Source organism: Lygodium microphyllum, chromosome 12 (genome assembly GCF_053477565.2).
Source record: "Lygodium microphyllum isolate KBCC chromosome 12, Lygodium_microphyllum_v1.1.10, whole genome shotgun sequence".
NCBI lineage: Eukaryota > Viridiplantae > Streptophyta > Polypodiopsida > Schizaeales > Lygodiaceae > Lygodium > Lygodium microphyllum.
The window spans coordinates 83073164-83145252 of NC_141146.1; the positions used below are offsets into that span (position 1 = coordinate 83073164).

General features: G+C 40.4%; 1 protein-coding gene across 1 annotated transcript; it reads right to left on the reverse strand.

Annotated features, from left to right (window-relative positions):
* Window positions 1-34708: 34708 nt before the first annotated feature.
* LOC148027988 (uncharacterized) lies at window positions 34709-35771 on the reverse strand. The gene is made up of 2 exons (XM_087688979.1): window positions 35414-35771; window positions 34709-35229 (listed from the first exon to the last, which is right to left on the reverse strand). Exons 1-2 carry the CDS (start codon window positions 35751-35753, stop codon window positions 35114-35116), a joined length of 456 nt encoding a protein of 151 aa, XP_087545105.1. The 5' UTR covers window positions 35754-35771; the 3' UTR covers window positions 34709-35113.
* Between the last annotated feature and the right edge of the window lie 36318 nt (window positions 35772-72089).

The following is a 72089-nucleotide window of genomic DNA, read 5'->3' on the forward strand; positions in this document are numbered from 1 at the left end:
AGCGACGCGACCTTACCTACTCCCTCGTCTAGTAACTCCTCTCTTCATCGAGTCTCCAGGGTCACTTCTGAATTTTGACCGCACGACGCGTCTCCTTTCAAACTCCGGTCTGCGCATCTACACACACACATTGAGCTTTAAGTTTTATCATTTATGTCCCTGTCTCTTTCAAATTGTGCAACCAAAAATATCGTGAGGGTCATGCCACACGCGGATCGTGACTACACTTTTGTAAAGTCGAATAAGGCCCACATGGCACATGTGTACAGTTCACGTTGATTTCTACGCATCCAAAACTAGAGCAAGCAGTGCGTGCCTTCGCCCTTAAGCCTTACCCTGATTTGTATTAGAGCCCCGCTATCACGCGCAGGTCAATTGACTTGCATGTTGGTAGGTAGGATCTCATAGTTTCCATAATTGTTGGCATGAGTCGGTAAGAAGTGCATTTCTCTCGATTGACTTTAAAGTATTTAGCATGATGAATTGTTTACATAATATATTATTTGTTTCTTAGGTTCTCTATATTTTTTCGTCTTTCGTACTGGATTGAACTCAAGAGCAATCACCTGTTGGGACCGATGCACATATTCAAAAATGTTGTATCTATATTATCGGATCACTTTAAATAGACACACATTTAGACGCATACGTAAACACTGATATAGACGCACATTTAGGTTTTATCATAATTTTTTGTCTTTAAGCTAAGTTTTGATAGTAAGTTCTTATCATAAGTTTTTATGTATTTATGATAAGTTTTGTGTATTTGAAATTGAGATCTTAGAATAATTAATACGCCAGCTTGAAGTTTTTATGTAAACATATGAATGACAAATATTTTTATATTGCCATGAATTAGGTTTAATCATGTCGTCCTCATCACCTAGTGTGGTGCATACTGATGAGCCAACGAGCACATCCTCAAGTGAGGATGACACATTATGTCTTCATGATCGAGATGCATGGCTACTACGAAAAATTAAATGCATGTGTGATCGTTGTCGAGAGTGTATTTTTCGAGCACATCGAGTTGCGATGTCACACCTCAACATGTATGAAGAATGGGAACGAGAAAAATCACCGGTATTCATTGTTTTTTTTAACACTAAGATTGCTAGTCTATGTTCCTTAATATATATCAACATACATGAAACTTCCTTTTGTGGTTGAGCTCATGTCATGGCATGCTAGTCATCGTTCAAGGGATGGAAAATGGAGGATCCCTGAAGACACACCGGCATGGAAACATATAGATAGTTTGTGGCCCGTTTGCAAAGAACAGCCAAGAAATTTGAGATTTGGTTTAGGTATGGATGGAATCAATCCATTTGGCATCAAAAGCACATCATACAGTGTATGGCCAATGGTATTGGTGAACTATAATATTCCTCCATCCATGGCAATTAAAAAGAGACATGTAATGTTGTCCCTTCTGATTCCTGGAAAGCACAAGGTAAAAAACATGGACATTTACTTAGAGCCTTTGATTGAATAGTTAGAAATGTTATGGGAAGGTATTGAGGTGTAAGATACAAGTGCATATGCATTCTCTAGACATTTCACATTGAAGGCCATGTTGTTGTGGACCATGCATGACTTTTCAAGATATGGAGAGTGTTCAGGTACATGTATATAACTCTATATTTGAAATTCAAGACTTGAATCAATTGCATTTTATTAATTCACTTGTTTTTTCAGGTTTAACCACGTCATGATATCATGCATGTCCTATTTGCGGTCGCTTTCTAGTTTCCTCTAGGCCGGCATGTTTAAAGAAGGTTATGTACAACAAAATTTCACCAAAACAAGAATGACACATTAGTACTACCTCAACAATGTGAGTAGGTATACATGTAAAGAATAATTTTTTAATATGTATACATGTGATACATATACACAATATAATAAGTATTTAAGTTTCTTGCTTTTGTTTTTCAAATACAGGTTGTGTATCATCCAATGGAAAACAAGAACCAATGGTGGTATGTCATCCCTATATCTAATCCTTCAAAACCAATATATGGTAATATTACCAACATGGAGATAGCAGATGACAATCCAACAATTAATGATGATGTGCATGATGACACCATAATGGATGATATGCATGATATAGTACAAGATGAACCTCGCGAGGATGTTCAAGGAAACACAGAAGAAGACAATAATGTGATTGTCGATGATATTGATGAAGTTATTGAGCAATATAGCAACACATCTAATAGTGGGATAGACTTATTTGTTTCGTTACCTCTTGGTAACATAGACCTAGAAGTAGATAGTTTAGCAAGGACTGATCTCATTGAAGAAAAGATGGATCTTCACTGTAACATACTTAATTTGCTTAATGATTCAATGTGTATTTCTAATTCTATGATTTTTATCATGCGCACACGTGCATACTCAAGAATCAATAGTCAAGTTTAAAGCTAAATTGAATTTTCCATAATAAAAAGGAAGTATTTTTTATCATCTTCATGTAGAGAAATTACGAGATACATATTGCAATGCTTGCTACTAATTGTAAGGTTTCTGTTGCTTGCTGCTAATTACTTATATCAGGCTTGTTAACTGGAGGAACTCCCATTCATTAGAGAGCAATGAAAAAGTAATTATTAACTCTATTTTTTTAATTCAATGATTCAATGTGTATTCTTAATTCTATAGTTTTTATCATGCGCACACGTGCATGCTCAAGAATCAATTTCAGGTGGTTAAATAATTATTAACTTTGGTTTTTAATTATGTGAATTGCAATTTTAGGTGGTTAAATAATTGTGCGTCTACTGGTGTGTCTATATTGGCATCTAGTTGCGCGGATATATAGACACAAAATTTGCATCTATTTACACGCACTTTTACATGCACATATAGACGCAATGATAGATGCGCTCGACTTTGCATGTCTAACATGCATATTTATGCCTCGTTTCTGTTGTAGTGGATGCTCGAGTATTATCTGTTGAGGTGGTTTGTTTGGTGGATGAAATTTTTCCTCGATCCTTTTTGACTACTCAATTACATTTACTCGTACACTTGATTGATGAGATCACACTTTGTGGGGCAGTCCATGCAAGGTGGATGTTTTTTCTTGAGCACTTCATGAAAACCTTGAAATATTTTGTGAGGCAAAAAGCACTGCCTGAGGGAAGCATGGCTGAGGGTTGGTTAGTGCAATCATCCCTTGTTTATATCTCTGAATATCTTGCTGAAGTGGACCCCTCTCAACCACGACTATGGAAAGATGATGAAGACTTAAGGATGACCTCTATAATACCTCAAGGAAAAGGAATGAGGAAAGTGCTAACAAAAGAAGAACTTCGTAAGTGATCAATAGTGATGTAATGAGCAAATGGGTGACACTATATAATGAAGGAAGGGCAAGAAGAAAAAGCAAAAGACAAGCATTTCGCACCAGATATGGACGTAATGTCTCATTTCTAGATCATCTAAATGTGCTCCCATGTCATATTGATATAGATTGGTTACATGAGGAAATGGAGAGAATGGAAAAAGAGGAGGAAATTAATATATCTCAAGAAGAGTGGGAATACGCACGAGGTTGCTTATCAAAGGTGAGACATACTATCAATTAATTTGTTTCTATAAGTTATATTTTATATAAATAATTGACATGTTTGATCTTAATCTTTTACTACTAGTGCACATTATTCAATGTTATTTGGTGTGAGGGTAAACATCTTCGAACTCAGCGTATAGATGAAAAGAGAAATACCCAAGATTGTGGTGTCCTTGCTCAATTTGAGGATGCCAATGTGTAACGTTTTAAATTTTCTCGCGTGAACTACCTCTTATTAGGAAATAAGGATAATGATATAGCAAATTTTTTACTAAGGATAATGGGAAATTTTTTTTCCTTATCCCCCCAGTAGCCGACGGTCGTGCTGGAGGGGGAGAGGGGAATAGAAGGTCCAGCAAGCTCCTTGCTGGAGCTTGCTCATCCTTAATGCCATGCCAATTGACACGAAGGAGAGGGAAGATCCCCCTCCCCTCCCTATTTAAACCCTGGGTTGTTGCCATGATGGAGAAAAGGAGGTAGAGAGAGTGGGCTGCCGTGACGACTGATGGAGGTGCAGAAATCGTGAAGGAGGATTCTACGGCCTATCACAAAGGAGGAGGGGTTGCCATTATCGACGTTGCCACTGTTGCTACAGAGAGGGCAGGAGGTCAACCTGGTAGCCACCAGTCACCATTTGAGCCACGTGGGAAGCTTTAGAAGCTTCCTAGGGGGAAGCTTCTAAAGGCTAGATAAGCCCCCCCTCTCCCCCTTTGTGTTTTATCCCTTAAGCCTTTTGAAACCCCCCCCTCACCCCCCGTGTTTTATCCCTTAAGCCTATCCCTTAGGCTTTAAAACCCTTCCCTCCCCCCCCCCCCCCCGGTTTTAACCCCTTACAAGCCCTCAAGCCTGTCCCTTAAGCTTTAAAACCCTTCCCCCCCCCCCCCCTCCCCGTGTTTTATCCCTTAAGCCTGTCCCTTAGGCTTTAAAACCCTTTCCCCCCCCCCCCCCCCCCGCCCCGGGTTTAAACCCCCTATAAGACCTTTTCCTTGGACTTCAAAACCACTCACCCCCCCCCCCCCCCCCCCGTGTTTAAACTCATAAGCCCTTTTTTTTGTTCCCCTTAGGGCCTTTCCTGTGGCCTCTTGAAACCCTTCCCTCCAAACTTGCCTAAGGGTCCTTAGACCCTTACTTATAACCTTTAAGGTTACTTTTTTCCTTGGAGTTTCCCCCTTAGGGTTTTTCCCCATAAAAGGTTACTCCAAGTAACCTTTCCTTTTCCCCCATGTTTTGTTAAAAATCCCCCTTAGGCCATGTGAAAATACCCCTTGGAACTCTCCCGCACCTTGTTTCTTTCCCCACACGTAAAATAAAGAGGAATGTTGAGGGTCGTTGACACCTTCCTTTTCCACTCAAAAGCCTCGTAAGGGATTCCAGACCTTGTTATTCCCCGTTCGTGCGAGTCCTTACAAAGGCCATTAAGACTTCTGATGCCAGGAGGCATATTCCACGGTGGATTCCGTGAGGTTTTACGGTGGATTCCGTAAACTTAGATGACCGGGGCTCATACGCAAAGAGGATTCTTTGTGCGAGAAGTTGATGGGGACGCCTGTCCTTTTCGGGCGTTTCATTAATTTAGTGTGTACATGGGTGATTCCATAGCGGGTGATTCCGCAAAATGCATATTAAATTAATAAACGTTTAAGAGTTTAGAGTGCACACTCGTAATAAATTAAGGTTAGGATTTATTTCTAACCAGTTGATTTATTTATGTAGCTGAAGACTGCTAGGTATTCACTTTTGTCGGTTTAATTGTGTTATTTTACTAACGATTGTGAATGCTTCAGTTGATGTGTAGAGATAGCAGCAGTGGCGGAGGAAAGCATTGGAGTCTAGCGGGTTTTCGACCTTTGGACTATATTTTGATAGGCGCCACGCCTATATTTTGTTATGTCTATAGAGACATCGATTATTTATTATTATTTTGTATGCGCTTATGCGCCTGGATATGTTATTTTTATTTGGACATTGAGATTGGGCGTGCCAGACTCTTTGGGCACCGTCCATTAGCTTTATTTTCCTATTTTTGGTAGAAAGCAAACTCAAAAGCTAAAAGCTTGTCATATTTTTGTAATTGGGCTATTTTTGAGCAAAAAGATTGGAAATATACATTAAATACATGCTTTGTGAAGCGCTCACACAAGGTATGGGGGAGATTCAACCCAATTTGTCTCTTGTCTCATGTCGTGCTTGCTTTTACATTGGTTTTTGTGCTAAAAAGTAGAGTACTTTATTCTTGGGGACCTTTGGGAATTCACTATGTGAGCTACCTGCATCCGTTCTGCGCACCAGTGGTATCAGAGCGGAGCAGAGATCAAGGGCTTCCAATCGCTACCAATCTCGGGCGAAGGCGGAGCTCCAGGAACAAACGGCCTCTACAGTCAATCTCGTCGCGAACCGTCGATACAGGCAGACTTCTGGCGATCAAGAACCCCTATTTCCACTGTCAGATCGCGAAGGACCAATCTCTGTCGGCGGAGGACCACGCATTCATCTCCTTCTTCAAGTCGTCAAAAACCAGAGCTAAGTTTCATCACTACAAGCCTAAAAGCTTAAAAATCAAAAGTTATAAAGCTTAGTTAAGCTTTAATAAAGCTTAGCTTCACAAATTCCATCTCGGGCGGCGTCAGTATGTTCTCGCCGAGTTCAAACGCGACGTCAACATGCCGCGATACCTCAAATTCACATTGGGCTTAGTAAGCCATAAGTTCCATAATCAAACTAAGTCACAAGCTACACAGGTCACACACATTTAGTCAGATTTGGCAAGTTTATCAAGTTGAAGTACTGCAAGTTCCATAAGTTGGCCTAAGTCCTGCAAGTTCTGCAAATCGGCTAAGTTTAGCAAGTCAACAACCCTGCAAGTCTGTTAAGTCTGCAACTCTGCAAGTCAGACTAAATCAGAACTGACTAACGCTCGAAACTCCTAGAAGATTTGTTCGTTTGCAAAAACTCAGAACTGGAAAGTTGTTCGCAGCAAGCTGTTTTACCTATCTGCAAGTTCGTTGAAGTACTTTCAGCAAACGGAGACAGAAATATTTCAGAATTTCTGAAAATTGAAGAAGAAAATACCCAAAAATACATAGCCTTGTAACCCCAAATTTGAGCTACGCTCATCCCGCTAACTGATTTTGAGTGAGAAAGGTTTGTTGAGTTTTACAGGATGACTACCCCACATATGGATGATCCTATGGCTGAAGACGACCTACCCGAGCCTACCATGGAACAAAAGCTGGATCTTATCATGTTACAATTGGACGAAGAGCGAAGAGCTAGGCAAGCCTTGCAAGCGCAATTGACAAAGCTACAAGGAGCGTCCACTGATAAAGAAGAACCCCAAGCTGAAGATCTGATTCGCCGTACCATCGACGCCACTCTTGAAGCACAAACCATTCGCAAGGAATCCAAGATAAGTAAACGAAGTTTCAAGTTTCGCACTTTCAATGGCATAAGAGAAGGAAAGACTGTTTTATCATTCATTAGCTAGTTTGATGACTATTTCCATGAGGAAACTTATCCTGAGAAAGATAAAATCAAGTGTGTTACTAATCCTCTGATAGATAGAGCATCACTTTGGTGGACTGTCGTCCGCAAGAGCATAGAATGTCCTGCTACATGGGAAGATTTCAAGAAGAAGTTCATGCAAAATTTTCTACCACCGCAATTTCATGAGAAGGCTATCAAGCAATGGGATTTACTCCAACAACGTGACCGTGAGCCTATTCCACAGTATACAGAGCGTTTTTGGAATGCACTTTTACAGCTACGCATGCTTGAAGACGTACCAGAGACGACACATAAGCGGAAGTACATGTCTGGACTTCTTGGACATTACTACGCTGAGGTGAATATGTTCAAGCCTGCTACCCTTGAAGATGCCATCTCCTTAGCTCACGACACTGAAGATAAGTTACGTGGAAGAGATCGACGACCACAGTCATTCCAAGCAAACGGTAATTATGGATCTAAACAATTCAATTCAAATTTCAGAAGGTTTAATCCAGGTTGTTTTTCATCACCATCTTTCCGCAAGAATTGGCCTAAACCATCCGCATTACCATCCACTGTCAATCCAAATCCTAAGCCTATCCAACAAGCAAATCCAAATATACCCAGACTCCCAGCCATTGCAAATAATGTGACCAAAGCCAAGCCCATCGTATGCTACAAGTGTCACCAGCCAGGCCATCTCGCAGCAAATTGTCATTCAAAGAAGCCGTCAGCACATATCAACTACCTTGGAGCTATGGACGAGGACGAGCATGAGGATATGCCGGACTTCACTGAAGAAGAAGATGATCCTACTACTACTTCCGACACTTTACCAGGTATGCCTACTTTACATTCATTGTTGACTATGAAATGTATGGTGCATGGAAAAGAAAGAACTATCTTGCATGATGACGGTAGTACGCATGATTTTATTTCAGCAAAATTGGTAAAGGAATTGAAATTGCATACTGTACCTACGCACTATCGCATAAAAGCTGCATTTTTAGGCACTAGGTACAATGGCACACAAGAAGTTCAAGATTTAGAAATTCAAATTGGTACATATATTGAAAGAAGAAATTTCTTAGTTGTCCCATTACAGTCTAGCGACATTATTCTAGGAATGCCATGGAGACACCAACATAATCCCAATATAGATTATTCCACACACACAATGAATATTAATTTTCAAGGAAAATCTATTACATTATTTGGTATGCATGCATCTCATATTTTTCCACTGCTTTCGCATACTCAAGCAAAACGTGCACTACGCAAGAATACTAAATCATATCTCATTTGGGTGAATGAATTGCACGCAAAAGAAACTCATATGCACCCTAGGCATAAGGAATTTCTTGCATATTTTAAGGACTGTTTTGCAGAAGACCTACCACCAGGTTTACCTCCATCACGTCCAGAAGACCATAAGATTGACCTAATACCTGGCACACAAACACCTTGCAAAGCCCCATATAGGCACAATCAAATAGAGCAAAAAGAAATCCAGAGTCAAGTAGAAGAATTACTAAATAGAGGTTTAATTCGACCTAGCAGTTCCCCATTCGGTGCACCTGTGCTCTTAGTCAAGAAAAAGAATAATACTTATCGGATGTGTATTGACTACCGAGCATTAAACAAGATCACTGTAAAGAATAGGTATCCTATACCTAGAGTTGACGACCTTATGGACAAACTGCAAGGATCTTCTATATTTAGTAAAATTGACCTTAAATCTGGATATCATCAGGTGAGGTTAGATAGATCCGACATATTTAAGACTGCATTCAGGACACAGTTTGGCCATTACGAATTCTTAGTTATGCCATTCGGATTAACTAATGCACCTGCCACTTTCAGTAGAATGATGAACCGTATTTTTCTAAAATATCAGTATTGTGTGATTGTTTTCTTTGATGATATTTTAGTGTTCAGTCAAAGTGAAAAAGAGCATTATGACCATTTATCATTAGTTTTTCAATTACTGAAAGAAAATCAATTGTTTGCAAATCCTGACAAGAGTGAATTCTTTAAGACAGAAATAGAATATCTAGGTCATATTGTATCAGAAGAAGGAATAAAAGTTGATCCTAAGAAAATTGACGCAATATTGTATTGGCCTATTCCTAAAAATGTACATGAATTACGCTCATTCCTTGGTCTTGCTAGTTTCTATAGGAAGTTTGTACGTAATTTCTCATTACTTGCTTTACCACTGACCAAACTTCTTAAGAAAGGTATTGTTTATCAATGGACTGAAAATCAGCAGAAATCCTTTGATTTACTTAAACGTGCATTGACCAATGCCCCTGTCCTACAATTGCCTGACTTTAATAGACCATTCTTTTTAGTTGTGACCGATGCTAGCGGATCAGGAATAGGAGCCGTGCTAATGCAAGATAACCATCCAATAGCATATTCTAGTTCTAAGTTGAAACCCTCTGAGCTTAAATATTCCACTTATGACAAAGAACTCTTAGCAGTTGTACAAGCATTGAAACAATGGAAGCATTATTTAATGGGTTCAGAATTCATGATTAAGACTGACCAGCAAAGCATTAGACATCTACTTAGCCAACCCCAAATTTCTGACCGCCATATCAAATGGGCTTCATTCATTCAAAGTTTCCATCCTATCATTCAATACCAACCTGGAAAAGAAAATGTAGTTGCTGATGCATTGAGTAGAAGACCTGCAATTCATAACATTTCTATCATATATTTTGATTCTTTGATTGCTATGAAAGACACATATCACCAGGATATTACTTTTCATTCTGATTGGCAAAAATTAGTTCAAAATAATTTCATTCCTGTTGATTCATTGACATATAATGATGGATTCATGTTCTTTGAAAAGAGACTGTGTGTTACTATTCCATTCCGATCTTTTGTTTTGAATGAAATTCATTGTCCCCCATATCAAGGTCATAGAGGTATCATTTCTACATTACGCATGTTAACTGAAGATTTTTATTGGCCGCATATGGATGCAGATGTGTCTAATTTTGTTTCTGAATGTCTGATTTGTCAAAGAATAAAGAGACATCATGGTAAACAGTATGGATTATTAATGCCTTTATCTATTCCATCTAAACCTTGGGAACATATATGTATGGATTTCATTACTGGCTTACCAAATACTAAATCTAACCATGACATGATTTGGAAAATTGTAGATAGATTTAGTAAGCAAGCATATTTCATTGCATGTAAGAAAACTTTAACAGCATCACAAGCAGCACAGTTATTTTTGAAAACTATTTTTACTAACCATGGATTGCCGAAAGTGATTATTTCAGATAGAGATTCTAGATTTTGTAATAATTTCTGGATTACACTGTTTGCAAATCTAGGCACAAAGATTGATTTTTCATCTGCATTTCATCCAGAAACAAATGGACAAACAGAAGCCACAAATAGCACTATTTTAGATCTTTTACGTGCATACACTATCTCTAAACCTCAGACATGGGATACTCATTTACATTTATTACAGTTTGCATATAACAATACACTGCACACATCTACAAAGAAAGCACCTTTTGAAGTTATTTATGGATATAGATTATCTACACCTGTTGCATCTTTGTCTAATAGAATACAAAGTGCTGATGATATTGCTGTTATGCATAACACTATTTTTGATGAGGTCAAGGATATGATTGCTAAAGCCTAACAATCATATACCAAACAAGCCAACAAGAAAAGACAAGCCATGAATTTCAAAGTTGATGATTATGTTTGGCTTAGAATAGAAAAGCGTAGACTGCAAAGTGTAGACGGGGGTATGATGCCAGGAGGCATATTCCACGGTGGATTCCGTGAGGTTTTACGGTGGATTCCGTAAACTTAGATGACCGGGGCTCATACGCAAAGAGGATTCTTTGTGCGAGAAGTTGATGGGGACGCCTGTCCTTTTCGGGCGTTTCATTAATTTAGTGTGTACATGGGTGATTCCATAGCGGGTGATTCCGCAAAATGCATATTAAATTAATAAACGTTTATGAGTTTAGAGTGCGCACTCGTAATAAATTAAGGTTAGGATTTATTTCTAACCAGTTGATTTATTTATGTAGCTGAAGACTGCTAGGTATTCACTTTTGTCGGTTTAATTGTGTTATTTTACTAACGATTGTGAATGCTTCAGTTGATGTGTAGAGATAGCAGCAGTGGCGGAGGAAAGCATTGGAGTCTAGCGGGTTTTCGACCTTTGGACTATATTTTGATAGGCGCCACGCCTATATTTTGTTATGTCTATAGAGACATTGATTATTTATTATTATTTTGTATGCGCTTATGCGCCTGGATATGTTATTTTTATTTGGACATTGAGATTGGGCGTGCCAGACTCTTTGGGCACCGTCCATTAGCTTTATTTTCCTATTTTTGGTAGAAAGCAAACTCAAAAGCTAAAAGCTTGTCATATTTTTGTAATTGGGCTATTTTTGAGCAAAAAGATTGGAAATATACATTAAATACATGCTTTGTGAAGCGCTCACACAAGGTATGGGGGAGATTCAACCCAATTTGTCTCTTGTCTCATGTCGTGCTTGCTTTTACATTGGTTTTTGTGCTAAAAAGTAGAGTACTTTGTTCTTGGGGACCTTTGGGAATTCACTACGTGAGCTACCTGCATCCGATCTGCGCACCAACTTCCCCATGGTTTAATGGGTCTTAGTCGTGAAAGATTCTGAAACACCCCTTTTGAGTTCCCAACTCCAAGGAGGAAGCCTTCAAAAACTGCTTTCGACGGACAGTGCAAGTTATTGTGAAAGAGAGCCACGTTGGAATACCAAAAAGGAGTTGTTAAGCTGCTTCCACAGCGGAAATGCCTCCTAAGAAAGTACAAGGCGCAGCTGCGGGAGGGTAGTCTCCTTGCATCCACGTGGATATCTCACCCCAAGCCCAGGTTTTCCTTCCTAATTTTTATTTAATATTGTTGTAATTCAATCATGCAAGGTTAATTGTTAGAAATAGGATATATTTTTGTCCTAGATGCTCACGACGAAAGAACTTAGTTATCAATACTTTAAAACGAAACATGCAAATTAAAGAAAGCATAAATACACTTCTAGCAAATAGCTTTATGCATTGAAATGAATTATAAACTAGATTATTGTCCATTAAAATAGTATACTTCGTTTAAGCCTAGATGTATAAATTGCATATCGCACTCTTAACCCAAATCCTCTTCACAATGAATCATCATGTAAGTGCAAAGCATGAAAAGATTCTTACAATGTATAAATCTAGGAAATTATCGTTTGTAAACTGCATAAATTATCAAGTAAAAGGTTGCTTGTTTAGCGTGAAATTTGTTCGCAAAGTAAAAGAAGATTAGTTGGAATTAACCTAACCTATGCGTGACCTCAAATCAATAAGCTAGGGTTGAAAAAATCAATTTACGCATAGACAACGAGTCATGTGGAAATGATCTCGAATTTATCTTCTAGAGTTAAACAAATTGACATAAATCTAAAACACCTAAACCGCGGAGTACTTGTTTAGAACAAAACAAATTCCAAGAAATTTACTAGGAAATTAATATGTGACCTAATCGTACGTATTGCTAAAACTGAAACTCCTATACCTAAATACTTGCCCACATTCACTAAATGTAGGGGATAGTGAAATGAAATTGGAAAGTGAGCTAGGGTTTGTCCCTAAGAATCTTATAAGATGAAACTTGGAAACCCTAGGTCTAACAACGTCAGCCTAGTAACCTGAAACAGATTGTTTCGTGACTCCATTGTCTCAATAGTTCGATGCGATACTTGTGCAACAAGTGCGGAGTCATATGATCTTGTGATTGGATCACAAGGGAATGGCCAAGTTCTCGCAATGAAGTTGGCATGTCCTTACGCAAGTTATCTTGCAGGAGGATGAATAATCATCCTAATTTAGTATCTTTCTTGGGTAAAGAAGATTGATTGGAAACTAAAGACCAGCCGATAAACTGAAATAACTGATGAACTTAATGTTTGACCAAGTCCAGTTAATAGGGTACGCCCTAACCCAGGATATAGGGACCTTGCCAAGTTGCGAGTCATCCCGGATGGAGTGCTGAACGCATTCGAAAGGAAGGATTCATTCCTTAGCAGTTTGCCAATAAAAACGATCAATGCAAATGTTTGTGTTTGCCATATATTTTAGAGCACTATTTGGATTTGTTTGATCAATGAATTAAAAGATAAATGGATATCTATATTTCAGGTTGAAGGCCTGAAGGGAGAGGCAGCTTCAGTTACACTCGACTGCTTGCCTAACCCTAACCAAAGGGGTTGTTGACAGCGTCAAGAAAGTGGACCGAACCCACTGTGAGAGGTCTCTCTGTTGAGCGGTACTTGGAGCAAGAGGATGCTTGGGTGCTTGGGGGGCTCTAGCCGTATATCCCTCACCTTCCGGGCCCTGCACAAGAGGCTAACGTGACTCGGGATTGGATCTCGAGGACGGTATACTAGTCTAAAGGCGGAAACTTGGATTGGTAATCCCTATGGATTGTTGGATAGCCTGCAGGCGAATTGTGGATAGGCCTACGGGCTGGACTCTTTGTATTTCAAAGATAAATATGATAACCTGTTAATAAGGAACTTGTTTGATATTATTTTTCTATGTCAAGTGATAAGATTATGTGAAAAAACTAGTGCCTAACGGGTTAATTAAAGAAGCTAGTTGTTACATGTCCAACTAATGTGTTAGGTAATTAAATAACTAAAACAACCCAAGAAAAGTGTTGAGGATGGGCCATAGGTCCGTCCTACAGATGGATGGTCCCGGTTGGCAGGGAACTTTTCTCAAATCACAATGGACAACAGGAAGATCGTCAAAGAACACGAACAACCAAAGCGTTGACCTAGAGTAATGATTGAACCCTCTTTACACTGTTTCAGGGGAACGGAATGGGACTATGCCTTATGGTGGCAAAGAGGTTGAGCTTTGCATCCCTCTCATTTCCCATTCTCCTTGAACCAAGTGCAACGTGAATCGGCTTCGGACCTGGCGTTTCTGCATTAAGTAGTTCGCTTGGGTCCGACGCTAGTTGCTATTAGGAAATGACCAATAAGGAAAACCCTAATTCAGGTCGATCCTAAGTGGGAATGGCCGGAATACTTCCTCTATGTGGCAGACGCGGAAAGCCCTAGAGTGCAAATCCCATAACACTCCATGGGAGTTCCGGGTGGAGCTTTCTAGACATCCTTTTTGATGGACTGCTAAGACGTGTCTTGAAAATACAAGTGGAAATGTTACAATTGGTATCAGAGCCAACCAACAACGGAATTGTTTTATGAAATCTTAATAAGAAGAAATAAAGAAAATGTTGATGTTTCAAACATTTCCTTACCTTCAATGCTGTTTTGCAGAATTATGAAGCATGGAACAAGTTCTTAGTATTTCGAATCATGTTTATGACTGCAATGCATTCTCCGCATTATCGACAAAGGTTTGAGATGATGAACATCCTAGAATAGATCTATAATCCATCACCTTTGTACAGTGAAGGAAGATGGATGGGTGCCTCAGGAATCTACTATATAGCCGCCCACCGGTTTGCTTACCTACAAACCAACCTAAAAAGGATCAAGTGGTTGGAAGATCTGAAAGTCGTGAAGCTGTTCATTTTTGTGGAGGCTCATGTAAACTCAACTTAACATATCCGAGGTCGGAGGGTGGAGATGAACTCATATGCATATGAGGAAGTAATCCGTGTAATCTCCGTTGACAAGATTAAAGTGTTAGGGCGCCATGAAAAGAATGGATTCCAAAGGAAAGGATATCCTAAACTTCCAATGACTTACCATTTCCTGAAGATCCATGACCCGAAACCGTACTATTATATAGTTCCTGTAGATAAATGCAATACAATATTGTTCTCCCCAAACTAAATGTAATAGTTGGCTTATCATCACAAGAAATGTTGTATTCCGAAAGGGTTATGCCCATATAAATACGAATAAGATTTCCTTTTATCAATGTCTGATTGTGCATGAGAATTGATAAAAAGTTAAGTAGCTACATTGCTTACGTAATAGCAAAATTGAAGTTGTAATATAAATCAATAATGATTATCATATAATAATATTAAGAAACCTTTATCCAGGCACAACCCCAGGTACAGGTTCCTAGTTTCCCTCCTACATCAAGTACTACTGTAATCTAGGAGAAGAAGTTTCTTCTCAAGCAGATCAAGCCACCCGAGTTTGACCGGAGAGGCAGGTCCATCCAAGCTGATGCTGAAATTCGGATTGAATCCATGGAGGATTACTTCAAAGCAGTCGGTACTGCACCCGGCAATCAGGCTATGCTCGCCAAGCTAAAGCTCACCGGCGAAGCTAGGCTTTGGTGGAACCAATGGTGCAAGGATCAAGGGATCACAGAGGGATCCATTACCTGGGAGAAGCTGAAGAAAGCTGTGCAGGGAAGATACTTGCCACCTGCATATTGCATGTAGAAAATGAATGAGTTTTACGAGCTAAAACAGTTGGGACTCACTCTTGATGCATACTATTCAAAATTTATCTCACTTCTTAAGTATGCGCCGCAGATGGACATGACACAGCACGTGTCCAAATTTTGTGCGGGTTTAAATCCACCAATAAATACATGTCTCGAATCTATGTGTCCATCAGATCTTCAGGACGCATTCATTCGAGCGGCGCCTATCATTCAGGAGGTGCAGTCTAGACCAAGGGGTAACAAAGCTTGGTCTTATAATGACCCAAACAGAGGAGCATTCAAACCTCAGATAAAGAGAGTTCAATGTCATAATCAGGGACAAAGAAAGAAAGCAAGGGCTAATAACGTCAACAACTTTGTTCCTACTCAAAGTAATGGCTGAAATCTCCGTTGTTTCCACTGCAACGAGCCCGGTCATTTCAAGAGGCAATGTCCCAAACTTGGTGGAGGACATCACCAAGCACCTTTCCAAGGAATGGGCCGTGGTCAAGGAGCTGCTACCCAAGCCAGAGGAAAAACCGCCTGCATTGCCAATAGGCAAATGTGCGAAGAAGAAGAAGAAGAAGATCTGACTATGGAAGCAGAGTTTGAAAGGGCGACAGTCCATGCCGCTCTACACAAGAAAGGGCCAAATCGCCAATTCTCGATGATTCAGACACTGTCGGACTATGAAGGTAAAAGTTTCAAGACCTTGATTGATTGTGGGAGTACACATTCTTTTATCTCACCAACTTGTGCAAAAAGATTAGGAATAGCCATAGTAGAAGCACCTACCTTGCTTGTGGAACTGGCAAATGGTCGTGAGGTTACTTGTACCAGGCAAAGTGCTAAAGTGGAATTCTTTCTGGGAGAAAAGAAGACTTCGGTCAAATTCAGAGTCACGAATTTAGGTATCCACGAGTGTCTACTCGGAATGGATTGGCTTTAGCCTAATGACATCCACATTCATTGTGGAAAGGGTCAAGTTTCCTTTCGAAACTCTGAAAGGGAATTAGTCACAACTCAAGGTGAGGCTGGAGTGCCAAGAATTCAATTGGCCAAAGTATCTTGGATCATAAAAGGAGTCACAAAAGGATTACATGTCTACTTAATTAAGCTCAACAAGTTAGATCAGAAGCAAGAGTCTAGTGAAGGACCTTCTTGGCTAAAGGAATACGCAGACGTATTCCCTGAAGAGTTGACAGAGCTCCCGCCTCAAAGAGAAGTGGATCATGAGATTTAGTACCAGGAGCTGCGCCAATTGCAAAGAGACCTTATAGAATGTCCATACCAGAAGCAATTGAGCTGAAAGAACAACTCAAGCAACTGCTAGATCATGGCTACATCCATCCTAGCAGTTCACCGTGGGGAGCTCCAGTATTGTTCTAGAAAAAGAAAGATGGGACACTTCGACTATGTATTGATTACCAAGGATTGAATCAATCAACGATCAAGAACAAGAATCCTATCCCTAGAATAGATGAGCTTCTTGATCGTCTTCAGGGTGCAAAGATACTCTTCAAAATTGATCTCAGGTCAGGTTACTATCAAATAAGGATCAGCAAGAAGATATCCCCAAGACGGCCTTCAATACAAGATATGGGCACTTTGAGTTCCTAGTTATGTCATTCGGGCTTATGAATACACCTGCCACCTTCAACAGGTTAATGCAGGATATTTTTAGGCCATATCTTGATGACTTCATGCTCATCTTCTTTGACGAAACTTTAGTCTATTCCAAACTGGAAGAAGATCATGAACCCCAACTCCGGATTGTCCTTGAGACAATGAGGGCACATAAGCTGTATGCTAAAATGAAGAAGTGTGCATTCTTCAAGCTTCAGATTGAATATTTGGGATTCATAGTATCAGCGGAAGGAATCTCAGTAGACCTAGCCAAGGTCAAAGATGTGCTAGAATGGCCAATACAAACATCTGTCAAAGAGATACATAGCTTTCTTGGATTGATAGGGTGGTATAGGGTCTTCATCAAAAACTATGCTTTGATTGCAGCACCTTTGAAGAACTTACTAAAGAACCAAACAACCATTGCATGGTCAAATCCCGAACAAAATAGCTTCGACAGATTGAAGCAAAGTTTGGTATCAGCACCTATTCTAAAACTTTCAGACCTGAATAAAGAGTTTGAGGTAGTAACTGATGGTAGCATACTTGCCTTGGGGTGTGTACTCATGCAGGAAGGTCATCCTGCAGCATACTCTTCAAGGAAATTAAAAAGTCATGAGAAAAATTATGCTACGCATGATTTGGAATTACTAGCTATCATTCATGCTCTAAAGCTTTGGAGACACTACCTATTGGGTAACAAGTTTTCTCTAGTAACTTATCATAATAGTGTCAAATGAATCTTTACCCAAAATGAGCTCAACATGAGGCAGCGTCGATGGATAGAAGTACTGGAGGAGTATGACTTTGAAATCAAGTACCGACCAGGAAAAGAGAATGTAGTTGCCGATGCACTTAGTTGCAAGGCATTTCTTAATTCTGTAATCTTGCAGAATCCATGAACAGCCAGATCTCTAGCTACAAAAGTATCTATGCCAAACAACCCAATACTTGAATTAGCTAGAAAGGATGCATGCCATGATCCGGCCTACCAAAGAATGCTAAGGGAGATCTCTATCAAAGGTCAGAACCAAAAGCTGCAGGCTAAGTATCATGAATTCTCTATTAATAGTGGACTTGTCTACTATAGAACAAGGCTGTGTATACCAGCAAGTTAGTCACTTAAACAAAAGATTTTGTGGGAAGCTCATGATTCCCCTTTCTCAGGACATCATGGCTATGCCAAGACTCCCAATGGAGTTAGGAAGAGCTACCATTGGGAGAGGCTTAAAGGCGACGTTCTCAAATATGTCACCGAGTGTTTGTCTTGTCAACGTATCAAAGCTGAACATGTCAAGATGCGAGGGAAACTGCAACTGCTTGACATTCCCCAAATGAAATGGGAATTCATCAGTATGGATTTTGTTGTAGGCCTACCCCAAGTCCAGGGAGGATACAACTCCATCATGGTTGTGGTTGACTTGCTTACTAAGGTTACACATCTTATTCCAGTAACGACAAACTACAAAGCCTCAGACATTGCAAGATTTTTTATCAAGGAGATATTCAAGCTACATGGTTTACCCAGTAGAATCTTTAGTGATTGTGATTCTCTCTTCACATCACACTTCTGGAGAGCTATCTTTGAAGCCATTGGGACTCAACTCTGCTTTAGCACTGCTTACCATCCCCAAATGGATGGACAAACTGAATGAGTAAATCAAGTCATGGAGGACATGCTTAGGGCATATTGCTATCGTCAAGCAAAGAGGTGGATTCAATACTTGCCTTTAGTTGAATTTGCCTACAATGCTTCTTACCAACAAAGCATTCAGATGACCCCTTTCGAGGCATTTTATGGTCATGACTGTCGAAGTCCCCTAAACTTTTCAGATCCAACCTTAAGGGTTGAAGCTTCAAGGCAGATGTTGGAAGAGATGGATGACCAAATAAAGTCAATAAGACAGGACATCCAAGCTGCCAAGGATAGACAGAAGGCATACGCGAATTTGAAACATCAAGATAGAGTTTTCCAAGAAGGGGACATGGTCTTCATTCGCATTCGCCCTAAAAAGAGTCCCCTATCTTTAGGAGATTGCAATAAGCTAAGTCCAAGGTATTGTGGACCGTACAAGATCCTCAAGTGCCTAGGACCTAATGCTTATAAAGTGCAACTTCGTGAGAACCTAAAGGTTCATAATGTATTCCATATCAGCCTATTGAAAAAGTATGTAGCTAATCCTAACCATGTACTTGATGACCAACAAGTCGTAATGCCTAGTCAAGGAGTCCTTGAACTAAGGCCTGACAGGATCTTAGATGTTAGGGACTGACAATTGAGATTCAGAACCTTGAGAGATTACCTCATCCAGTGGAAAGATTATCCCGAAGAGGATGCCACTTGGGTAAATGAAGGCACTCTCAACCATCAATATCCCCAGTTTATCTCGAGATGAGGACATCTCGATTTCTCTAAGGGGGAGAGAATGTAACGTTCTAAATTTTCTTGTGTGAACTACCTCTTATAGGAAATAAGGATAATAATGTAGTAATTTTTTTACTAAGGATAATGGAAATTATTTTTTCCTTATCCCCCCCAGCGGATGGTTGCGCTGAAGGGGGAGAGGGGAATAGAAGGTCGAGCAAGTTCCTTGCTGGAGCTTGCTCAGCCTTAATGCCATGCCGATTGACACGAAGGAGAGGGAGGATCCCCCTCCCCTCCCCTATTTAAACCCTGGGCCGCTGCCGTGATGGAGAAAAGGAGGTAGAGAGAGTGGCTGCCATGACGACTGACAGAGGTGCAGAAATCGTGAAGAAGGGTGCTGCCGCCTATCACAAAGGAGGAGGGGCTGCCATTATCGGTGTCGCCGCTACTGCTACAGAGAGAGAGGGAGGTCAAGCTAGTTGCCGCCAGTCGTCGTTTGAGCCATGTGGGAAGCTTTAGAAGCTTCCTCGGGGGAAGCTTCTAAAGGTTAGATAAGCCCTCTTTCACCCCCCCATGTCATAAAACCTCCCAAGGCCCCCTTTTTGTGCCTTCCCCCCTCCCCCCCCCCCCCCCCCCCAATTTTAACCCCCTATAAGCCCTTTTCCTTGGACTTCAAAACCACTCACTCTCCCCCAACCCCCCCCGTGTTTAAACTCATAAGCCCTTTTTTTTCCTTCCCTTTAGGGCCTTTCTCCTTGCCTCTTGAAACCATTTCCTCCAAACTTGCGTAAGGGTCCTTAGACCCTTACTTATAACCTTTAAGGTTACTTTTTTCCTTGGAGTTTCCCCCTTAGGGTTTTCCCCCATAAAAGGTTACTCCAAGTAACCTTTCCTTGTCCCCCATGTTTTGTTAAAAATCCCCCTTAGGCCATGCAAAAATACCCCTTGGAACTCTCCTGCACCTTGTTTCTTTCCCCACACGTAAAAGAAAGAGGAATGTTGAGGGTCATTGACACCTTCCTTTTCCACTCAAAAGCCTCGTAAGGGATTCCAAACCTTGTTATTCCCCGTTCATGCGAGTCCTTACAAAGGCCATTAAGCCTTCCCCATGGCTTAATGGGTCTTAGTCGTGAAAGATTTTGAAACACCCCTTTTGAATTCCCGACTCAAAGGAGGAAGCCTTCAAAAACTGCTTTCAACGGACGGTGAAAGTTATTGCGAAAGAGAGCCACAATGGAATACAAAAAAGGAGTTGTTAGGCTACTTCCACAGCGGAAATGCCTCCTAAGAAAGTCCAAGGCACAGCCGTGCGAGGGTCGTCTCCTGACATCCACGTGGATATCTCACCCCAAGCCCAAGTTTTCCTTCCTAATTTTTATTTGATATTCTTGTAATTCAATCATGCAAGGTTAATTGTTAAAAATAGGATATATTTTTGTCCTAGATGCTCACGATGAAGGAACTTAGTCATCAATACTTTAAAAGGAAACATGCAAATTAAAGAAAGCATAAACACACTTCTAGCAAATAGCTTTTTGCATTGAAATGAATTATAAACTAGATTATTATCCATTAAAATAGCATACTTCCTTTAAGCCTAGATGTATAAACTGCATATCGCACTCTTAACCCATATCCTCTTTGCAATGAATCATCATGGAAAGTGCAAAGCATGAAATGATTCCTACAATGCATAAATATAGGAAAATTATCGTTTGTCAACTACATAAATTATCAAGTAAAAGGTTGCTTGTTTAGCGTGAAATTTATTCTCAAAGTAAAAGAAGATTAGTTGGAATTAACCTAACCTATGCGTGACCTCAAATCAATAAGCTACAGTTGAAAAAATCAATTTACACATAGACAACGAGTCATGTGGAAATGATCTCGAATTTATCTTCTAGAGTTAAACAAATTGGCATAAATCTAAAACACCTAAACCGCGGAGTACTTGTTTAGAACAAGTCAAATTCCAAGAAACTCACTAGGAAATTATTACGTGACCTAATCGTACGTATTGCTAAAACTAAAACTTCTATACCTAAATACTTACCCACATTCACTAAATGTAGGGGACAGTGAAATGAAATTGGAAAGTGAGCTAGGGTTTGTCCCTAAGAATCTTACAAGATGAAACTTGGAAACCCTAGGTCTAACGACGTCAGCCTAGTAACCTGAAAGAGATTGTTTCGTGACTCCATTATCTCAATAGTTTGATGTGACACTTGCGCAATAAGTGCGGAGTCATATGATCTTGTGATTGGATCACAAGGGAATGGCCAAGTTCTCGCAATGAAGTTGGCATATCCTTACACAAGTTATCTTGCAGGAGGATGAATAATCATCCTAACTTAGTATCTTTCTTGAGTAAAGAAGATTGATTGGAAACTAAAGACCAACTGATAAACTGAAATAATTGATGAACTTAAGGTTTGACCAAGTCCGGTTAATAGGGTCTTCCCTAACCCAGGATATAGGGGACCTTGCCAAGTTGCAAGTCATCCCGGATCGAGTGCTGAACGCATTCGAAAGGAAGGATTCATTCCTTAGAAGTTTGCCAATGAAAACGATCAATGGAAATGTTTGTGCTTGCTACAGATTTTAGAGCAGTGTTTGGCTTTGTTTGATCAATGAATATCTATACTTCAGGTTGAAGGCCTAAAGGGAGAGGCAGCTTCAATTACCCCCGACTGCCTGCCTAACCCTAACAAAGGGGGTTGTTGACTGCGCTGAGAAAGTGGACCGAACCCGCCACGAGAGGTCTCTCCGTTGAGCACTACTTGGAGCAGGAGGACACTTGGGTGCCAGGGGGGCTCTAGCCGTAAATCCCTCGCCTTCCGGGCCCTACACAAGAGGCTAACGTGACTCGGGATTGGATCTCGAGGCCCGGATACAAGTCTATGGGCGGAAACGTGGATTGGTAATCCCTATGGATTTTTGGATAGCCTACGGGCGGATTGTGGATAAGCCTACGAGCTGGACTCTTTGTATTTCAAAGATAAATATGATAACATGTTAATAAGGAACTTGTCTGATATTGTTTTTCTATGTCAAGTGATAAGATTAGGTGAATGAACCAGTGCCTAACGGGTTAATTAAAGAAGCTGGTTGTTACATGTCCAACCAATGTACTAGGTAATTAAATAACTAAAAAAACCCGAGGAAAGTGCGGAGGATGGGCCATAGGTCCGTTCTACGGATGGGTGGTCCCGGTTGGATGGGAACTTTTCTTAAATCACGATGGACAGTAGGAAGATCGTCAAATAACAAAACAATCAAAGCGTTGACCTAGAGTTATGATTGAACCCGATTTACGTTGTTTTAGGGGAACGGAATGGGACTATGCCTTATGGTAGAGAGGTTGAACCAAGTGTGGTGTGAATTCGCTTCGGACTTGGCATTTCTGCATTAAGTAATTCGCTTGGGTCCGAGGCTAGTTGTTGTTAGGAAATGACCAATAAGGAAAACCCTAATTCAGGTCAATCCTAAGTGGGAATGGCCAGAATACTTCCGCTACGTGGCAGACGTGGGAAGCCCTAGATCGCAAACCCCGCAACACTCCATGGGAGTGCCGGGCGGAGCTTTCTAGACATCCTTTCCAATGGATTGCTAAGACGTGTCCTGAAAATACAAGTGGACACATTACACAATGGTACCATGGAAGGTTATTGTGGCTTGATCGAAGATATTTTGAAGCTTGACTTCAAACGATTCTTTATATATGTACTGGATGTGAAGTGGTTTAAAGAAGTGGTAACAAATGGTGAGCATTGCACAATCAGATGTCATCCAAGTGGTTTTGTAATCATTGCCTCTACAAAATTTCACCAAAACAAGCATGACACATTAGTACTACCTCAACAATGCGAGCAGGTATATATGCAAAAGCTAATTTTTCTATATATATACATGTGATATATATACATAATATAATAAGTATTTAAGTTTCTTTCTTTTGTTTTTCAAATACAGGTTGTGTATCATCCAATGGTAAACAATAACCGATGGTGGTATGTCATCTCTATATCTAATCGTTCAAAACCAATATATGGTATTATTACCGACATAGAGATAGCAGATGACAATCCAACAATTAATGATGATGTACATGATGACACCATAATGGATGATATACGTGATATAGTACAAGATGAATCTCGCGAGGATGTTCAAGGAAATGCATAAGAAGACAATAATGTGATTATCGATGATGTTGATGAAGTTATTGAGCAATATAGCAATACATCTGATAGTGGGATAGACTTATTTGTTTCGTTACCTCTTGGTAACATAGACCTAGAAGTAGATAGTTTAGCAAGGGCTGATCTCATTGAAGATGAGATGGATCATTCACTGTAGCATATTCAATTTGCTTAATGATTCAATGTGTATTCTTAATTCTATGGTTTTTATCATGCGCACACGTGCATACTTAAGAATCAATAGTCAAGTTTAAAGCTAAATTGAATTTTCCATAATAAAAATGAAGTATTTTTTATCATCTTCAAGTAGAGAAATTATGAGATATATGCAATGCTTGCTACTAATTGTATAATAAGGTTTCTGCCACTTGCCGCTAATTACTTATATCAGGCTTGTCAACTGGAGGAACTGCCATTCATTAGAGAGAAATGCAAAAATAATTATTAACTTTGGTTTTTTAATTATATTAAGTCTAATTTCAGGTGGTTAAATAATTACGCGTATGAAGGCGCGTCTATTTACGCGGATATATAGACGCAAAATTCGCGTCTATTTACACGATGTTTTACACGCACATATAGATGCAATTATAGACGCGCCCGACTTTGCGCGTCTAACATGCGTGTCTATGCCTCCTTTCTGTTGTAGTATTTGTATCTTGATTCACCACAAATAGGACACTCTCGTGTGAACTCATGAATCCCATGAAATAAGACATAATCATTGACACATGCATGGATCTTGACATAATCGAGGCCTCCCAAAGATGCCATGCAATGTCTTGCTTGCTCTCTCTTAGTTAGCAATTTGTTTTCTTTTGGAAGCATTTGTGATAATAACCTACATATATATTTAAAAGTGAGTTAAAAAACCACCAACATATATTTGTGTCTGATTTCAAAATAGAACAATTAATATTATGATTCATAAGCCGAACTGAATTAATACCTACTTCAATAACGCATTCAAACTGACATTATTACTCTATCCATAAATTGTTTGCAAGTTAAGTATCTCGAGGGACGCACGAAGAACAGAGTACGTACAACCTTCATACAACGGAGTAGATGATGCTACGTATAGTGGGTCATCAGGCTTCGTAGAGTGACCTTCTCCCCGAACTAGTTGTGAAAATAGATCGTATACCATGTTTTCCAAAATCTCATCCTCTACAGCTTGATGGGGCATTTCATGAGGGCTGCGATCATGGTCGTCAGTCTCCACTTTTCTCGAAGACGCTGCCTCCTCGCATCGACGTTTTGCAGCCTCTCGACACCCAGGAGGGAGCATCCGAGGATGTGGCATCGCATCCTACTCAACCACAGAAGGGAGTTACATGGACGTTGATATATATTGAGTAACATAGACTAGCAATCTTAGTGTTAAAAACAATGAATAACGGTGATTTTTCTTGATCCCATTCTCCATACATGCTGAGGTGTGACATTGCAACTCGATGTGCTCGAAAAATACACCCTCGACAACGATCAAACATGCATTTAATTTTTTGTCGTAGTCATGCATCTAAATTATGAAGACGTAATGTTTCATCCTCACTTGAGGATATGCTCATTGACTCATCAGCATGCACCACACTAGGTGATGATGATGACATGATTAAACCTAATTTATGACAACAATAAATTTGTTATTAATATGTTTACATAAAAATTTCAAGGTGTATTAATTGTTCTAAGATCTCAATTTTAAATACACAAAACTTATCATAGATACATAAAAACTTATGATAAGAACTTACTATCAAAACTTATCTTAAATACAAAAACCTATGATAAAAACGCAAGCATGCTAAAGGCGCGTCTATGCCTGCATCTAACTACGCGTCTATGCCTCTGTCTATCTGCACATCTAAATCCGCGTCTATTAGCGCATCTACGTAAACTTAGACGTGCATATACACGCAAAAAAAGACGAAAACATCAAAATTCAAAATATACAAGCAATTTCTTTTCAAACGGTGCCTTTCTTGCATTTTTTGCGTGTTCTGAAGCTCGAGTTCAACCGACATGCAGTGTACCTCCACTAGTCTCTTCATGACTCACCTCCTCATTACTCACCTCTTCTTTCACTTCAAAGAGATGAGAGGGGAAAGAAGAAAGCCAAGGAGAGGAAGAAAGAGAGAACAAAAGAGAGGAGAACAAGAGGAACAAGAGGCAAAGAGAGGAGACAACAAGCACCAAGCATCAAGGGATAACAACTCACCAAGGAGAGGAAGAAGGGGAAGGAAGCTGTGCCACCACCCATCCACACCAATGACCCAAGGTGAGTCCTCTCTCTCTCTCTCTCTCTCTCTCTCTCTCTCTCTCTCTCTCTCTCTTTCTGTATTAGGATCTATGATTGAAGTTCTTATATCACAAATAAATTATGGATGGCGGTTGTTGGATTGAGAGCAGTCGACTTAGCACATTTGACAGTGCGTGTAGATTCCAGTAGAGATGCAGACATAGATGCGCAGCTATGTTTGCTATCATCGCGTCTGCAGTCACGTCTCCAAGCACGTGTATTCTGCATCTTTTAGATGCAAGAATACACGTGCTCTGGCCAGAAGCTTTGACTTCATAGACACTTCTGAGAGTGCGTCTATTCTGTATCTCAGACGCAAATATATATGTGCTCGCCTAGAAGCTTTGACTTATGGGAAACATCTGAGAGCGCGTCTATTCTGCATCTCAGACGCGAATATACACGCGCTCTGCTCAAAAGCTTTAACTTCAAGGAGCGTCTAAGAGCGCATGTATTCTGCATCTCAGACCCGATTATACGCACGCCAACTCTGATAAAAAATAAATTTTTATTTTTGAAATTGTACGAACATGTCACACAATAGTACAATTTACACAATATTGCAGTTTAGCAAATTTGTCTTATTCATATGTTTTGTTTGCAGATGTCGCATCCTGGTTCATCTAGTAATGACCCAGATTTGGACCACATGAATGATACATTGGGCTTGTTCAGTAGAGGGGTCAATGCATTTTTTGGATGTTTTCCTAGTAAGGAAGACTTCATGGGAGAGATGACTAGACACCTTGGCTGCTCTCCCACAGCATACGAGGTGTTCAGTATCATGTTTGAAATGCCTCTGACTTCTTTGCCTGGCACTGCTTCCCAAACACCAAATGTCCAATTCAAAAATCGCGTCTAAGAGGCCTTTTTGTGGTAGTGCCATAGGAGGTACCCAAATCCGGAGGTTCAGCGATTCTCCGATAATTGGGGATGCACAAAAGTGAGAGATTTGCTTCATAACAAAAGATTCCACCTCATGACGTGTGCCAGGGAGTCACTGTGGAGACAAGAGGAGGAGCATGGAGCCTATAGCCAATCACATATATACCACCCTATAGAGTGGAAGAAAGCCAAGAAGAAAGCAACAGAGAAAGTGAAGACTCCCCAGCACTCAGAGACGCGAGGCATCCAAATGGAAACTATGGGATCGTCGCCTTACGGATCGGGTGGCAGAGAGTCGTGGGAGGCAGAGTTTGTAAGTATATTTTGATTTTAAGTTTTTTAAACTTTAATATTTTTTGAAATTCTTTATATAATTTGTTCTAATACATTGTGTCTCATAATTGTTTGTATATCATAATTGTTTTGGAGACTACTATCGTTGGTAGGATACCTACTCCTAGAGAGGTAGGTTACCATCGAGGCCATAACCATGTAGCCACATGGCTTCACTTCTATGAGAAGGGTCTCATCATTGAGGAGCAATATAACCGGGCTATGAGGATTCGACAGCTAGAGGAGGTATACTTTTCTTACTTTCCTATTAATTTTAACTTTTTCTTTGTAATTGCACGTAAGCAACCTTGATCTTTTGTGTGTGTAGGCGAACCCCGATGTGGAGCATAGCGAGGAGGGGGATAGTGATGCCAGTAGCGATGGTGGTGCTAGGAAAAATATTTCTTCTTCAGATTCGTAGAGGAGCACCATACCTCCTCTATGGCCTACTACTTGTGGCCACGCTTTAGATCACAAGCACTTAAACTCCCCATGTAAATACGTTTTATATATAATGAATACATGGATTTTTGTTTTCAATTCTCTACCTTCAGATCCATTGTGTTTTTTCCAAATGCACAATTTGATGTATGGGAGGGGAGAAAAGAAACCAAAGAGCATGCTAGCTCCCTCACCCACGGTGTTGGCATCATGTCGTAGCACGTTGATAGCTCCACCCATCCACCATGACATAGTCTCTTGCTGAGCCCCAACGATCTTATAAATGCTTTCTATCTATGAATATGACGTGATGTCCTCAAGATGGGCCCTTGGTAAATCTCATGCCGTGTTATGTTCCGTGTCGCGTTTCGTGACGTGTTGGGGTGCCCCGTGACGCGTTGAGAGGTCAAGATGGTAGAGTTTGGGGATCGGTCTAGAGCTAGTCCGGGGCTAGAGGGGTCCGAAAGGGGTCCCGCACGGGTCTCTTGGGGCCGGACCTTGACACTTGGTATAAGAAACCCCATCTCTCTGATTTTTTTTTCCAATTCTGTGCTGCGTGTCTAAATTGCAAAAAATTTGTGTCTAGACTCGTGTCTAAAATGCAGACTACATGCATCCATAGATGCGCTATATAATTTAAATTAATAAAAAATAAATAAATATCTTTTTTAAAAAAAAGAGATTTTTGGTTTTGCAATCGCGTCTACTGGCGCACATAAAAGCACGTATATACACGTATCTATGTGTTCGTCTAATCTTCCAAGTAGACGCCCTTGTAGATGCACAAAAAAAATTAAATAAATAATAATTTTGGTTTTCATGTGTGTGTTTATTTATGCGTATATGTGCGCGTTTAAAGCGTGTCTATTGGTGCGTGTGGATTTTCTTATACACGCGACTATATATGTGAAATGGTACACGCGCATTTAGATGAGCTGATAGACGTGCCCGTAAGATTTTCTCTCAATTCAAAAATCACGTCTAAAAGCGAGTCTAAGAGGCTTTTTTTTTGTAGTGAATGGATCTCAAAAAAAGAAGATTAAGACCTCCTCTATTGAATCCGCAAGGCAAGAAGCAATGGAGACGGCCTGTCTCTTTGAGAAATATCTGCCTACCAGCATGCTCACGATACAAATCCACCTTCTTGTGCATCTTGTACATGAAGTGGAGATTGCTGGACTTGTCCATACGCGATGGATGTTCTTCTTGCAGCGCTTTATGAAAACCCTGAAAGGCTTTGTGCAACAAGGAGCTCGGCCAAAAGGTAGCATGGCTGAAGGTTGGTTGGTGTTTGAGGCATTAGTGCATATTTCACAATGGCTACCAACAATGGATTTGGACAATAGTATGCTATGGTCGCTGAAGGATGATGATAGAGTGACCGGAGATGTGGTGGTTGGAATGGTGAAGAAAAAAGAATGGATGCTGCAATGGAGGAGAAAATGAATCGCTTTTGTATGTTGAACCATGCCTCTATGGAGACGTGGCTTGCTAGGTACCAACAAGCTAGAAAAGATTAACAGGAAGCACGATCTGAATTTCGACATAGTACGCATCATCAACCGATTCGATATCCCAAGGGCATTGAGGAGATGCGCATTTTATGTCAACGCGATGGTTGCATGGAGCTTTGACGGCAGCGTCTCGCGAAGGGGCGTATGTCTCAACTAAGGAGTGGGAATTCTCAAAGGGATGTAGTCCAAAGGTGATGACGTGTTTGAGCTTTGTCATATCTATATTTTATATGCAACAACTAATTGAGTGTTTCAATATACAATACAAAATATATAGTGCGGTGTGGTCGTGCGAACGACAATTCCATATGGAGCGTATTGACAAAATGCGCTCCACAACAGATTGTGGTATCATGGCAAGGTTTGAGCAAGAGAGACGACGATGAACAACGGATCCAAACACAGTTATAGATGAGATGGAGTATTTTGGGAACTTGCAAAGTATTGTCATGGTAGATTACTGAAGCTTCTCCATGATCCTATTCAATGTGGAGTGGTTCAAAGTGGTACTTGAAGGAGCTAGAGCAACAGTTCGACGAGGTCCATCTGGATTTCTCGAAATAGATTTCGAAAAAAAATGAACGGATTTGCACGACACATTTGTGTTGCTGGCCCATTGTGAGTATGTGCATAAACTCATGTGTTCTTTAATTGTATTACGAGATGGTACATGTCACAATAGTTAAATCTCTCTTGTACGTGATTGTGAGTAGGTAATTTTCTATCCAAACCCCCGACAAACTCGATGGTGGTATGTTATACATTCAGCTCCCCATAGTGTAAAAGTACATGATCAAAGCGATGTTTTGAGCATAGATGAGGACAGTATGTAAATAGAGGGGTCAATATTGCAAGGGGTGGAGGCCATTGAAAGCTTGAAGCATGTAGAGCAGCTATCATTGCGTAACAATGATGGAAATACAAGGGTCCAACAATTCTTTGAGAATGAGGTGGACTGCTCCTTTTGTGATGACATATCTATCGACCTTCCAGTGTATGCGGAGTTGTGTCAGGAGATTGACATGGGACCATAGGGTACTTCATACTTAGACCATCCACCTACTCAATTCGTTGACGAATCACTTATAAGGGTACATAAGATATGCATTTTAAGTAATATCATTTTTTCAAGATTTATATTATCGTGCTTTATATGATTTATATTGATTATGCTAACATCAATTTTCATTTGTGTAGGTGACCTTTCTGGATATTTAGATCATCATGATGAGTCGAGGGATAAGCGACGAGGAGCTATAGGAGATCTTCATGCATATGTCTCTAGATCAGATAGTAAGATTCAGATATATGATGGAGCTGTCTCGGACACCATCACGCCATTCTATTAGATCTACTTCGGTGCACTCTAATGCTTTAGTTTCCACCAAACAAGGTCAATGCTCCAGACTTGGGCCGGATGGAGGGAGTGGTTTTCGGGGATATTGCGGAGACGTGGATGCAGTGAGCCCGCGGTATTCTCGGGATATATAGGTGCTACTCCTCGCTCTTGTGCACGTTCGAGAGAGGGTGGCTTAGGTGGTTGTTGTGGAGGTACCGATGCATTGTCTCCATCTCATTGTTCTGTTGGAGTTGTGTCACCTACGGGATTTGTCACACCTGTGGGAATTTCTACTCCAGCCACTCCAGCTTTTGCTCAGTCGTCTGCAGGTGGCATCCCTATGGGTGCTACTCCGAGAGATACTACCCCCATAGGTACACCATCAGATGTATAGGGGTTTGCTAGATATGCCCAAGAGCGTGGTTGCAGGTGGGAGAGGACCTATCTTAGGCATACCCTAGAGGGGTTTGCCTACCTTGTAGATGATAGGACATGAGCCATCATCATGAATGATGAGGGGAGGAGGGTGATGGCTCGTATGAGAGAGTTGTGCCAACAAGTTTTTCGGCACAACGTCTTGGATCATTGGAAGAACATACTGGAGGGGAGCAAGGACTACATAGTAGCATCCTTGCATGAGGAGTTTCCGATATCAGCCATAGCAGATAGGTTTTCTACGGGCTGGATGATGGAGTGTATGCATGCATACATGTCACACAGACGATCGAACATATGCAAGGCACTCAAGAGTGGGGCTTCAAAGCCCGAGTAGCTAGACACAGACGATTGGGGCCATCTCAGGGAGGAGACAACAGATTCTCCATGACATTGGAGACAGCAGCACGAGGCGGCAAGGGTACGACTCGAGGCAGGAGTGGTCCATCATCTTGGAAGTGGCGGCCACAGGACATATTTGGAGGACTTTGTAAGTTTTTATTTTGTTCTTCTTGCTTATTTTTTTGCAATATTCTTTGTACTGACAATCGTATTTTTAATAGTTGTATTTTGTTTTCTTTGTAGCACTCCATTACAAATCGTGGTCCCACTGGCCTTGAGACTCGATATGTAGAGGCACGGTCTCACTGCATTGATCGAACGATTGTATGGACGCGGCGGCCTTGTAAGTCACTCATCTTTCTTGTCCGTAGTTACTAAGTTTAATTAAAATGCATTATTATATGGTGGATTAATGTGTAGTTGTTTCTTTTTTTGCAAAGTTTCAATGCTCCTTTGCGGTGGGACAAGGTTTCGAATGGCGAGGATCTATAGCTTGCCCTTGGATCTTTGGAGCTCACATGCTCTTTCTTTCTTGTCACGTGATCTATGTAGACATTTTCTATGTAGTAGTAGTATCTTGCCATGATTATACCGGTCGCTTTCATTACGCAATCATGCATTTATTTCATGTATCAGCATTTTGATTTAAGTACACTTTTCCTTTATTTACACGAGCATTGTACACATTACTGAAACTATTTTGTATGGCCCAAATAGAGCACGTAGGGCTATATGTGGCTGCCTTGCCACAATTTTTTTTTTTCATATTACCGTCGCTATTAGCGTCGAAACTTTACTGCACATCTCGCTATTAGCATCGCAAAATGCATCGCAAAGTGTCGATATCAACATCGCTATTTGCATTGTTATTTGCGACGCTGATACTGATGCAAATAGGGACGCTAATACCAACTATTCTATGGTGTCGCCAATAATGACGTTTTTGGCGATGAAGGGGACAAATTTGTTTATGAATATTTTCTTCGCTTTTAACATCAGTATAAGGCCTATATCTTGTGATGATTGTTTCTCTATTTCTCTCTCCATTTCTCTCGCTCTCTATTTTCATTTTTTTCTCTATCTCTCTTTCTCCCTCTCTCTTTTTTTCTTTCTCTCCATGTCTTTATTTCTCTCTCTCTCTCTCTCTCTCTTCTTTTCACTCTCCTTCCTCTCTTTACGTCGTCCTTCTTTTGTACCTCCCTTCCTTTTCTCTCCCCCTCTCTACTTCTTTCCTCATCCTCTTTCTCTCTCTCTTTTCTTTTTTTGTTTCCTCTCTTTAGTTCTCCCTTCCCCCTCCCCTCTCTCCCTCATTGTTTCTCCTACTCACCCTCCTCTCTCTCTCCCTTCATTTCTCTATTTCTCTCTCCCTCTCCTTCTTTGTTTTCTTTCTCTTCCTCTTTCTCTCTTTCTCTCCTTCCCTTCTTCTCCTCCCTCTCTCCCTCTCTCTCAATGCATCTCTTCACAAAAAAAAAGAAAGCATATAAGAAAACAAAAAAAACAAAGCAAGAAGAGGCAATGTACCTACCTCAAAGGCTCGAAAATGAAACCCTTTGTTCCTCCCTTTCACGGCTTCCCTACCTTCTCCTTGGCACCCTTCTCATTCTTCTTCGTATACGGAAATGGCTGTAGCGGCAACAGTGGTGATGCGCTCTCCCTCTCTCTCTCAAAGCTTTGAACCCTCTCCCTCTCTCTTTCATTCTCTTTTGCAAATGCTTTCAAAAAATGCCGCGCTCAGATTTTGAACACTCTATTTTTCTCAGAGCGACGTCACTATTAGTGTAGCATTGCTATTAGCGATGCCGATATTTTTCGTCAGAACCGACTATCACTATCACCCCATTCGCTTGTAGTGAATGCTTTTAATGAATTTTGGGCAGAGAAAGCTTAATATAAATCCATAAATGCATGCATGGGGGGAGATTGTATCCAATGATTATGACATGTACTCTTTTTGTCTCAATTTCTCTCCTTGTTCCCTCATTAACCCCTAGTCTTGTAATTTTTGTTACAAAAAATGGTTGGTTATTTATTTTTGTGGATTTTCTTTATCTATTTACCACATGATAGTAACTTATTATGTGTCAATGTGGTGGTAGCACTTATTGCATCACGCTAGTATATAGATGATAGGCAACTAATGTGTTTTGTGTTGTGGTGAGCGAATTTCTAAGCGAAGTTACGAGGAATAATTATTTTGAGGAGCGCATATTGATGTGTAGGAATCATTTATTATCGGGTGCTTCATGAGACAAAAATATCATATTTTAGGGTACTCTCTAGTACAGAGACATTCTATATGCATGCGCACAACTTATTTATTTGGATGTAACTTGTCTGGAAGGCCTCATGGGATAGATTATTATTTGTGTAAGACTTAGAGTATATTTATTTAATGGGATATTCTTGAACAAAAGCATGGCATTCAAAAAGGAAAGCAAATGCCAAAAGAGGAGGCTTTCAATGATTTTTTTGTACAAAATGTAGGATTTTCATCTAGAGATGTTCGTGTTATTATACATTTAGCATAGTTTTTGCTTCTTTGAGTTTCTTTTGGAGTCGAGATAATAGTTCTAATATCGATAATTTTATTTGAAAAGTAGGGGACTAGCATTATCTAAATCAATTATTTTTTGTGGAATTTGTGTTACACGTTACATCTTCTAATAGGGATATTACGATTCACGTTTCATATGTTCAATGACCATGCCTTTATGTTAGATCCACCTTCTCATTTGCAAATCCACAATATATTTCTTATTAGGTCTTTACGATAATTGAAGTGTGGTCTTACTATTCATCTTGTCTTTGACCAACCACACTTATTACACTCACGGAGACCATGACTTTTGAGAATCAAACACTATTCAAGAGGCTTGACGAAGGCGTTGGATGACCATTCAAAGTTTGGGTGGTTGTCTACGCAAGTTAGCCCATAAGAGTTGGGGTGAATCATCTTCTAAAGGAACCTATATGCAAATATGAGCACGCAAAATGGCTCTCTTGTGTGTGCATTGTCAAAGTAGTGAGCAGCTAAATGATTCTCCTTTGATACCAAGGAACATGTATTACGTGATGAGAGTCTTGGGTAGTATAGTTCTCGCTTGAGCAAAAGGTTTGATATGTATGCTTGCCCTCTTTAAATGATGGAGACTCATTAGCACATGTAATGTGTGTTGGCAGCAATGAGTGATCTCCATGAAGGGCAGGCCGATTAGTTGATAGGCCCATGTGAGTCAACATTTATTCCTGTGCGGTCCTTAATTGAAATGCAAGTGGAACTATAAATTCCTAACAGTTTATTTGTGGCTACTTGATTTTGCTAGGCATGTTTATACCTGTAGTTTACTAAAACGAATGATGTCTCAATTCGGATGCTAATCTCTGCAGTCTATTCGTGAGAGACTCGATCGCTGCGTAGTGGCATGACGGATCTCGATTATCTAGGTGTACTTACTACTCTCACAGCTTCGATGGATGTTCGGTCGAAAGGACTTGGCTCAGGTTGATCTCTACATTGAGGGTCACATCGACATCGTGCATCATGTGATCATGAAATAGAACGAAATGGGAAAGAATTAAATAGCCAGCAATTTTTAGCCATCTTGAGCGACACTCACCATGCTTACAAAGAGAGCAAAAGAGAACCCAATGGAAAACGATGGCAATCGCAAAATGCTCTTCTCATGATCAACATGAATTCTAGCTCGAAGTAGCCAAAATATCGAGATAAAAGTGTTGAAAGACACACAGTCGGCTAATAACTTGTGTCATTTGGGCATCGCGTCACGAGCGCGCCCGTAATAGCTTGCTCTCTCCAACTTCTAGTCGTACCAACCAAAGACTACGGTGGGTGCGGAGTTGGTCCCATCGTAATAGAAAAAGGTGAGCGTGAAGGCATCAAATCCAACCTCCCAATAGAAATCGATGATAGGATTGGCTGCAACGGTTAGGCGATGTAAGCGTTAGAAAGACTAATAGATTCATGAGTGCAAAGAAAGACAATGCATTACTTGGGAGCAACACAACATTAAAACACTGCATGTGTAATCGAGCGTGGAAATAATAAGGCACCATCTCACTGGACGATGAGCAAATTATGGAATATTGAAAATTGAGATCACCTGGGTCGGTGGCAGGGTCAGTTCCATCCGTAAGGTCGAAGTCTTGGGTTGGGCTCTGTGGGTCGTTGTAGTCTCGTTGAATTGTAGCTCTCCAGTCATGGCTCTGATAAACCTCCTGTGGGGTGTTTCCCAACACTTGGGATATGGAGTCTCCGTCAGTCCCCAGGACTTTGTGGGCCGTCCCGGCTCCCCTGTCGAGAATGGACACATCACACTCGTAAGTCACCATGGTATTGACAATCGTGGCACTCACTTGCTGGGCGGATGTGCAATGGAACATCGCCAGCAGGCCGCACAATAACGTGCTGGTGCTTAGAACGAAACGTTTGATGGTCCTCATGTTTCCAAACCCTTACAGTTAGTTTCTAACACCCCAATGGGCTCACCATATGCATATATACGTGTGTTGCTCCTAGCTGCAGAAACTGCTGGCCGGCAAGGTCCCCATGACGTATAGTTTCGCCTTAAACATTTTTGCCCTGACAACATCCCATGATAATTTAACCTTAAGTGTATTCTGGCCGGCAAGGTCCCCATGACGTATAGTTTCGCCTTAAACATTTATGCCCTGACAACATCCCATGATAATTTCCTTAAGTGTATTCTGGCTGGCAACATCCCATGAGGATTTCGCCGGCCCCTCTATAAAAAATCTACACAACAGCTAATGCAGTGGTCTAATGCTAACCGCGCTTCACATGCATACACAAGGTGTCGACTCTTAGCTTCCAACCGCCCATCATGCCCCGTCCATGTTTCATTTGTCCGTTGGTCTACCGCGAACGAAACCGTAGTGCCTGCGGACATGAGGATTAATGTGCTGTGTTTTGTCATTCTTGCCACGCTTTTGTGGGGTGTGGGGCAGGGGCGGCAATGAGCTAACCCACACAACTTGTCGGTACGTATGTCCGCAAGTTCGATCCAAAAGCATTAGCAGCTAGTGAGTATGGCTGCGCGCGGCGTCAGTAATTTCGAACTAAAAGATTTAAAAAAAGTAATCTTACCAGCTATCTACGTATGCACGAGTGGGAATCAAGTTAATTGCATTGAAATTTGAATGCCTAATTGCATGTATCCGAAGGCTACCCAATCCCTTGGCATTGGACCATCCAGACCCATTGAAGATCTCACAAATCCTCAAATGCACGCCTCGTTATATCGATTGAGTATTAACCCTTATTATTGGACCGAAACCCTAAACACGAAACCCGCCCCTCCAGAGCTAAACGGTGTATCGGTGTATGTGTACATTAGGTTCGATACCCAAGTACGCTCATCTCTTTTGCATGTTTGAGCTACACGAGTTATTCTACTCCAAACTAATGCTATTGAGGCTGTGCAAATGTTGTAAAACCAAGCAATCTCAGCATAGGAATAAGAAAGACCCTTTATCGGTTATGTCCATCGTAGTGTGTACCCCACAATGCTATTCAAAGGACGCTATGTTGGAACTCTTTGTTTGGGAGAACAGGAAAGAGGACTTTGAGAATCAAAACTCAATTTTCAGAAAGTATGCATAGTCAACCCAAGGCAAGGCATTCTAGCTCATCAATAGTAGGTCTCCAATAGACATCGAATAGCGCATGTGCAGCTCGCAATGGGCAATGGAGAGCCCTCCTCACAACATGCACATAGAAGCAGCATGCAAGGTAGCTAGAACCACACCAATGTGCATCCATGGATGAGCTCTCAGCTTTGTTATTAGTGTGAGAGCAACAACACTCGAAATGATCAAGAACAACACCACAAACCCTCCAAGAATGTGTCAAGCGCAACACCACAAAGGCTTGGAGAGTAGTCAAGTCAATTGCAAGAGCCAATTGGATGAGGCCAAGCAGCAACTCGGTGCGAGAATGAGACCTCTCGCAATAACCCTAGATCCCTTACTGATCTTCCATTTCCCATCACCAAAGGTGCTATGAAAACCATCATCATCTAGCTATCATCATCTAGCTAACCATTACTAATCAAGCTCTTCTTGAGCTAAGGTACATGCCTGACATGTTAAACAGTGAAGACAGATCCATGCTAAAATCGCAGCTGCACACTGCCAATACCTGCAATGTCACATGCAGATTTCAATCCTCCAAAACAAGCATAAGATCTTCCCAAGACTGTTTCCACATACATGGCATCAAAGTCAAGCATCAATACATCATTCTGAACCCCTGAGATCAATCCTGGAAGCAATGCATGAGACATGTACTGTCAAAATAGCATTCAGCCCTATATGTTCTAGCCAACAAGTCCCTGTCAAAACTGAGTGAAATCTTAGTCAAAATCAGCCCAAATGCACTTTAATACATAGGCATATCATTCCTCCGTGTCTTGACATCACTTGAGCATGTATATGCATCAACATGCATGTCCAAGGACCAATGTCATTAAAGGATAGAGAGTTGCCTATAGAATGTAGGCCGTGGATTGTGTATTCTAGCCACAAGAAAATCTGCAAATTGAGCAAAATGATTGCCAAGATTAGCTCCAAATGACCTGAAAACAATGCCACATAATCCCTAAGACATCCAACATCCACTGACATCCAATAGCCATCCAATGAGCATGATCTATATGCACAAGACACACAAAGATATATGCTTCCTTGTTTCCAGCTCATAAAGTGTGTAAACCACAGTCCCAAATGTGAAGGTAGGTACTCCAAGCCAATGTCTGGACCAACATGTCAATGCCAGGACAATACTGAGCATCCAAGAGCTCAAGTGTGCACTCCTTAATTGTCTATGATGAGGGATATGTTGAAAAGTGAAACTAGAAAAACCCTTAGGGTGGCATAGGGTAGAAACATTTTAGGCTTTGATCCATGATAGGCTAGAAGTTAAAACCATATCTTTAACTTGATATTCATGATAGTCAACTTTATGGATCAAGATTGGAATTTATAGAAGCTAGAAAGAATCTATTGGATCAAGGGGCGCAAGACAAGAGAAAGAAAAAATTGCACCACATGGAAATTAAGGAATCATTCATTATGTCATTGTAGAGGTACTTTTGTGCATAGAAACGGAGCTTCTTGTATCCCAAATTCTCCCATTATATGTCCATGACATAGATAATAAAGCACAAAATTGGGCTTGGTGCATGTGCAGGTCCTTCAAGATTAAGCTTTAATGTGCAGTAGATAGCAAGATTAGTGGATGGGACACATCATTCCCTATCTGGAGCATCTGTTGTCAAGAATGTGGGAGAGAAGGAAGGAGTCTCACTTGTAGCTTTCTTGCTTGCACAATGGGGGAATGCACACACAGGTGGAGGCTGAAAACAATTTTCCTCTTCTTAGTTGTGTAAGCCAAAAAGAACTCTAGTACATAGAAATAGAAGAACCCGATATATGGGTCTCAAATCAAACTCAACTAACTAAGGTGGCATACTAACTGAGCCACAAACTAGAGTAGATAAGGATAGTTGTCATCTAGCTATTATTCATGGGCGGTGTACCAACCGCATCTACAGCTAACAAGCCGGTTACATAAATGCACAACAATCACCTTGGCATATCACGAGTGGAGCTCGATATCTCAACATCCGTATCTTGAGAAATGTTACCACCAAGGTCGAGTGATCTAGTGGAGCAAAGGGTATCAAGTTACTGAGTGGCAAGACGGATCCTGCTCTCTGATACCACTTTGTTGAATGCAGAGATCGAATGAGTGAAGCTGTAGAGGCAAGTAAGAGAGAGAGAGACAATGATAGTAGTTTTGTGGTCCTCAAGAGTATCCAATAAATTTTTCAGATAGGTATATAAGTCATGTACAAGCCCATCCCTTAGGGTAGGCACAGGCACTGCATTGAGCACTGCCCTTTATCCCTGCCCTTTATCCCAACAGTTTTGGCCTCCATCTTTCTTCTTATGTTATTGAGTGAGCTTCCTCTTGTGTAGAAAGTGTGTGCTTGGTACAACAGCTCAAGCAAGTCCGCCCACCACTCAATTCTGGACATGGTGGACACTAGGAGCAGTAGGTTGAGGCGAGTTGAAAGTAGTAAGCTGCAGTTTCTATTGGTAGACGTGTTGAGCCTCTACAAGCTTAGTGGTTTTGGGCTCTATAGGCTTCGTAGCCTGAGTCTCCTATGGTTTTGGTTCCTTAATTGTGGCGCGACCTTGTGTAGGTAAGTTTGAGAGTGGCACTTGAGCGGTGCCCTTAGCCATCATGGCTTTCAGTACCCATATCCAGGTATTGCCCTCATATTATCCTTGTTCTTGTAATAGGGTTTTAGGGACCCATCATGGCTTACTGTTCGTCTTTGCCTATAATGTCGTCCTTGCCACCTACGCCTTTAGTATGAGTTTCTAGCAGTGCAAGGTTGTGTCTGCATATCTCTATCTGGTAGTCCTTGATGCTTAGGCATCCATTTGAATTTGGGTTCATTTTCCTTGAATGCACTCTCGACGAGTTATTTGGCGTTGAGGCTTATAGAGTCTTGACGCCACATCAGGACTCCCCTCCTTAGACCGGGTTATTGGTCCCTCTATCGGTGGCTTATCAGGCTCTAATGGAGCCGTGTTGCCCTTGCTGAAAGCTATCAAGATGCATACGTTGAAGAGGGCAAGGTGAATGTGTTGTGACTCATAATTGATATTGCAATGTGTCTACTTCTTAAATGTGAATCCTAATAGAGATTCCTTACCTACATCCTTTGTGTTTGGTGACACATAAAAGACCATGGGTATGCTCTCAAACTCAATAGAGACTGCAACTTTGCACTTTTCCAAAAGTACATACGATTGACCCCCAAATGAGCTAAGTTTAGCGTTCATGGGTTGTAGTTGTGGTCAATCAGCAAGAGTCCAATGATTGCAAGTCAATATATTAAAGTCGACCTCCTCATCGAACAACGCATTGAAAGTATGTGATTGTTGGGTGGTGATTCTTATGCATAGGTAAGCGATAATTGTGGCAACTCATACATTCACAGGGGACTCTAGCATTGGAAGCTTGTGTAGTGGATCTGTGGGAGGATAGTACTTCTTTATGCAGCTACCATTGAAGAAGCCTATGCCCCCTCTGTCTAGGGTTTCGAGCTCTATATTGTTGGTTTGGCTGATCGTGCCGATCCTAAAAGGCCCTAATCCCGTAAACTTCATCTTTTGTTTATGGCATTTCACTTAGTACAACAATACTAGGTCACCCTGGCTGAAGTCCCGCTGCTTGACATGCTTGTCAAACTAGCTCCTCTTGCATCGTGTATTTTTGCACCAGATTAGTGCATGGGTAGCTAGAAGTGGAGTCTTTAATGGGTTTTCTAGCTCAACTAGGCATTCTGTCCATGCCTCCTTCCCATTCTATATCTCTTGGATGGCTACCCTCAAGTTAGGGACAAAGAATTTCACTGGTAGAATGGCTTCAGTGCCGTAGGTCAACTTAAATGAGTTCTGCCCCATAGCTATTTTATAGGTTGTTCAATAGTCCCATAAGGCTACTATTAGCTTATTGTCCTAGTCACTGCACGAAGCAGAGACTACCTTGATTAGGACATTCACTAAGATCTTATTTGTGGATTCGGCTGGTCCTTTGCTTGAGGGTAGTAGGGTGAAGATTTTCTATGGATGATCAAAAAGGTAGACAGGAGGTGGGCAATCACTTCATTGATGAAGTGCGTGCCTTAGTCAGTAACTAGTTCAATGGGGCAGCCAAATTGTGAGATCACCTACTTCCAAAAGAACTTGGTCGTGGTCCTAGTGTCATTTTTCCTAGTGGCTCGTGCTTCTGCCCACTTTTTGAGGTAGTCTGTGGTGGCGACTATGATATACTTGACCTATGAATATTGTGTTGCAGGACTAATTGGCCCAATGAAGTCAATCCCCCATTTTTTGAATGGTTGTCTAGCGATGATTGGGGTTAGCTCCATCCTGTCCTTGCAAATGGGAACCTTGGTCTGTTGGCACTCATCACAATGCTTCACAAATCATGCTACATCACGGAAAAGCATGGGCCACCATAGTTAAGAGTGTAGTACCTTGTGCATTATCGTGTCTTTGCTGAAGTGTCCTCTAGCAATTGTGCCATGTGTCTCCCCAAGTATGTCATGCATTCCATCATCCTAGTAAGCCGTCTTGTCTTAATCTATAGAGCTAACTAGCTATTAACTGGTAAGTTTGTATTTTGAGGATAAGTCACCTAAGTTGGGCCTTCTCGATAGGTCTTCCGGGTAGTCCATGCTCTAACACCTGGGCTATGTCATCTTCCCCCACTAGTATGGCATCAAGTCGGCTCTAAATAAATTCCTTCTTGCTAGACAAGTTAAAATGATGGTGCATCTGGCATGGGGAAGTTACTATATGTATATCGTCTACATTACGTGCATTCAAGGCCTATTTATAAATATCATTATATGTGAATTTTTTCTAAATAAAACATAACCGTTTTCTATTCAACCTGTAAATAACCCCTTTATATTACACCCTTCTATATGTAAAAAATGTATAAAAATGGTATTTTTAAAATACCTTATTTTGAACCCACGTGATGCACACATATATTCATGACTAACTTACCCGAGGCATTTGGTAACAAATCGTATGCAATACCCTATCCAACAGCTTCTCCCATGGTATGTGGGATATGTGATCAGCCATGTAGTGTTGCTTCCCTTTACGTACAACCACAGAGAAGTCGAATTCTAGTAGAAGTAGCAGCCACCTAGCTATGTGTCTAGTAGCAGAAGGTTTGTTTACAAGATACAACTGAGCCTGATGGTCTATGAAGAAAGTGAAAGGCATAGCTAAAATATAATGTGGGAATTTATTCATAGTAAACACCATGGCCAGACCTTCCCTTTCAGTGGTGGAATAGTTCATCTAAGTGTCTGTGAGTTGTTTACTAGCGAAGCTCACTGGATAGTCTAGGTTGTGTTTACCAAGCTGGCACAAAATAGCTCCCATGGCAAACTTTGAGGTGTTAATATGTACGTGGTAGTTTAAGGTCTAATCTGGGGCTCTTAGGGCTAGCACAATTGTCATAGCCTTCTTCAACTCTTCATATGCGCATTGGCATTCCTTGGTCCATTCGAATAATATCAGCAGTTTGTGAGTGTTCTAGCAATTAGAGCATGATAGTTCAACACAAATAGCTGATATATTACCATGTATAGTCTAGGAAGCACTGAACTCCCCTATAGTTGGTTGGTGGTGGAAGGTCAACAATAACCTTGACTTTTGAGAAGTCAGTGGCACTGCCATTCTCGGATACCACATGTCCTAGGATGCATCCATGTTTTACCTAGAACTGGCACTTAATCACGTTCAATGAGAGAGGATACAATCTGCATTGTTCAAAGACTGTGTGGAGTTTGTCTAAGTGTTTCCTCCAACTTGAGTGAACACATAGATTGTCAACAAACACTTTTAACTCGTGCCTAAGCATGTCCTTGAAGATAGCACACATGAGCAGTTAGAGCATGGTGGGTGCATTCGTCAGTCCGAAGGGCATGACTATGTAGGCAAAGATGCCCCACTCAGTAGCAAATTTAGTTTTATACTTGTCATCTAGATGCACTTGTACTTGATTGTAACCTAAGAAGCCATCCTCCCTAGGAAATTGTAGGCTTCTTTACCACCCACTTTGTCAAGCATATGCTACATATATGATAGTGGATAGTTGTCTCTCTTCATAGCACTATTGACTTTCTTATAATTGATGCACACTCTGATTTTTTTGTTATTCTTCTTCAATCCGTGTGCTCAATTTCATATATGAATTTAGCACTTACCAGCTTATCTATCTCCTTCTTGACTACATAAGCATGCTTAAGATTCATTGGATAGGGCCGCTACTTAACCGGTGTTGCATTTAGTGTCATGGGAATATTATGAGTCACCACACTCGAATCTACTCTCTTCAACTCGTAGAGGGACCAAGTGAATATGTCTATGTACTCTCGTAGGAGTGCAATGAGATTTACTTCTTCCTGCTCAGTCAAGTCATCAGCTATGAATATAGGTCAAGGCTTCTCCCCTTCCCTAGCCAAGTCTACTTGCTTGACATTAGCATGCCCTTCTATGGGTTTGTTTGCTTGTCCTTGCCTCTTGGCACCCAACAAGATCACTACCCTATCACTCTTCTTGAACTTTGTGAATCGCTTTGGTAGATCTTGTGGTTTTTCCTACTCCTCAACTTTTGACCCCCTAGGTTGTCTCTTTCTCTTCTCCCTAAGCCTTCTGTGCCTTAGGTGGATTGGTAGGTCCCCCTTGGTGTGTTTGGTCTCAAGTGGTTGGAGTATTTCAGGATCACTATCTGAGCTTACTTCTGACTTGGAATTGAACTCTCCATCTTTGCTAGAAGAGGGAGTTTCTCTTGGTGGTCATAGCTTTGAAGGCAATTCCGTTCTAAAAATCAATGTGGCACTTGGTTGGGTGAGCCCTGCTCGTTCATAATCGATTTCCCCTAAGTGTTCCAACCACGTGCAATCTCATTCTATTTGCATGATTCCTCTCTCAAATTTAAAGGTATCTCCTTTTTGCAGGTTGGAATCTTCTTGTATTTTCTCGATCATGTATTCATGAGTGTCATACTCTATTATGTCAATCTCTCCTTCTCACTCTCTTCACTGAGGGAGCATCAATTTTCATACTCGTCATCCAAATTGTCCTCCTTTGACTGCTTGTCATCTCCTAGGTTTCCATGCCTTCCTTCTTTCTTGTCTGGTGACTAAGGCACAATTGTACGTTAAGTTCATATCATGCACGTTGGTTCACTTTCACTTAGGTCATGAGATCTTTGAGGGGTTTAAGGCTAGTTGGGTTGCTAGTTAGCTTGTTCGTCAAGTTCTCCAAGATCCCGTGGAGCTCTAGCTTTTTGTAAGAGACATGGGACATGGTATAAGTAGGTCATCTCTACAAGAGCTTCTCGCCATCATGCATAATGGTATTGAGGGCTCCTTCATGGGCTCACTAGCTGTCTTGATAGCTTGCTCGTATTCATCGTTATTGTCCGAGAATGACAGATCGATAGTGGCTAGCACATGCATCCAATCTCACTCACCCTTAGGGCTAGGGATATATTTTGTTAGCAACTCGTAAGACTTTCTAGCTTGAGCATCACCCTTCAGCATAACGGAGATGGAATTTAGGTCGATTGGCATTGTCTTCTAGGTGTCCGTCTCTACTCTCACTACTTCTATTCGGTTGCTCAAAAAGATCAGACCGCTACCCCAAAATGGTTGACATTAAGGCCTCCCTTCTAGAAGAAGAAAAAAAGGTAAAATCCAAAGAAGAACCAAGCACCTCTAAAGATGAAAAAATGTTACATGTAGGTACCAGGTACAAGGGTGTTGAGAGTGGAAAAAGACTGAATTTTTGACTAATTTTTGTTGTTTTTGAGGTTTGAATGGTTGATTTTGATGGATTTTGAGTGATGTTTGGTTTTTTTTGGAAGTGTTTGAGAGTGTTTTGGATGATATTGATTATGTTTTGGAAGATCATGATGATTCTTAGTGGAAATATGAGGTTCTATGATATCTTGATAGGTTTCGTTGAGGTTCTTATTGGTTCTGATACCTTCTGTTTAGCTTCTATTTTGTTTTGATTTTCTTCTATATGCACCATGGATTGATGATTAATGAAAGTTGAAATATTTTGAACACTTATTGAATAGTTTTTGATAGTTTGGAATGGTTTTAGTATGAGTTATGAGGATCTGTTGTTCTCTGATGACCTTCTGTAACCCTTTGTAGACCTTCTGTAGAGCCTCTCTCTCTACTCTGTTCTTGTTCTGTTCTGTTCTGTAGATCTTCTGTAAGTGTTATGTAGAATGTATGTGTGACTTTGGGAAAGTTTTCTAACTTTTGGAAAGGATGAATCTAAGTTCAAAAGAGCTAAAACAAATGAAATAAGCAGCTGCTGAAGACTGAAGAGAAGACTCAAGTGATGGTGACAATAGTGAGCTATGAAGAGACAATGTAGTGGCTTTGGTGCCCTTTCATACCTCCCATACCTCTGGGGAGGTGCATCCACGACCTAAGAAGGATTATTGAGAGCCATTATTGAGCATTGTAGTGATAAGATGATGTACTATTGAGAGAGAGAGAGAGAGAGAGAGAGAGAGAGAGAGAGAGATTGAGTGAAATATAGCCAATTCTATCAAAACAATGTATCTACCATGAGAGATAGAGAGAGAACTATGAAGACAATGAAGATGAATACTATGTGATTGATTTCCATTCAAAAATGTTCTATTCTTTTATGTTCCTTGTTCTATTGATGGATTCTGTGAAGATGTTGAAGATTATGATTGATTCTATCAAATCCGTGGGATATATCTACTATGTTGCTGCGTGAAGATTTGTTGCTTTCCTTGTTTTGATCATCAAAAGAATGAAATAAAAGCTTGTTGATGTTACAAGATAGATTTTCTTGTAGTAGAATCCCCTTTTCCTTGGTGTCTCTCTTGAGGCTCCATGTTTTTGGTGCGCAGCCAGGGAAATCTGCCATCAACAAGCATCAAAAGAGGCTGAAAATGAAGGAAATGACATTGCCAAGAAGAGAAAATTTCAATGGATGTTGCAAAGTTCCTTCTTCCACTGAAGAGTTGGAGATTCTTATTTTCAAAGCCACTTTCTACAAGAATTTTATCCCACAATGGCAAAAACATATTACCATCATGATGCACGCTCTATGTGGTGAACTATTTCCTATTCCTGTTGAAGCAGTACAGACATGCATCTTGGTGGCAAATTGTTTGGAAACAAACTGAAGAGCAGAAACAACAAGAATGACCATCCATGGAAGATTTGGCATTCATTGAGAAGTTTCCAAACATTATCAAGTGGGAAATCATGAAGAACTTTCAGGAGTCATAGTTAGTGGAGGTTCAGGAAAACAAGAAAGAAAAGAGTTCGAATTTGTTCGTGGATGCTCAATAGTAAGATACATGGGATGCTTGGTGTTCTGACAATCTTCTGTTTGCCCAATTAGAAACCCAGTGGAAGTTGGTAGACAGAGTGTTTTTCACAACATACACTGTTGAAACCCTCAGAAGCTGGCATTATTATAATGATGCCACAACAATGATCCTAAGAAGAATGAGTTTTGATACTTTCATAATGGAATATCTCCCCCTCTATAGTGGTTTGAAAGTTGAATTCAGAGATGTTGAAAAGAAGGAAGTAGAAGAGATGTTGGCCAGAGAGTCTTCTAGAGATTGAAGCCCCTCTCATTCTATTCTATTCTATTGAGCACAGACCAATTGACTGGAGCCAACCTTCTGATGAATGACACAATCAAGAGACAAGCGCTAGAACGAGTCTAGATGTACATGAGAAGAGAGAATGCAAGAATTAAGGCTGAGAACAAGCTTGCATCAAAAGCCTCCTTTGACGCCCTAAAAAGCACTCTCTTTATAGAAGTCCCCATGCTGACTCAAGGTCCCCTTCCTAGCCAGATTCGTCCTGGAAATATTGATGACAGGCCAACAAATGTAGTCCCATTGCCAATTTTTAAGGGAGAGTACAATGAAGACCCTGATCTTCATGTAGCAGAATTTATGATAGCATGTATGGCTAACAATGCAAGAACCCTTGAGCATTGCTTATCAATATTCCTTGCCACTTTCAAGGGCACGGCATTTCAATGGTATGAGAGATAGGCAGCATGAACTTTTGGCACATGGGACGACCTAAAGTTGTCCTTCCTCACTAAATTCAGGTGTGAAGGTTTTGAAGAGCGGATGCGAGAGGAGTTCATGAACCTAAGTCAGACCTTTGGAGAAAGAGTAGAAGCTTATGTCTCGTGAATGGAATCCATCCTGAAGAGATGGACTAACCATTATTTGGATGAAGGTATCCAGAAAGGAGTGTTCCTCAGAGGCCTACAACTAGAAGTTCGCAAGTTTGTGGAATCGAGAAGGCCAATCAATCTGCAAGCTGCAGTGGAAGGTGCAAGACTGTATGACAAAGTGGAAGCAAGGTTTTCAATGACTCCAGGAAGAGGAATCTTACCTCCTCTCATGCCAGGAATGGTATACCCACCAAATGCAATCCCAGGGATAGTTCCCTACCCCTACCCCTAGATGCAAATAGTATCACAGTACAATGCACCTAATCCACAATTTCCACAGACAACAATGCCTTAAATGATGGCTCAACCACAACAGTAGTGGTCTCAAACAGTTCCTCCAATGGCGACTCAACAATAGTGGAACCCTACCCATTGGAATCAACAACCCTAAGTCTCAATAGGAGCTCACAATCAGAACCAGAACAGAGGACTCTCTGGATCAACCCAACTAGTATATGCTAAAATAACAAAAGCTTCCCAAAACCCTACTACAAATACTCTAGGAAGTAAAAATTTGAAGAATTACTTATCTAACTCAGTCACAAGTATCAAGAAAGAGCTTATGGATGTGATTACAGAGCAACTACAGAGGCTAAAGGTGAATACCTGGTGCACAGATCGAATGTTGTATGCATACATAGCGAGCGCCGGAAGATCCCCAAGAACAAAAGAACTCTACCAAAAACAAGAGAGAAGATTTGCACGACATGAAGAAAAGAGACCAATTGGGTACAATCTCCCCCCATGCCTTTTGTGAGCACTCCACAAGGCATGTATTTATAAATCTATTAATCTCCAAGCTAAAAAATAGCCCAATTTTACAATAAGTATGCTTCAGCTTTTGTGCTAGCTTTTGTCCAAATAAAGAATAAAGCAATTGGGTGGCCCGAGTCGGGATGTGCCCAAATACAATGTCCAATAATGAAATAACTAAACCGTATGCCCATGCACATACAAAATAATAAATATTTGTCGAGCACTTCAATAAATAAGCATGTCTAAATAAATACTAGCGCCATGCCTTTAATAATAAGACGCGCGTCCATAAAAAATGATAATTTTTTCTAAGTAATTTGAATACACACAACCACCCAGTGCTTCCCAATGCCACCGCTACCTACTCTACACATCAACTGAAGCATTCACAAATGTTAGAAAATAATAAAATTAAATCAGCAAAAGTGAATACCTAGCACTCTTCAGCTACAAAATAAATAAATAGGTTGGAACTCTGTCCTAACCTTTATTTAATACGAGTGCGCACTCTAACTCATAAACTTTCATTAATTTAAATATGTATTTTGAGGAATCACCCGCCATGGAATCACCCACGTGCACATTAAATTAACATGACACTCGAAAAGAAGAGGTGTCCCCGTCAACTTCTCGCACAAGGAATCTACCTTGTATACGAGCCCCGGCAATAAATATAGTTTTATGGAATCCACCGCAAAACGTCATGGAATCCATTGTGGAAAATAAATAAGCTCACGGAATCCACCGTAGTCTCACAGAATCCCTTGTGGAATATGTCTCCTGGCATCATACCCCCGGGGTGGGATAGCAATTGTCCTCAATTGCTATCAGCCTAATGTGGAGCTAACAATGAGGGGTAAGAATCTTAGGTCGCAAGCATGCATCCATTGGGCCTTTTCAACAGGATGGTTTTTAAACTTAACCAAATATCTAGAGTATCTATGACCAGTTCTAATGGTCATAAAGTCAGTGTCTAGAATAGTTTCAGGTTCAAGGATTTTCGTTTCTTCTTCTAACAAAGAAGGGTTTTTATAGACAGGGTGAACATGTAATTGGCCTCTAAAAGGTTGTAACAAACTAATATGAAAAGTGTTGTCGATTTTCTAGTATCGGAGTAATTTTAATTTAAATGCATTGTAATTGATTTTGTGAATGATCTTAAAATGTCCATAAAATCTAGGAGCTAACTTTACAACAAGGTGTTTCTCAACACTTAACACCATATTGGGGAATATGGGAATTTCCCATAAGTTTGGGACATGTGGTCAAATCTTTGGATTTGTCATAAGTTGAACACCTATAACTCCAAATCCAGCACTCTATAGCTCAATAGATTTCATTTTTCAAGCGCTTTCCAATGATAGGTCACATCATATGGTTTTGAGAAACTTATGGGCATGTTATCCAGGTGCCACCTTTTTAGTATTCAAAAAATGGGAATTGGGAGATTCCCAAACTCACTAATATTGTGTTACTTTGCAATCCTCTATTTTCAATGCGTAACCAAACATAATCATCAACTTTGAAACTCATAGCTTTTCTTTTCTTGTTAGCTTGTTTTGTGTATGGTTGCTGGGCTTTCACAATCATATCTTTGACTTCATTAAAAATAGTAGCATGCATGTTAGTAATATCATCAGCAACTTGAACTTTGCTTGACAATGATGTAATAGGTGTAGATAATCTATGTCCATAAATGGTTTCAAAAGGTGCTTTCTGTGTAGCTGTATGTGGTGTATTATTGTATCCAAACTGAAGTAAATGTGGTTTTGAAATTATGTATGCACGTAAAAGATCCAAGATTGTATTGTTTGTAGCTTTTGTTTGTCCATTTGTTTCAGGATGAAATGTAGATGAAAAATCAATCTTTGTTCCTAATTTAGCAAATAAAGTAGTCCAAAAATTATTGCAGAATCTAGAATCACAGTCAGAAATAATAACTTTTAGTAAACCATGGTTAGTGAAAATAGTTTTCAAAAATTATTGAGCAGCTTGAGATGCAGTTAATGTTTTCTTGCATGGAATGAAATATGCTTGTTTGCTAAACCTATCTACAAAAGTCCAAATCATATCATGATTAGCTTGAGTGTTAGGCAAACCACTAATAAAATCCATCGAAATATATTTCCATGGTCGTTCTGGAATTGGTAAAGGCATTAACAAACCATATTGCTTACCATGGTGTCCCTTAACTCATTGACAAATTAAACACTCAGATACAAAGTTAGAAATATCAAATTCCATCTGTGGCCAGTAAAAATCTTCAAGCAAAGTACGTAAAGTAGAAATAATACCTCTATGGCCTTGATATGGGGGACAATGAATATCGTGCAACACAAATGATCGAAATGGACTAGTTACACATAACCTTTCCTCATAAAACATAAATCCATCAGAACAAGACAAAGAATTCATTGGAATCCAGTTATTTGCAATTAATTTTTTCCAATCAGCTTGAAAACTAGGGTCTTGATCATAGGTATCTTCCATAGAGATAAGGAAATCAAAAGATATAACATAGATATCATGGATAGTCAGCCTTCTACTTAAGGCATCGCCAACAACATTTTCTTTTCCGGGTTGATATTGGATAAGTTGGTGGAAAATTTGAATAAAAGCTGTCCATTTAATATGTCGGCCAGAGATTTGTGGGGCTGACTAAGGAGATGTTTGATACTTTGTTGGTTAGTTTTGATCATGAATTCAAATCCCATTAAATAGTGTTTCCATTGATGTAAAGCTTGTACTAAAGCTAGCAATTCCTTGTCATAGGTAGAATACTTGAGTTCAAATGGTTTAAGCTTACAGCTAGAGTAGACTATGGGATGTGAATCTTGTATAATGATAGCTCCTATTCCAAATCCACTAGCATTAGTGACTACTAGGAAAAATGATCTATTAAAGTCAGGGAGTTCTAATACATGAGTATGTGTTAAGGCATGTTTTAGTAAATCAAAAGACTTTTGTTGATTTTTAGACCAATGATACACAATACCTTTCTTTAATAAAAATTTCAAAGGTAATGCAAGCAACAAAAAATTTCTCACAAATTTTCTGTAAAAACTAGCAAGACCTCAGAAATAACGTAATTCATGCACATTTTTAGGTATCGGCAAATTCAAAATTGCTTCTATCTTTTTAGGGTAAACTTTAATACCTTCATATGAAACAATATGTCATAAGTATTCAATGTGGGTTTGGAAAAATTCACACTTTTCAGGATTAGCATATAATTGATTCTCTTTCAACAATTTGAAAACCAAGAATAAATGTTCATAATGCTCGTTCTCATTCTTACTGAAAGCCAATATGTCATCAAAAGAAAACAATGACATGATGCCGATGCTTCAAAAATATGTGATTCATCATACGACTCAATGTGGCTAGTACATTAGTTAAACCAAATGGCATAACAAGGAATTCATAGTGTCCAAATTGAGTTCTAAATGTAGTTTTAAAAATGTCAAATGTGTCCGGTCGTACTTAATGGTATCCAGATTTAAGATCTATCTTGCTAAATATTGTAGCCCCTTGTAGTTTATCCATGAGATTGTCTACCCTAGGGATCGGATATCTATTCTTGACAATGATCTTATTTAGGGCATATAATCAATGCACATCCTATAGGTATTATTTTTCTTCTTCATTAATAGGACAGGTGCACCAAAAGGTCAACTACTGGGCCTAATAAGTCCTTGAGTTAACACTTCTTCAACTTGGGCTTGAATTTCTTTTTGCTCAATTTGGTTATGTCTATAAGGTGCTTTACATGGTGGTTATGATCCAGGAATTAAGTCTATTTTGTGATCTTCAGGACGTGTGGGTGGTAATCCAGGTGGTAAGTCAGGAGCAAAACAATCTTTAAATTGTGAAAGATATTGTGCGTGCCTAGGATGCATCTGATTTTCTTTAAATTCAATTTCATTAACCCATATTAAGTAAGATTTGCTACCTTTTCTTAATGCACATTTAGCCTATGTATGACTAAGCAATGGAAAGTTATCAAAAGTGTGCATACCATGCAATGTGATTTGTTTTCCATTAGAATGAATGTGTGGAATAATCTATATCGGGATTATATTGATGACACCAAGGCATTCCTAAGATAATGTCACTAGATTGCAAATGTTCATTGAATGTGTGGAATAATCTATATCGAGATTATATTGATGACACCAAGGTATTCCTAAGCTAATGTCACTAGATTGCAAAGGCACAACTAAGAAATTTCTATGTTCAAAATAATCTCCAATTTTAATTTCTAAGTCATGAACTTCTTGTGTTCCATTGTACCTAGTGCCTAAGAATCCAACCTTAATGTAATAATGAGTGGAAACAGTATGTAAATTCAATTCTTTGACCAGTTTTGCAGAAATAAAATTGTGTGTGCTCCCCATCATATAAAACAGTCTTTTCTCTACCATGCACAAGACATTTCATCATTAATAAATAATGGGGATTTGGCATACCTGGTAAAGTATCTGAAGTAGTACCGATATCATCATCATCTTCTGTGAAATCTGGCATTTCTTCATGGTCTTCATCTTCAATCGCTCCCAAGTAGTTGATGTGAATAGTTGGCTTTTTGGATTGACAATTTACAGTTAGATGTCCAGGTTTATGGCACTTGTAACAGACTATGGGTTTGGCTTTAGAAACATTATTGGTAATAGTGGAAAGTTTAGGAATGTTGGGATTTGGCTGGAAAGATGGCTTAGAATTTAGATTTGTGTTTGATGGTAAAGCAGGGGGTTGTCTCTAAGATTTACAGAATGAAGATGGAACAAGGCAGTTTTGATTGAATCTCTTAAAGTTAGAACTAAACTACTTTGTTCTAAAGTTACCGTTATTTGAGAATTGTTGTGATCGCTTCTCTCATCCTTGAATTTTGTCTTCAGCATCATGGGCCAAGGAAATCAAACCCTCGAGAGTCGTTGGCTTGAACATGTTCACCTATGCATAAAAGTGACCAAGCAAACCAGACATAAACTTACGCTTGTGGGTTGCCTCAAGTACATCTTCGAGCATTCGAAGTTGCAATAAAGCATTTCAAAAAATGCTCGGTATATTGTGAAATAGGATTGCCATCTCTTTGTTGCAGAAGATCCCACTATTTGATTGCTTTTTCGCGAAATTGAGATGGAAGAGAATTCTGCAAAATTTTCTTTTGGAAATCCTTCCAAGTAGTAGGATAATCAATAATTTTGCAGGCAACAATCCACCATAGTGATGTTCTATCCACTACATGATTAGTGACACACTTGAGTTTGTCATTTTTGGCATACTATTCTTCATGGAAATAATCATCAAATTGGCTGATAAAAGCGATAACAATCTTTCCATCGCATAACCCATTAAAAGTACAGAATTTAAAGTTTATTTTACTTATCTTTGCTTCTTTCCAAATAAATTGTGCTTCAAGTGTCGCATCGATCATGCATCGTATAACATCTTCAGGTTGCATTCCATCTTGATCTTCGTTCCTTTTGAAGCTGCATCATAATTAGGTCCAGTTTTTGTTCCATCATTGGTTCTGGTAAATCACCTTCAGCCATAAAATCTTCCATATTTTGGTCGGTCATCCTACAAAATTTCAAATAACCTCACACACTCGAAATCTTGTTAAGCCGGATAAGCATAGCTCAAAGTCGGATAAGCATAGACTGTGTATAGCAATTTGTTTGCTGGAATTAGGCTCTGTCAGAGCACAAGTGCAAACATGGGCACAGGTGCAATTTGTTTGCTGGAATTTGGCTCTGTCAAAGCACAGGTGCAAACATGGGCTTGCAAGGAGGTTACAAAGTGGGTTCGGAGTTGGTTCAGTATAAATAGCCACTATGGGAAGGTTGAAAATTGAATTAAATCCTTTGAGTAAAGCTTAGAAGCTTTAGGCATTAGTAATTAATAATTTTAAGGAATCATTGGCATCGCTCAGTACAAGAGGATGTCGTTGACTAATTTGGTGCTGTTGAGAACGTCCTTTCACCGCAGACGATTCAACTTTGGGGCTTAAGCTTTTTATAAAGCTTATTAAGATTTATAATTTCCAAACAAAAAGAAAATGACTTATCTGCTTGTCTGAGAAAAACGTCTTGATGAAGGAGCTTCCTAGGTGGTCCTCTGCTTCCTGAGAGTGGTCCCTTGCAATCCGATTGCGTAGCAGGAGATTCTTCACCACCAGGAACGCACTGGTATTGACAGATTATCATGAGACTTATTGTAGAGCTCGATCATTCTAGAAGCTTCGCCTTCGTGCGAGATGGTAAGCGATTGGAAGCCCTCGATTAGCTTCAATCTGATACCAATGGTGCGTAGATCGAATGTTGTATGCGTATGTAGCGAGCGCTAGAAGGTCCCCAAGAACAAAAGAACTCTACTTTTGCACAAAAAACAAGAGAGAATATTTGTATGACATGAAGAAAAGATACCAATTAGGGTACAATCTCCCCCCATGCCTTGTGTGAGTGCTCCACAAGGCATGTATTTATAAATCTATTAATCTCCAAGCTCAAAAATAGCCTAATTTTACAATAAGCATGCTTTAGCTTTTGTGCTGAGCTTTTGTCCAAATAAATAATAAAGTGGTTGTGCGGCCCAAGAGTCGGGTTGTGCCCAAATCCAATGTCCAATAATGAAATAACTAAATGATGCATCCATGTGCATACAAAATAATAAATATTTATCGAGCATTTCAATAAATAAGCGCACCTAAATAAATACTAACGCCATGCCTTTAATGATAAGATGCGCATCCATAAAAAATGATAATTTCTTCTAACTAATTTGAATACACGAAACTGCCCAAGTGCTTCCCAACGTCACCACTGCCTGCTCTACACATCAAGTGAAGCATTCACAATTGTTAGAAAATAATAAAATAAAATCGACAAAAGTGAATACCTAGCAATCTTCAACTACAAAATAAATAAATAGGTTGGAACTCTGTCCTAACCTTTATTAAATACGAGTGCGTACTCTAACTCATAAACATCTATTAATTTAAATATGTATTTTGCAAAATCACCCGCCATGGAATCATGCACATGCACATTAAATTAACATGACGCCCGAAAAGGACAGGTGTCCCTATCAACTTCTCGCACAAGGAATCCACCTTGTGTATGAGCCCTGGCAATAAATATAGTTTTACAGAATCCATCGCAAAACCTCACGAAATCCACCGTGGAATATGCCTCTGGCATCAATATCGCCAATATATCCACTCTTGTTGGAGGTGGGAGGGATGTGATGTGTTCTAATACATGGTGCGGAAAGTGCCATCATGGGAACATTTAGCCACTGAATGTACTCGAAAATCAACCATTCTTGGAGCCTTCTGTTCCTACTGTTTGAGAAATAACCATACAGAGGATATCTGCTCTCTGAAAGAGATGCATGAATGAAGACAGAAAGATGAAAACACAAGATTCAACTTGCTAGAATCCAAAATGACAACACATGACATTGGACCAAATCCTAGGGAGTTAGGTCCTAATTTTGGTCCATGGAGGTTTCCCTCTCAAAGCTATAGAGGACGACAGTCTAGCGGTGGTCTAAGATCCGAGGTGGAATATTACAGATGTGGAGAAAAGGGTCATATCTCACCAAATTGTCTAAACCCTAGAAGATCTGTGGATTACAAGCCCTTATGTAGCCGATGCAAAGGAGAAGGCTATACTGCAGAGGACTGTCCAAGTCCAGCCAATGCCAATGATAGCCAACAGAAGGCACAAGAGCTTGCCTCCAATTTGGTAGAGTTGGAAATTACCACTATCATGCGCACCAAGAAGAAGGAAGTAGTTGTCCAGAAAGAGAACAACTCCCCTACCAAGACTGTGAAGTTCAACCTACCAACAGAGGGACACAGTAGTACAGGACACAACAGTGCAGTAGAGAACACTACAGAGCCATAGAGAGCTATAGAGACAGTTGCAAAGGCAGGACCCGAGGTCCAGGAGATAGATGATACAGAAGCACCTCTAGAAATAGAGGAAGTGCCGATACTTCCATTGCTAGAAGAAAGAGGAAATATGAAAATGGGTGTAGCCCCATCACGGATTTCGCCCACCCACTTCCCTCAATGGGTGTTCTTTAGTTATCTAATTAGGTCTTATCACATTTATGTGTGACATTTAAAATCAACTTTCTTAAGTAAGCCTTTTAGGGAACAGGGTCCTTTTGTGTAACTTATGGAACTGACACGAAAAGAGTTCAGACAAGTTCCTTGGAAGTAAACTTTATATTAACACCTTAACTGAAATACAAGTCTAGTCCAAAAATGATGGATTCTGCAACCCATGAGGATGCATCTTATTCCTTCTAAGTTTTCCCCCTTGTACTAGTAGCAGGACCTTAAGAATCTATCTCAAGTCACGTAGATCGTTTGAGTAGGACTGGGAGGCAGGGAATTTAAAGCCAGACCTCCCCCTAGCATCCAAGTGTCCTCCTATATTCAAACTAACTCACGGAGAGACCTCTTGTAGCGGGCTTGGTCCACGTTCCCGTCACCGTTATTTGGAATCCCCTTGGCTAAGATTGGCTGCCGGCTGGGGGTAGCTTGGTGCGCCCTCCATGAATTCAACCTGATTCATTATTAAAATTTCTTTTGTGAGATTGGGTCATACATTCCTTTCATAGACTTTGAATCTAGATTTACAAGCACAAACAACAATAAAGGTGAGTGCTCAGGACATTGGCTAAGGTGGAGTCCTCATATTTGAACGCTTAGCATTGCCCTTCTTAGGTCTTTCTTGCCTTGGCATCATTTTCCATTATCTTCTAAGGGATAGAGAATACCCTCTTTTGGACCTCTCTCCTATGTAATAGGGGTAAACAATTTTGCTATAGTTTCGGATGACAGCTTCCCTAAGTTACTAACCTTTGGTTTTCATCTTAAGATCCTAGTCAAGGATTTTAATGGGTTTGTTGGTAACCATTTTCCCATCTTAGAATTTTATCGGGGTTTTAAGTTTACCCTATGGTTTCTTCCCTCAAGATAGCAGGAACTTATGTTTACTCCTCTTGCAAGTCAAGGGAAAACTAAGTCGATTTACCATTCCGAAATAGTTGCGAGCATCGAATGTAACTTTGGTGAATAGTCATTCTTCATGTGTGTGTGACATTCGAGCTTTCTTATGTTAACTTCAAGATGTATCACATTTTGAAAATCATACACCCAAGAGTGTTTTGGGTCCATCGTGGTTGGCTATTGGGGTACGACCAAAGAGCATGTTGACCTGCTACAATTGAGGCTATTCATGATGCCCTGCAAATCTAGATGCACACCTTCCCTGAGTTATCAATGCGATGAGAGATCCCTATTCATAAAAATCCCTTCTAGTGCATTTATGCCACTCAAAATGCATGACCTAATTGTTCAAATGCGACTGTACGTGCATTCATTGTAAATGTGAGTTAATTCACTACGATGGTCTATGGGATGCAATTAACCTATACGAAATATTTATGTACCCCGGAAATCTATGATGCATCTGCAAAAGTTCGAACCTAATACTTGACTTAATTTCTGCAATAATCCATAGATGCTTAATCTATTCTCGACAACTCATGATTATTAAAACGTTTTCAACCACCTTTCAAAATATGCAAGTTACTAGATGCAAGGTATGACTTCTTCCTAATGATACCCATGCTTAATATTTGATTTCAATTTCTAGACACGGTAGTGGTACCTCGTTTTGGAGTGTCGAGTTAGTGTTCGCGCCTGATAACCTGTTTGTGTTGATGGTGGCGTCTTTCTCCGATCCTTTGCCCGTACTCATGGCTTTTCTAGTTACTTGGGAGAGTTTATGCTTTTGGGGCCATTTAGGAACTGGAAAGCAACCTTCACGTCTCTCAAATGACTCCTAGGTGTGCTGGATTTCCCTACATCTTGTCTTGACTTTCACGGTCTCCTTGTCAATTTGAGGTAGTCAATGGAGAGGTCTCGAGAAGTGTCGATGGGGAGAGACAATACTCGAACCTTCGCCCAGGGAAGGAATTGCCCTTGGGCCTCCCTCTCTCTCTCTCTCTCTCTCCTCTCTTATTCTATATTTCCCTTCCCTCTCCTCTCTCTCTTCCTCTCCTTCACTACCTCTCCCTCTCCTTCTCTTGCTCACAATTCTAGAAACAACAAGGGGGGAAAGAATAACGGGTCTCTTGAAAGGAAGGGGGGAAAATGATTTATAAGGAAAGATGGTGATGATTAAGGGGAAAGAGAGAAAGAGGATTATTCTCCCTTCCTAAGGAGGGGGGTGTTTATAGAGGAAGGAAAGAAGGGTATTATTAGGGGGGGGGGGGTATTGAGACGGGGCCCCCTCCCTCCCCATCCCCATTATCGTCTATGACCGTTCGTTTTTTTTCTGTCGTCTTCATCGTTGCTACCGCTATCTCTAGCTCTCTGTCATCTCATAGACATCTCCTCCCTCACCCTTGTCTACTACAATTTTAGCTCCCCCTCCCTCATCGACATGCAGCTCAACTCCCCCTCCCTTTGCCAACCGACGGCGTTGGCAGGGGGATATAATAATAATAATAATTTATTTTTTTTAACTTTGGTTAAAAAAAGGGGGGAGAATCTTTGGCGACAGTGGATGATGGCCAATGACGGTGGAATATTACATCATTCCCTCCTTAAGGAATCAAGATGTTTTCATCTCGAAAGGAATTGGGGGTATTTTTGGTTGAGAGTACTCTCGTCAATCCATGTGGCATCCTCTTCTGGATTGTCCTTCCACTAGATGAGATACTCTTTGAGGGTTCTACTCCTCAATCTCTTTTCTCGATTGTCTAGGATTCTATTTAGGGCCAGAGCTCAAGGACTCCTTGGCTTGGCATTATAACTTGTTGATCATTGAGTACATGGTTAGGATTGGATACATATTTCTTTAGTAGGCTAACATGGAATACATTGTGAACCTTTACGTTTTTATGGAGTTGGAGTTTGTAGGCACTAGGCCCTAGGCATTTGAGGATCTTGTAGGATCCACAATACCTTGGACTCAGTTTCTTCAATTCTCCTAGTGATAAGGAACTCTTCTTGGGTTGTACATGAATAAAAACCATATCTCCTTCTTTGAAGAGTCACTCTTGTCTATTTAGATCCGCATAGGCTTTCTGCCTGACCTTGGCGGCCCTATGTCTTCTCTGATGAACTTGACCTGCTCATCCATCTCCTCAAGCATTTTCTTGGAAGCTTCTACCCTCATGGTAGGATCTGAAAAGTTCAGTGGAGTATGGCAATGATGCCCATACAATGCTTGAAAAGGTGTCATTTGAATGCTTTGCTGGTAGGAAGCATTATAGGTGAACTCTACCAATGGTAGATATTGGATCCATTTCTTGGGTTCGCGACAAAAATATGTCCTAAGAATGTCTTCAATGACTTGGTTGACTCTCTCTATTTGGCCCTCAGTTTGAGGGTGATAGGCTATATTGAAACTGAGTTGAGTCCCAATGGCCTCGAATATCCCTTGCCAAAAATGAGATGTGAAGAGGGAATTGTGGTCACTAACGATTCTTCTAGGCAACCCATGGAGTCTGAATATCTCCTTGATGAACAACCTAGCAATATCTGAAGCTCTATAGTTTGTCTTGGCTGGAGTGAGGTGTGCTATTTTGGTGAGCATGTCTACTATAACCATAATTGAATTGTACCCTCCTTGAACAAAAGGTAATCCAACAACAAAGTCCATGCTGATAAATTCCCACTTCATTTGGGGGATGTCAAGAGGTTGCAGCTTCTGAGGCATCTTGACATGTTCCACCTTAATGCACTGGCAAGACAAACATTCTATGACATATTTGAGCACGTCTCCCTTAAGCCTTTCCCAATGGTAGCTCTTGTCAAGAATCGCGTGGTAGGGGGACTTTCTCAAGATGCTGCACTGAACACACACAAAATGCACAAGGAGAAGCTCACTCAAGAGACAAGAAGAGAGATGGAGGCCAAAACGTTTTCTTGCTGATTTCTTATTCTTCTTCCACACTCTTTACAATACCCAAAGTATGGATAAGATACAACATAAAAGAAAAGTGGCCTACTAAGTCAAACAATGCATAATCGACTACACTAGTCGACTGGTGCTATAACTATGCGAGCTCAAATAGGTGTAACAACCTAAATATAATAAGTAATGAGTCAGTGGCCATGTGAGAGTCATAATGACCACCGACGTGCTAAATGTAGATGTGTGGACCCATCTAACCAGACAGTCCATCATCAATGTCTGCATATGTTGAGCTTGTCATCTCAACACTCCCCCTCAAGCTCAACTGCATCTCTGCAACTCCAAGCTTCGAAACTTTTGAAGCTTCTCTGTACCCAATGCCTTTGTGAAGATGTCAGCTATCTGATCCTATGTACTGACATACACCAAGTCAATCTCTCCTACTAGTATCTTCTCTCTTACAAAGTAGTAGTGTACCTCAATATGTTTTGTCCCGGCATGGAACACAGGGTTCCTAGCCAACTGTATACTGCTCATGTTGTCACAATAAATGACAATTGGACCTTCCACTTGCACATCCAAATGAGCCAATAACTTTTGCAGCCATACTACCTCACATGCTGCAATAGTAGCACCTCTATACTCAGCCTCTATACTCGACAAAGCAACTGTAGATTGCTTTTTGCTGCTCCAAGCAACTGCTGTACTACAAAGAGAGAACATGTATCCGCTGGTAGATCTTCTATCAGACATACTACCAGCCCAATCTGCATCTGTGTATCCAAACACCTGTACATCTGTACCTGCCTCATAGAAAAGTCCATAATGTAATGTGGACTTCACATATCTCAAAATGCGTCTGACTGCATCCAAGTGTGGCTTTCTAGGCACTTGCACAAACTGACTCACAAGACCAACAGCGTAGCTCAAGTCTGGCCTTGTAATGGTCATGTAGATCAAACTCCCCACTATCCTCCTGAACATAGTAGGGTCTTCTATCTCATTCCCAACATCAGCACTCAACTTTACATTCTGCTCCAATGGAACTGAAAGTGGTTTGCATGCTGGCATACCATACTTGGACAATATATCCAAGACATACTATCTTTGGGACAACCATATACCATCATCACATCTGATCACCTCAATGCCAAGGAAGTATCTTAGCTCACGTAAATCCTTCATCTCAAACTTCTTCTTCAAAGAATCCTTGACTTCAACAATCCCACTATCACTATCACTTGTAATAATCAAGTCATCCACATAGATAACTATGATGACCAAATCTACATTTCCCTTTCTCACATAAAGTGAGTGATCAACATCAGAAATATAAAAGCCAATATTGAAAAGATACTCTCTGATCTTGTCAGACCATGCTCTAGGTGCTTGCTTGAGCCCATAGAGCGCCTTCTTCAACCTGCACACATATGTGGGATGCTCTAAATCTTCATAACCTGTTGGCTGATCCATATGCACTTCTTCTTGCAAATCACCATGCAAGAAGGCATTCTTCACATCCATTTGTTGCAACCTCCAACCTTTGGCTGCTGCCAAAGCAATCACACATTTGACAGTTGCCATCTTAGCAACTGGATTGAAGGTTTCATCATAATCTATGCCATATGTCTGGGCATAGCCTTTTGCAACCAGCCTAGCTTTGTACCTGCTAATAGTACCATCTGCATTGTGCTTAATCTTATAAACCCATTTACATTCAATGGATTTCTTTCCCTTCGGCAATGATACTAGATCCCAAGTCTTATTGGCCTCTAATGCAGCTATCTCCTCATCCATTGCTGCATCCCAATGAGCATGACCAACAACCTCCTCAAAACATGTGGACTCAACATCCTTAACTAGTTTCACCATATAAGCATAATGGTGAGCTGCATAACCATCAAAATCAAATCTTTTAACAGGATATCTGACCCTGCTAGATTTGCGTGTCACTGGATCACTCAATGGAGTCTTTGCATTAACGCGTGCTCTCTGCATACCTGGAGTCCTCATTGAAGGAATGCCAAGCTCATCATCCAAGCTCTCTGAGTCACTAGAATCTCCATCAAGAACTGCATCAATGCCTTCAGACACTTTATTCTTTCCTTTGTCTTTACCTATAGTGCTACTAGATGCACCCGAAGATGTAGAGGTACTCCTTAGTCTCCCAGACGACTACTAGATGATGTCTCTGGTCCACATGTGGCAGGGTTATAACAGCGATACCCTTTCTGCTCTAAAGAGTATCAAATAAAGACACACTTTTCAGCCTTTGGATCCAGTTTCTTTCGCAACTCATCTGGCATATAAACATACGCAATGCAGCCAAACACTTTCAAGTGTGAAACATCAGGCTTCTTACGTGTAAAACATTCTTCGGGGGTCATACCATGAACTGCAGCTGTGGGAGTTCTGTTCATAATATAAATAGCAGTATGAACAGCCTCAGACCAAAAATGCTTAGGCATATTCTTTTCAGCCCCATCAAGGCACGTGCAACTTCTGTAATATGCCTATTTTTCCTTTCTGCAACCCCATTTTGCTGTGGGGTATACCTGCATGTGAAATGTCTCTTTATCCCATGAGACCTCAGAAAATCACTAAACTCATTTGAGAGGTACTCTCCCCCTCCATGTGACCTCAAGCACTTTACTTTCAAGCCTGTTTCTCTTTCAATTGCAGCCTTGAAAGTTCTAAAGTGCTCAAACGCTTCACTATTTTCCTTCATAAAATATACCCATAGCTTTCTAGAACAATCATCAATGAATGTGACAAAGTATGAACTGCCTCCAAGAGATACATTTTGTGTAGGCCCCCAAATGTCTGTATACACAACATCAAGGATATTTCTACTTACATCTCTATCATGTGAAAAGGGTTGTCTTGCCTGCTTACCAAACTGACATGCTTCGCATACCTTATGAAATTCTACACATTTAAATGTAGGCAAATCTGTAACGAACCCTTTGGACTGCATTAATTTCAGCCTTTGTACATTTGCATGTCCAATGCGTTTGTGCCAAATTTCAATGTCCGCAACAACACCTTTTCCTTTGGTATACATAGCAGCATTCATAGTAGAAATTCCAGTATCCAAAGTAAACATATGTCCAACTCTACTTCCCTTTGCTACCAACCTGCACTTGTCATGGGTGACTGACTGACACCAAGTTCTTTGTAATAGATGGCACATGTTATACATCTGAAAGACTCTTTGTCTTACCATCATGCAAGGACAAGGGAACTTTTCCAATGTGTGAAATTGGGTGGCATGAATCATCACCCGTCTGCACATAACCTATATTCTGCAAATCATGCATCTCTCCAAACCATTCTGTATGGCTGGTCATATGATTGGATGCACTTGAATCAACATACCAAACATCTTCATGTGTTCCCTTTCCTGTAACAGCATTCAGCATATGCTGCATAACAAACAAACGTTCATTTTTGTCTTCATTCTATCGTGAAGACGATGCATAGTTTCCTTGCTGTAACTTACCACTCCGAATATCATCTTTCTTAGCATAACATTGGGCTGCAATATGACCTTTTTTGCCACAGTAGTGACACACAATACCAAAGTTGTTAGAACCTCTGTTCTACCGTCCACCTCTTCCTCTAAAGCTACCCCTGCCTCTAAAGTTACCATGACCTCCTGAAACCTGCATATCGCCAAATTGCTGATTCAATCTGTTTTGCTGATTGTCACTACCACATCCTGTACCACGGCCTCTTGAAGAGAACCTACCACGTCCCCTTCCTGAACTAGAGTAGAAAGCTTGGACCTGTTCACCACTTCTTTTAGATGTCTCACTCTGCATGTTGATCTCTTCAGTGATCATAAGGGAGACCAAGTCATCGAAATCTCGAAATGGCTTTTTGACATATACAGAAGTTACAAAAGTCTTCCAAGCCTTTTCATTGTTAAGTCCACCCAAGGTAGACGACACCAAATCATCATCATCGGGCATTGCATCAATCGCTGCCAATGCATCTGCAATGCTTCTTCCGCATGTGTTGAGCTTGTCATCTCAACAGCTCTTCTTGACTGTGTTGAGGGTCTTGACATATCTAGGATGGCCTGAAAAGGGGGAGTCATGTGCTCCCCAGAGTAATCTCTACCTGAGTTTCTTGCTTGAGGGTATGCAAAATCTTGTCCTAAAATAAACAAGTCCCTCATTCACAGAAAGTTCTTGATACTTGACTTTGAGTTCATGGTCTTGGTCCTTTTCCAAAATCCCCTTCATCATCTTCAAGTATTCTCGGCCATGGCTAACTTCTTCCTTTGCTAATTCAAGGATAGGGTTGCTGGGTATTGACACCATGGTTGCCAATTATTTTGCCATCGAGGGTTTCTATATAATAAGAGAGTTGAGGAATGCTTTGCACCTTAAGGCATCGGCGACTCCATTCTCTTTGCCAGGCCAATACCTAATCTCAAAGTCATATTCTTGTAGAACCTCAATCCAATGACGTTGCCTCATATTGAGGTCCGTCTACGTGAACACCCATTTCAAGCTCTTATGGTCTGTGACCAAAGAGAACTTGTTACCAAGAAAATAGTGTCGCCAGAGTTTGAGAGCATGAATAACTACTAATAGCTCCAGGTATCATGTGTAGCATAATTCCTTTCATGGGCTTTTAGCTTCCTTGAAGAATATGCTATAGGATGACCTTCTTGCATTACTACATAGCCTAATGCAAGTGAACTAGCATCCATGACAACTTCAAATTCCTTGCTCAATTCAGAGAGTTTTAGAATTTGTGTTGTCACTAAGCTATGCTTGAGTTGATCAAAACTTGATTGTTCAATGGGCATCCATACTATGGCAATCTGCTTTTTCAGCAAATTGGTGAGGGGTGTTGCGATTAAGGCATAATCCTTAATGAAGATCCTATACCAACCTGTTAATCCAAGAAAGCTATGTACATCTTTAGTAGTAGTTGGTGGAGGCCACTCTTGGACATCCTTGACCTTTGTAGGATCTACAGAGATTCCTTCATTTGATACAATAAATCCAAGGTATTCAATCTACCTCTTGAGGAAGGCACACTTTTTCTTCTTAGCATAGAGCTTATGAGTTCTCATGGTCTCAAGGATAATACGAACTTGGGATTCATGATCCTCCTCTTCCTTGGAATAAAACAAGGTATCATCAAAGAAGACAACCATGAAATCATCGAGATATGGTCTAAAAATGTCTTGCATTAACCAGTTAAAGATGGAAGGGCCGTTAGTCAATCCAAAGGATATCACTGTGAATTCAAAATGACCATATCTGGTATTGAACACCATCTTGTGAATGTCCTCTTCATTAATGCAGATGCGGTAGTATCCTAATCTTAAGTTAATCTTAGAGAAGATCTTTGCTCCTCCCTGCAATCGGTCAAGTAACTCATCTATCCTTGGGATAGGATATTTATTCTTGATGGTTACTTGGTTTAGGCCTCTATAATCGATGCAAAGGTGAAGTGTACCATCCTTCTTCTTTTGGAACAAGACTGGAGCCCCCCAAGGAGAACTGCTGGGGCGTATGTACCCTTGGTCCAATAGCTATTTGAGTTTTTTCTTTAACTCAATAACTTCACAAATGGACATCTTCTACGACCTTTTTGCAACTAATGCAGCTCCTGGTATTAGCTTGATCTCATGATCCACTTCCCTAGGTGGTGGTAATTCAATCAGTTCTTCTTGGAACACATTTGCATACTCTTTTTACCATGAGGGTTCCTCAATGGAGTCCTCTACCTGATCCAACTTGTTTAGCTTGATCAGATAGATAGGTAATTCTTTTCTTATCCTTTGAGCTATTCGTGTTGCTTTAGCTAGTTGGATATTTGGTTTACCTGCTTCTTCTTGTGTTGTTACTACCTGATAACCTTTAGGATTACGAAAGGATACTTGTCCTTTCCCATAATGAATGTGAGCATCATTGGGGATTAGCCAATCCATCCCAAGTAGGCACTCATGGACTCCCAGACTCATTACCCTGAACTTAACAGATGTGGGCTCGTTTTCGAGTAGGAATTCCATCTTAGCAGTTTGTCTAATGCAAGTGATTTCTCGCCCATCTACTAGTTTCACAATCAATGTGGGTGTAGCTAAAATGGCTATCCCTAACCTTCTTGCACAAGCTGGTGAAATGAAAGAATGAGTGTTGCCACAGTCAATCAGGGTTTTGAATTTCTTACCTTGGTAATACGATGGTGTTTGGATCACCTGAATTGGTGGTTTGGCCCCTTTTTATGAAGAGTAGCATGAACAGATGCCCTCTCAATCTCAGCTTCCATGGATGGGTCTTCTTCTTCGTTGATTCCCTTAGAGGAGATATTGGAAGTTTTTGCCCTTCCTATTGCTGTACGTCCACGGCCACAAGTAGCTCTCGCTTGGCCACTCAATTTTCCTTGGCGATGCTCTCCGCAAAGTTTGGGACATTCCCTTTTAAAGTGTCCAGGCTCATTATAGTGGAAACAACACATTCTTTGATCACTTCATTGAGTAGGGACAAAGTCACTAATTGCATTTGCCCTCGGCTTCTTTCATTGACCTTGATTCTATCCTTGTGCCCTTTTGAATTGAGCTTTCAATATTCCTGGATTATGGTCTTTGTAAGACCAGGGTCTATTATTTCTGGGCTTCAATTGGACTTCTTGGGCAATAGGCCTTGATCTTATCAATGCAGCTTGCAAATCCAAAGGACGCATTGATTCCAATCGAGTGTTCATTGGTGGGTTCAACCCATCATGGAACTTCGAAACTTGTTGGGAAATGCTCATGGTCGGAGCATATTTCAACAAGGAGGAAAATCTCGAGTAGTATGCCTCCAGAGACAGGCCCAACTGTTTCAATTTGAAGAACTCATTCATCTTCTGAGTTCTGTGTGAAAGTGGCATGTACCTTCCTTGCACGGATTCCTTTAGCTTAACCCAAGTTATTGTGCTCTCCGTGATTGCTTGGTCTTTACACCATTTCTTCCACTAGATTCTAGCCTCGCCAATAAGCTTCAGCTTTGGCAATCATATCCTGGTTTGCAAATGTTGTTCCCACTGCACTGAAGTGATCCTCCATCAATTCAATCCATACTTTGGCACAAGCTTCAATAGCCTTCCCTTTTCCATCGAATTCTAGTGGTTTAATTTGTTTGAGCAGAAACTTCTTCTCTTGTGCCTCCACTAGGCTTAGTGCAAAAACAAGACTCTAGTTTTGCGCTTGAGGTTGTATCTGGTTTTGGATTAAAACCTTCATGTTAAGATAACATTTACATATCTCTACACATCTTGAATCAATGTGCAAATTGTTTCTCATTACTACTGTGCGACAAATCAAATAAACACAAAATTCTTATTTATCCATAAAGAAGCATAAGCTTCAAGTAAAATTATTTGGGAATAGATAGACATTGGTTAGGATAATTTTCTTTCCAATAGATACATCAATGGTGTCGGAGGGGTTTTTGTCAAAAGGTCGAATCCCTCGGGGATCAGAGGTAGAAGGAAGTAGAGATAAAATATGGAAGAGAAGAAAAAAAATAGACAAGAGGTAAACACAATAATGACAAAGCACAATGAATCAAATCAATATGTATTGACAAAACCTGAAATCCTTTGTGTGGCACTACTCAGAAGCACTCTCCAAGCATTAGATCTCTTGGAGCTTCTTCATAGAATAAAAACATGGATTAGAAATAACAGCTCTTGCTCGGCTACTCGGAACCCAAATTTGATGTCTCCGTTGGCTTTAAAAGGGGGGTAAAACTCCAGGAAAAAACACCTAGTCACGGATCTCCCAGATCACTCCTTCTTCTTCTAGTTCAAACTGCAGTATGCAGCCTGTTTACAACGATCGTGACACATGTGATTTCGTCCAGCTTTCTTTTTTGTGGAAAATCTCATAATTGGTTGAAAAAACCACTTGCTTTTTGCATGCCATCCTAATCTAGAAGCTTTTCTAGCTTTTTTAGATATTTACAATAAATAATATTAAAAAATAGACAAAAATTATGCAAAAATCTTGTATTTTTGGACCATTCATGCCACTCACACTAGTACTAATGACTGAGATCACATTGACTCTCTTGATTAATAAGAAATTGAGATGATGATGCATTCTTAAGTTTTTCACATCGTTTTCACATAGTGGCATGACATCCACCCCTTATGAATCTACACATCCTCCGATATGTGCCACTGATGCACCACCCAAGTCAAACATCCATAGAATCAACTTGTCGCTTATCATGCATATAAGAAATCATCCCCCTAGATCATAGATCAAAATACTCAGCATATCTGCATAACTCTTGAGTCATACCTAGTACCCCCTCTAGGGTCATAAGGGTAGACCAAAAGTAGAAGCATGTACCGCTACATAAGCATTTCAGATAGCCAAGTCTTCTAACAACTTTTGCATACCTCCCTTTCCAAAATTAAAAGCAAGAGGCAATCCCCTTTCTTATGCATGGATCTTGCCATCTTTCCAAAAGATGAGTTTTCGTGCCAAGGCCTCCTGATAGGTAGCACAATCCTTTCTCTCATGTTACAAACTGTCACACCACATACATCTTTTTCTTGGCTTAGGAGCTACTACCCATCCCCTTTCCTCTTGTCCTTTTTCATCCAATTTTGCAACCTTCAATTGAAGATCCTGCATCCCTTTTACCAATTCATCCAAGACATCTTTCCTAACAGAGGGAACAATAGCAAGTATAGCCATAGGGTTAGCCATAGAAGTGGGTTGCTTACTGGATACTTCAACTGTCTTGCCAGTAACAGTGGGCAAGCTAGAGACATGCAATCTTTCTCTTCTTCTATGTTTTTTCACAAGTGCAGTAACATCTTTCTTGACATGTCTCCACTCTGTTTTCAAACCTGTCTCTGTAGTATGATCCTCCAGCAAATCATCAAGCTTCTCTTGAAGCTCAGGATCAGCTGCCTGTAGAAATAATTCAATTTTCTGACTTGCAAGAGCTTGCTGTTCTGCAAGATCCAACTGCTCAAATCCACTTTCAAATTCTCTTAATAATTTTGTAGCCACAAGACCCTTATTAGGTTGTAAAACCCACTCTTGAAAAGTCTTGCATGTAATCAAACTGGTATCTTCAATGTAAAATTCTTACATGAGTGTCTTCTTGAAAGCTACCCAGTCAACATCCTACAAGTATAATTCAATATTCCGCGCTTTGAGTTCATGTACAATAACACGTAAAAAATAACGGCTCCATGTAGGTTGAGCCACCCCAATGAATTCCATCTTTTGAGCATAGGTATGTACATATCTAGATACATTCCTACCATTGAATAACTTCATGTCATGCTCAACTACTTGCAGAGCATTCATCACAACACTTTATGTTTGAGTAGAAGCCTGCATCACCTATTGTTGTTGTTGTACTGCATAAGCATATTCATACTTTTCACCAACTATTGCAAAACATCACTGGAGATTGTGTTCAAAGGTCCTCCCATCTTGTCTTTCCTTCTTTTGATAACCTTTCACATCGAGTTCACCAATGTTGGAGGGGTTTTTGTCAAAAGGTTGAATCCATCGGAGATCAGAGGTAGAAGGAAGTAGAGATGGGAGATGGAAGAGAATAAAAAAAATACACAAGAGGTAAACACAATAATGATAAAGCACAATGAATCAAATCAATATGTATTGACAGAACCTGAAATCCTTTGTCTAGCACTACTCAGAAGCACTCTCTAAGCATTAGATCTCCTGGAGCTTCTTCATCGAACAAAAACGTGGATCAGAAATAATAGCTCCTTTCTCAGTTGGTTGGAACCCAAATTTGATGGCTTCGTTAGCTTCAAAAGGGGGGTAAAACTGCAGGACTCCTGCTCACGGATCTCCCAGATCACTCCTTCTTCTTCTTCCAGTTCAAACTGCAATAGTGATCGTGACGGGTACGATTTTGTCCAGCTTTCTTTTCTATGAAAAATCTCATAATTGGCTGAAAAAGCCACTTGCTTTTGGCATGCCATCCTAATCTAGAAGCTTTTCTAGCTTTTTTGGATATTTACAATAAATAATATTTAAAAATAGACTAAAATTATCGAAAAAACTAGTATTTTTGGACCATTCAGGCCACTCATACTAGTACTAATGACTCAGATCACATTGACTCTCTTGATCAATAAGAAAGTCAGATGATGATGCATTCTTGAGTTTTTCACACCATGTTTGTGTAGTGGCATGACAACACCAAGTTAATAATTCCCTATTGGATTCAACTACAAGGAGAGAATAGTAATATGGATTGGGAAAATGGACCCCTTAGGAAGCGGTAAGAAATGGAAAGTTCGGGAAGTTCTTGTTTTTGATAGCCATGCCATTCGTTTTGCCCCATTACTTTAATTCTATTAGTAGGCAAGACTTTGAGGACCTTGTCGTAGATATAGCAATTTTGTTCTACTTGCTTGCATCTGATGTGTAGGGACAATTTTACCCGAGTCTCATGGAAGATGAATAACTTGATAACCTTCAAGTCCTTCAACCATTTTAGCTGCTTCAGGTTGTTTTTGAAGATAGGCGAGTCGGTTAACAGTATCCTGCGCTCCAAGTCCAATGCCTTTCCACATACACAGTGGTGAGGGGTTGTAGATTTAATCCAGGATCCCAATCATATCATATCATCGGCGATAACTTGAAGAGTTCATAGCCGTCTTGAACATGATGTGAAATATGAGGAACCTGCTCCATGCCTCGTAAGTTTGGAAGCAGCAACAACCCACAAATGAGTAACATAAAAAATATTTTCCTAGTGAAAAACATCACTTCTTCCTTCCCAATTTATTCCTATCTGGACTGTTTTATTCATTAGTTGGCTCTGATAACAACTGTAACATGCCCCCTTATTGACTGTCCAAGCACGTTTTAGTGCTCTATCCGGAAACAAATCCAAGCATCGTCACCTCCCATGGAACGTTCCGGGGTTTGTTGCCTAGGGTTTTCTGAGTCTGCCTCACAACGGAATGTTCGCGGCCGAATCCACTAGGATTGACCTGAAATGGAACGTTCGCAACTGAATCCACTAGGATTGACCTGAAATCTAGGTTCCTAGTTATCGAGGTCTCCTAACAGCATTCTAGCATCAAATCCTAGATATCCTACTTTATGCAGAGATACCCAAGCCAAAGCAGATCCATGCCGCACTTGGTTCAAAGAGAATGGGAAACGAGAGGGATGCACCGCTCAACCTCTTTGCCCATAGGGCATAGTCCCATTCCAGTCCCCTAAAACGGCATGAAGCGGGTTCTAACCTAATATTACCTAAAGGTCATACAACTATAGAACCTTGTAAGAAGCCTCCAAGCTCTCTGGGACGACCCGTCCGTAGGATGAGTCGAGTTGTCAGGGGTTCCGTCCACCCGCTTTCCTCAATCACCGTTCTTTAGTTATCTAATTAGGTCCTATCACATTTATGTGTGACATTTAAAATCAACTTCCTTAATTAAGCCTTTTAGAGAATAGAGTTTGTTTGCATAACTTATGGCACTAACACAAAAACAGTTCAGATAAGTTCCTTGGAAGTAAACATTACATTAGCATCTTAAGTAAAATACAAGTCTAGTCCAAAAAGGACAGATTCTGCAATCTGTGAGGATGCGTCTTATTCCTTCCAAGTTTTTGTGCTTGTACTAGTAAGAGGGCCTAGAGAATCTATCTCGAGTCACGTAGATCGTTTGAGTAGGACCCGGATGAAGGGAATTTACAGCCAAATCCCCCCTTGGCATCCAAGCGTCCTCCTAGATTCAAACTAACCCACGGAGAGACCTCTCCTGGTGGGTTTGGTCCACGTTCCCATCACGGTTATTTGGAACCCTCTTGCCTAGGGTTGGCAGCCAGCTAGGGGTAGCTTGGTGCGCCCTCCATGAATTCAATCTAATTCATTATTCAAATTTCTTTTGTGAGCTTGGGTCATACATTCCTTTCATAGACATTGAATCTAGATTTACAAGCACAAATAACAATGAAGGCAAGTGCTTAGGACATCTGCTAAGGTGGAGTCGCACTTAGTGTTGCCCTTCTTGGGTCTTTCCTGCCTTGCCGTCATTTTCCATTATCTTGTGAGGGATAGAGAATACCCTCTTTCCGACCTCTCCCCTATGTAATAGGGGCGAAAATTTTTGCTATAGTTTCGAATGACAGCTTCCCTAAGTTACTAACCTTTGGTTCTCA

What these genes read in the sequence shown, in the direction of transcription:
- LOC148027988 (XM_087688979.1), bottom strand. Translation starts at nt 35,753, where the DNA reads ATGAGGACCATCAAACGTTTCGTTCTAAGCACCAGCACGTTATTGTGC. An exon ending in TGACCCTGCCACCGACCCAG is followed by an intron (nt 35,230 to 35,413) that starts GTGATCTCAATT and finishes TAACCGTTGCAG; the next exon opens with CCAATCCTATCATCGATTTC.